The sequence below is a fragment of the Lolium perenne genome, chromosome 6, assembly GCF_019359855.2.
Source record: "Lolium perenne isolate Kyuss_39 chromosome 6, Kyuss_2.0, whole genome shotgun sequence".
In the NCBI taxonomy this organism is placed as follows: domain Eukaryota; kingdom Viridiplantae; phylum Streptophyta; class Magnoliopsida; order Poales; family Poaceae; genus Lolium; species Lolium perenne.
Genome location: NC_067249.2, coordinates 227,376,808 through 227,448,896, shown reverse-complemented (window position 1 = coordinate 227,448,896; position 72,089 = coordinate 227,376,808). Strand labels below are relative to the sequence as shown.

General features: G+C 43.4%; 1 protein-coding gene across 1 annotated transcript; it reads right to left on the bottom strand.

Moving 5' to 3' along the window:
• Positions 1-25,467: 25,467 nt before the first annotated feature.
• Positions 25,468-27,186, bottom strand: LOC127305888 (UPF0481 protein At3g47200). Its single transcript, XM_051336482.2, has 2 exons — positions 26,540-27,186; positions 25,468-26,433 (listed from the first exon to the last, which is right to left on the bottom strand). The coding sequence occupies exons 1-2, from the start codon at positions 27,137-27,139 to the stop codon at positions 25,687-25,689; spliced, it is 1,347 nt and encodes a 448-aa protein (XP_051192442.1). The 5' UTR covers positions 27,140-27,186; the 3' UTR covers positions 25,468-25,686.
• Positions 27,187-72,089: the final 44,903 nt, after the last annotated feature.

The window sequence follows — 72,089 nt, the reverse complement described above, 5'->3', positions numbered from 1 at the left end:
GAAGAGAGCAAAACCTTGCCCAAGCTTCAGGCAATTTCTCTCCATCTTCCTGGTCAAAACTATAGATTTTCTGCAAAGCAATATGTTGAGCACTAGCAGGAAAATATTATCGAAAGAAAACATCAAGCAAACCATTTAGACTATCAATAGAATCAGGAGGCAAACTATTATACCAAGTTTTAGCATCATCCTTTAATGAGAAAGGAAAAATTTTAGCAACAAAATAAGTACGCTTCTTGGTATCATCAGAAAACAAGCTACTCAAAGTAGAAAGCTCAATCATGTGCTCTACAACACTTTCTTTTTCAGTACCACAAAAAGGTGTTTTCTCAACAATAGATATATGAGATAAATCAAGAGAAAAATTATAATCCTTATCCTTAATGTTTATAGGAGACGTGGCAAATTTAGGATCAGGAGACAGTTTATATCTAACAACACGTTGTGCAAGAAGCTTTTTAATGTTACTTGCATCAGTAGTAGCATTACATTTATCAATAAAATCATCATCAAGTTCCACATAATCTTCATCAGGATGATCACTAGAGTGTTCAACAGACTCATGTGAATTAACAGGTGTAACAGTATTTTCATGAGGAATTTCAGTATTTTCAATTTGTCTAGACCTAGCAATTGTAGCATCTAGAAAAGGACCTAATGAACCATTATCATCAAGCACGGTAGAAGCATCATCAAAATTATCAGAGAAATTTTCAGATTCAGCAGAAGTGCCAACACGTGAAGCTTGTGGTGGTGAAACAAGTTGACTTATCATAGATGGAGAATCAAGAGCAGCAGAGGTACTCAGAGTTGTACCTTTTCTTGTAGTGGATGGTAATATGGCGACTTTAGCATCACGAGGTTTACCCATGATGGACGATTTGCAGCGAACAATATCAATCCAGATAAACTTGCAAATAAAGCTATGCTCCACGGCAACGGCGCCAGAAAATAGTCTTGATGACCCACAAGTATAGGGGATCACAACAGTCTTCAAGGGAAGTAAAACCCAATTTATTGATTCGACACAAGGGGAGCCAAAGAATATTTGTAAGCCTTAACAGCGGAGTTGTCAATTCAGCTGCACCTGGAAACAGACTTTCTCGCAAGAGTTTATCAGTAGCAACAGTTTTGTAGCAGTAGCAGTAGTGAAATATAAGCAGCAGTGTAATAAAGACAGCAGTAGTGATTATAGTAACCAGCAGGATTAAAATACTGTAGGCAAAGGGATGGATGAACGGGCGCTGCATGGATAAGATAACTCATGTAATAATCAAGACAAGGCATTTGCAGATAATAATAAAACAGTATCCAAGTATAGGCATGTGTTCCGTATATAGTCGTACGTGCTCGCAATGAGAAACTTGCACAACATCTTTTGTCCTACCAGCCGGTGGCAGCCGGGCCTCTAGGGAAACTACTGGTAATTAAGGTACTCCTTTTAATAGAGTACCGGAGCAAAGAATTAACACTCCGTGAACACATGTGATCCTCATATCACAGCCTTCCCCTCCGGTTGTCCCAATTTCTGTCACTTTGGGGCCTCGGGTTCCAGATAGCAATATGTGTATACAACTTGCAGGTAAGATCATAAAACAATGAATATCATCATGAATCAATAACATGTTCAGATCTGAAATCATGGCACTCGGGCCCTAGTGACAAGCATTAAGCATAACAAGTTGCAACAATATCATAAAAGTACCAACAACGGATACTAGGCACTATGCCCTAACAATCTTATGGCTATTACATGAACAATCTCATCCAATCCCTACCATCCCCTTCAGCCTACAGCGGGGGATTTGCTCACACATGGATGGGGGAAGCATGGATGGTCGATGGAGATGCGTTGGTGGTGATGATGGCGATGATCTCCTCCAATTCCCCGTCCCGGCAGGGTGCCAGAACGGAGTTTCTAATCCCGAAATTGGGTTTCGCGATGGCGGCGGAGTTCTGGATGTCTTCTGGCAAATTGGTCGAACCCCTGGCGTTTTTAGGTTAAGGGCTTTAAGTAGTCCAGAGGGGAGCATCGGGGGCTGGCCGAGGCGGCATCACCATAGGGTGGCGTGGCCCAGGGGCCCACCGCGCCGCCATATGGTGTGCGCACCTCGTGGCCCCCCTCCATCTCGTCTTCTGGCTCCGTAAGTCTTCTGTGAAAATAGGCCTATTGCAATTATTTCCAGGGATTTTCCTGAAAGTTGATTTTCTGCACAAAAATAAGACACCAGGGCAATTCTGCTGAAAACAGCGTTAGTCAGTGTTAGTTGTATCCAAAATACACAAATTAGAGGCAAAACAATAGCAAAAGTGTTCGGGAAAGTAGATACGTTTTGGACGTATCAGATGGCTCTAGTTGACGACGAGTGGCTCCCTTTTTCATCTGTCTCCCTTCACGAAACTTATAGGTTTGACCTCGGGAATGCTTCGGCACCTAGTACAGGCAGACGGTACGGGCGGGGCTTGCCCATACTGGTGTCCACTAAGCCTCCTGAACCAATTTTGTCCCTCTGGTTGATTTTGTTGAACTTGGGCCAAGATTTTCTTCAGTAAATACAGGTCCATTTGCCATTAAGACTCTATTTCCTACTCACCATACAAAGAGAGGATTGCACACCTTTGCAATAACTAGTCATTAGTGGCACACCTAGGGAGAATTTTTTCAATTTATTGACTTAGCAAAGGGTTTAAACGTGAGGAAAAATGGCGTATTCACAGCCATCACTAGGGCTCGACGAGGAGGATCTGAATGAAGTGATTTTTGAAGTAGAAGCTCCGGCACAGGAGGAACTTCCGCGATGGCTGGTTGTGGCCAAGGTTCACACTGATACTTCCTATAGTCAAAGATAGTTTTTTGCTAACATGAGATCAACATGTGGTTTAGCGCAGGATGTCAAGTTCAGTGTGACCGAGAGAAATCTGTATGTTTTCCAATTATTTTGTTAGGGAGATTGGGAGAAGGTTATGGAGGGTTGTCAGTGGAACTTTAGAAAATTCTTCTTTTCCATTGAACCTTATGATGGATTTTCTAAACCAAGTTCGGTAAATCTTGACACGATAGAGATCAGATACACAATATTCCGGAGGCCTATAGACCTTTAGCTGAAAATCTGGGTAGAAGGATTGGAAAGTTTGAGACAGTGGAAGCTAATTCAATGGATTTCTTTGGTAATTTCTATTGGGTTTGTGTTAGAATCGGGTCATGGTCGTGGTCGTGGTGGATTTGATAGGGGCACAAGGACACTACTAACAATAGGCCTATTGTCAGCGCACCTATATCCTCTATTGCCGGTGCACCGGAGCCCGCCGGTAGGAACAAGCCGGTGGTAATCGCCACTCGCCGTGCACTGCCGATGCGCCAATGAGGTTTGGCTTATCGCGGCTGAGCATGATCCCGCTGCACCGGCGATAAGAAGTCTTTACCACCGGTTCACCAGGAAGTTCGCCTGCAGTAGTATGCGTAATAATGGCGCATGGCTGCTGCGCCGGTAGTAGGCATTCAGGTGTGCCAGCAGTATTCCTTCGAAATTCTCTTTTTACATCATTTTTCTGCATATTACAATGCATCTATATACGGTCCAATACAGTTGATACTTGTACAGAATCAGTACACATGCAATATGAAAAACACATATAGCCAAGTCTCATTTCGGTATCAATATACAAATAGTCAAGTGTCGTTTCGAAATCTTGATTCATACAATACACATGCAACACCAAAAAAAGTTTCACATAGTTAGAAGTCGGTACATAGTTACAAGTGTCACACACCTCACAATCTAGCTACTAACCTAAACTAGAATCACATAAAGCATGACCATGGTCACGATGAGCATCATCATGAAGCCCATGGTCTTCATCGGTTCCTCCTCATCTCTCTCACCTCTCCCTATAGATAGCGCGCATATCTTCCTTCCGCCTCCACCCTAGTGGGGTATCCTTTGTAGTTGTTGCCGCTGAAACGATGCACCTATCTTCGATAATCCTCCCAATTGTCGTAGACTCCAGGAACCCTCCCCTTGTACACGACATATGTCGGCATCTCCATGCACAAGACAAATAAAACATCAGTACCAAAATCATAGGTGATATATACATATATATATGCATCATATAAGTATCGTTCATATAATGTGCCTCTCATATATACTTGCTTGGTTGACAAACACTGTAACATTCCAGGAAGGAAGAAAGACCAAAGTAAACGAAGAATGCAACTCAAATATGAGCCAAGTAGTATCAACTAAATAGCATGCCTCATATATAATTTGTTGGTCGAAACAAATATTAACATTCAGGGACGGCGTTAGTGAGGCCAAGTAGGATGCACAAGAGATTGATATTTGTGTCATCACACTGGCGCTGTCCCCGAGTGTAGTGACCAAACATTTTAATCATCGTCACTAAAATGGAAGAAAGACCAAAGTAAACGAAGAATGCCTCATACTTTGTTGGTCGAAACGAATATTAACATTCCGAGGCAGAGTAAGTGAAACCAAGTAGGATGCACAAGAGCTTGATATTTGTGCCATCACACTAGGTTCACTCGCTCCACCCTAGAGTGTACGGGTGACCAAACATTCTAATCATCGGCGAACTCCAATACGAGCGAAGTGGTATCAATTAGATAGCATGCCTCATACTTTGTTGGTTGAAACAAATATTAACATTCCGTGATGGTGTAAGAGAGATCAGGTAGGATGCACAAGACATTGATATTTGTGTCATTACACTAGACTCGCTTGCACCACCCCGGAGTGTAGTGACCGAACATTCTAATCATCGGCACTCTCTCGGAGAAATACCAAAATAAATGAAGAAGGCCAACTCCAATATGAGCCAAGTAGTATGAACTAAATGAATGCCTCGTACTTTGATGGTCGAACCATATATTAACATTCAGGGACGGCGTCAGTGAGGCCAAGTAGGATGCACAAGAGATTGATTTGTGCCATCACACAAGGCTCACTGGCACCGCCCCCAAGTGTAGTGACCAAATATTTTAATCATCGGCACTAAAATGGAAGAAAGACCAAAGTAAAAGAAGAATGCTTCATACTTTGTTGGTCAAAACAAATATTAACATTCCGTGATGGTGTAAATGAGATCAGGTAGGATGCACAAAACATTGATATTTGTGTCATCACACCAGGCACACTTGCACCACTCCGGAGTGTTGTGACCGAACATTCTAATCATCGGCACTCTCTCGAAGAAAGACCAAAATAAATGAAGAAGGCCAACTCCAATATGAGCCAAGTAGTATGAACTAAATAAATGCCTCATACTTTGATGGTCGAAAGGGACGGCGTCAGTGAGGCCAAGTAGGATGCATAAGAGATTGATATTTGTGCCATCACACAAGGCTCACTAGCACCGCCCCCAAGTGTAGTGACCAAACATTTTAATCATCGACACTAAAATGGAAGAAAGACCAAAGTAAAAGAAGAATGCCTCATACTTTGTTGGTCAAAACAAATATTCACATTCCGTGATGGTGTAAATGAGATCAGGTAGGATGCACAAGACATTGATATTTGTGTCATTGATACGTCCAATTTGCATCACTATTTTATATCATAATTTGCTGTTATTCATTGATATATTTCATATTTGGACACAATACTTATGTTATTTCATCTATTTTGCATGTTTCATCATTATTGGAGGATCAAGCACCAGAGCCAGGATTCTGCTGGAAAAAGCACCGTCAGAACGCAATATTTCGGAAGATCAACTGTGGAAGGAAATTATACCAAAAATCCTATTTTTCAAGATGACGAAGGAAGCCAGAAGGAGGAGCTGAGAGGGCCCAAGGTGGGGCCAGACCACAGGCCGGCGCGGCCCATGGCCTGGCCGCGCCACCATGTGGTGTGGGGGCCCCACAGCCCCTTTCGCCTCCTTTTCTTCGCGAAACCCTTCGTCCCGAAAACCTAAGCCACAGAGGGTACCTCGCGAAGAGTTACAGCCGCCTCTGCGGGGCGGAGAACACCAGAGAGAAAAGAGCTCTCCGGCGGGCAGGAATCCGCCGGGGAAATTCCCTCCCGGAGGGGGAAATCGACGCCATCGTCACCGTCATCGAGCTGGACATCATCTCCATCACCATCATCATCATCTCCACCATCATCACCGCCGTCTCCACCGCAGTACCTCGTCACCGCTGTAGCAATTTGGGTTTGATCTTGATTGTTTGATAGGGGAAACTCTCTCGGTATCGATTTCTACTTGTTGTTGATGCTATTGAGTGAAACCATTGAACCAAGTTTATGTTCAGATTGTTATTCATCATCATATCACCTCTGATCATGTTCCATATGATGTCTTGTGAGTAGTTCGTTTAGTTCTTGAGGACATGGGTGAAGTCTAAATGTTAGTAGTGAACTATGGTTGAGTAATATTCAATGGTATGATATTTAAGTTGTGGTGTTATTCTTCTAGTGGTGTCATGTGAACGTCGACTACATGACACTTCACCATTTATGGGCCTAGGGGAATGCATCTTGTATTCGTTTGCCAATTGCGGGGTTGCCGGAGTGACAGAAACCTAAACCCCCGTTGGTATATCGATGCAGGAGGGATCGCAGGATCTCAGAGTTTAAGGCTGTGGTTAGATTTATTCTTAATTACTTTCTTGTAGTTGCGGATGCTTGCAAGGGGTATAATCACAAGTATGTATTAGTCCTAGGAAGGGCGGTACATTAGCATAGGTTCACCCACACAACACTTATCATAACAATGAAGATTATTTAGCCGTATGTAGCGAAAGCACTAGACTAAAATCCCGTGTGTCCTCGAGAACGCTTGGTCATTATAAGAAATCAAACCGGCTTGTCCTTTGTGCTAAAAAGGATTGGGCCACTCGCTGCAATTGTTACTCTCGCACTTTACTTACTCGTACTTTATTCAACTGTTACATCAAAACCCCCTGAATACTTGTCTGTGAGCATTTACAGTGAATCCTTCATCGAAACTGCTTGTCAACACCTTCTGCTCCTCGTTGGGATCGACATTCTTACTTATCGAAGATACTACGATACACCCCCTATACTTGTGGGTCATCAAGACTATTTTCTGGCGCCGTTGCCGGGGAGTGAAGCGCTATTGGTAAGTGGAATTGGTAAGGAAAACCTTTACTGTTTGTGCTGATTTTATTTCTACCTGCTGCTATAAGTCATTATGGAGAGATCTTCTCTTCAATTTCTATTTGGGAAATCTACTACTACTGCAACGGTAGTGGATGAGGCGCCAGGTGAGGAAGTGATACCATATAAAATACCTATGAAAATTATTGAACGTGTTATGGATAACCGCTATGAAGGGGATGGAACTGTCCACCCTGGAGATCATTTATTGTTTTTACATGAATTATGCGGTTTATTCAAGTGTGCAGGTATTGCTATGGATGAAGTGAGGAAGAAACTATTCTCTTTATCGCTGTCTGGTAAGGCGGCGCATTGGTATAAATTACTGGATAATGGGGATTCTCTTGAATGGAATGATATTGTGCCCAGGTTTTATTCTAAGTTCTATCCTCCAAGTGAAATTCACAAGGATCGGAATCGCATATATAATTTTTGGCCTCATGATGGAGAGAGTATTGCCCAGGCTTGGGGGAGATTGAAGTCTTTAATGCTCAAATGCCCCATTCATGAGCTTCCTGGTAATGTTATTATTGATAATTTCTATGCAAGACTTTCTTTTCAAGACAAGACCTTGCTGGATACTTCTTGTTCTGGATCATTTACACGCAACAAAGAAGAGTTTAAAAGGGACCTTCTTGATCGGATCCAAGAAAATACTGAAGGTTGGGAGAACGACAAGGACAGAGAATCAGGTATAATTTATGATTATAAATGCATTGAAGCTTTTATGGATACTGATAAATTTCGTAATATGAGTGCTACATATGGTCTTGATTCTCAAGTTGCTGCAAATCTTTATAAAGCTTTTGCCTCTCATTATGAATTGCCAAAGAAGAATTTTGATAAGTATCATGAACCGTATAAAGATAAAATTGATTCATCTATTAATAAATGCGTTGTAGTTGAAATTGCTGATCATGTTATTCCTGAAGCTTATATTGAAAAAACTCCTTTCCCTGCTAAAATGAAGGAGTACTCTGTTATAAATAGTGCGGTTCATAAAAGTGAAAAGAAACCTGTAGAACACGAAGAACAAATAAAAGTTGAACCTGTTGCAATAGTTAAAGATCTTGTGACTGAAAATGTGGAGGATGGTCATATTATTTTCTGTGAAGATGCTTCTAATATTGTTTCACATCCTAATAAACCCAAACAAGTTAGTGTTCCTATGCTATCTGTTAGAATTGGTGATCATTGCTATTATGGTTTATGTGATATTGGTGCAAGTGTTAGTGCTATTCCTTATGAGCTTTACACGGAGATTATGCACGAAATTGATTCTTGTGAACTTGAAGATATTGATGTGGTTATTCAGCTGGCTAATAGAGAAACTATTTCTCCAATTGGTATTGTTCGAGATGTAGAAGTTTTATGCGGTAAGATTAAATATCCTGCTGACTTTTTGGTACTTGGTTCTGCTGCTAGTGATTATTGTCCTATCATTTTTGGTAGACCTTTTCTAAATACTTGTGGAGCTATTATAGATTGCAAGAAAGAGAAAATTTTGACTAAATTTGCTGGTGAATCTTATGAGTTTAACTTCTCTAAATTTACCAAAACTCCTTATAAAGCTGATTTGCCTAGTGATGATTTTAAAATGGAGCAGTGTGCATCTATTGTTCTTGATCCTAATAATCCTTTGCAGCAACATTTGGAGAATAGCGAGAGTGAAGTTTTTAGGAAAGAAAGAGATGAGCTTGAGGAAATTTTTCTCCGCAAACCTATTCTCAAGCATGATTTACCGGTGGAAGATCTGGGTACAACACCGCCACCAAAGGAAGATCCTGTTTTTGAATTAAAGCCTTTGCCTGATAATCTTAAATATGCTCATATTGATGATAAGAAAATATATCCTGTTATTATTAGTTCTAAGCTTTCAGAGATTGAGGAAGAAAGGTTATTGGAAATATTGAAGAAACACCGAGGAGCTATTGGCTATACTCTTGATGATTTGAAGGGGATTTCTCCTTCTATTTGCCAACATGCTATTAATATGGAAGATGATGCAAAGCCTGTTGTTGAACATCAGCGTCGTCTAATTCCGAAGATGAAGGAGGTGGTAAGGAATGAGGTATTAAAACTTCTTGAAGCTGGTATTATATATCCTATTGCTGATAGTAGATGGGTTAGTCCTGTGCATTGCGTTCCCAAGAAAGGAGGAATGACTGTTGTGCCTAATGATAATGATGAGCTCATCCCTCAAAGAGTAGTTGTAGGGTATAGAATGTGCATTGATTTTCGAAAAGTTAATAAAGTTACTAAGAAAGATCATTACCCTTTACCATTTATTGATCAAATGCTAGAAAGATTGTCTAAAAATACTCATTTTTGCTTTCTTGATGGTTATTCTGGGTTTTCACAAATTGCTGTTAAAACTAAAGATCAAGAGAAAACCACTTTTACTTGTCCCTATGGAACTTATGCTTATAGACGTATGCCTTTTGGTTTATGTAATGCTCCTGCTACTTTTCAAAGATGCATGTCTGCTATTTTTCATGGTTTTTGCGAGAGTATTGTAGAGGTATTCATGGATGATTTTTCCGTCTACGGGAATTCTTTTGATAGTTGCTTGCGAAACCTTGATAAAGTTTTGCAGAGATGTGAAGAAACTAACCTTGTTCTTAATTGGGAGAAATGCCACTTTATGGTTAATGAAGGAATTGTATTGGGACATAAAATTTCTGAGAGAGGTATTGAAGTTGATAGAGCTAAAGTTGAAGCAATTGAGAAGATGCCCTATCCGAGGGATGTTAAAGGTATTCGTAGTGTTCTTGGTCATGCTGGGTTTTATAGGAGATTTATTAAAGATTTCTCCAAAATTTCAAAGCCTCTTACTAATCTTCTTCAAAAAGATGTACCTTTTGTTTTTGATGATGATTGTAAGGAAGCTTTTGAAACTCTAAAGAAAGCCTTAACAACTGCTCCTATAGTTGAACCTCCTGATTGGAATTTACCATTTGAAATTATGTGTGATGCTAGTGATTTTGCTGTAGGCGCTGTTCTTGGACAGCGGGTAGATAAAAAACTGAATGTTATTCATTATGCTAGTAAAACTCTTGATGCTGCTCAAAGAAATTATGCTACAACTGAAAAAGAATTATTAGCTGTAGTCTTTGCTTGTGATAAGTTTAGATCTTATATCGTTGATTCGAAAGTTACGATTCATACTGATCATGCTGCAATTAGATACCTTATGACAAAGAAAGATGCTAAGCCGAGGCTTATTAGATGGGTACTTCTTTTGCAAGAATTTGATTTACATATTGTAGATAGGAAAGGTGCTGATAATCCTATTGCTGATAATTTGTCTAGATTGGAAAATATTGCTTATGATCCTGTTCCTATTAATGATAGTTTTCCAAATGAACAATTAGCTGTAATAAAGGTGAGCTCGCGAGACAGTCCTTGGTATGCTGATTATGCTAACTTTATTGTTTCCAAGTACTTGCCTCCAACCTTTTCAGCTCAGCAAAGGAGGAAATTCTTTTATGACTTGAGGCATTATTTCTGGGATGACCCACACTTATATAAAGAAGGAGTGGATGGTATTCTGCGAAGGTGTGTTCCCGAATATGAACAACAAGAGATATTAAGTAAATGTCATGGTAGTGTTTATGGAGGACATCACGCCGGAGAAAGAACCGCGCAAAAGGTTCTACAATCAGGTTTTTATTGGCCAACTCTCTTCAAGGATGCGAGAAAGTTTATTTTATCTTGTGATGAATGCCAAAGGGTTGGTAATATCTCCAGACGTAATGAAATGCCTATGAATTATACTCTTGTTATTGAACCATTTGATTGTTGGGGATTTGACTTCATGGGACCTTTTCCATCTTCAGAAGGTAATACTCATATACTTGTTGCTGTTGATTATGTTACTAAATGGGTGGAAGCCATACCTACAAAAAGTGCTGATGGTGAGACCTCTTTAAGAATGCTTTTAGACATTATTTTTCCTAGATTTGGAGTGCCTAGATATATTATGACTGATGGAGGTTCTCATTTTATTCATGGGGGTTTTAGAAAAACTCTTGCTAGGTATGGTATTAATCATAGAATTGCTTCCGCTTATCATCCTCAAACTAGTGGTCAAGTAGAATTATCAAATAGAGAGATTAAATCTATTTTGGGAAAGACCGTTAATAAAACTAGAAAGAATTGGGCTAGTAAATTGAAGGATGCACTATGGGCTTATAGAACTGCTTATAAAAATCCCATGGGAATGTCACCTTATAAAATGGTTTACGGAAAAGCTTGTCATTTACCTTTAGAACTAGAGCACAAAGCTTATTGGGCTGTTAGAGAATTAAATAAAGATCCTAAACTAGCTGGTGATAAGAGGTTGTTGCAATTAAGTTCTCTAGATGAATGGAGAAGTGAAGCTTATGAAAATGCTAAACTCTTTAAAGAGAAAGTTAAGAAATGGCATGATAGGAGGATCATCAAAAGAGAATTTAATATTGGGGATAAAGTCCTATTGTACCGGTCTCGTCTCAGACTCTTTGCAGGGAAATTACTCTCGAAATGGGAAGGACCATATGTTGTCGAGGAGGTGTATCGTTCAGGAGCAATCAAAATTAGCTCTCTCCAAGGCAATGCCACGCAAGTGGTGAATGGACAAAGGCTCAAGCATTATATCTCAGGTGATTCTTATAATGTTGATGTTGATATTATTCAAGTGGAAACACTGGAGGCTTTCATTAAAGGACAAATTGACGGTCACTTAACTCGACTTTGAATAGGTAACAGTACTGGTAATGAAAAGTTCGCAATTTACTTTTCGAACAATATTTTTGCTGTTTTTGGAAAATATGAAAAATTACGAGTTCGAAACGGAGTGGAAAGGACGCACGAGGGCGTGCCACCATAGGCCGGCGCGGCCTGGCCTGGGCCCGCGCCGACCTATGGTCTGGCCGCCTCGTTGCCCCTTTCCGACTCTGGTTCGATCTGGTACTTTCCTTATGTCGCAAATTTTTTTGCTATATAATCCCCCGGACCCCTGGAGGTCCGTATATCGTTTTCTCGACGTGTTTTGTTTCGAGCTGTTTCTGCCAGGATCTGTTTTCAGTTTAGAAGCACCATGGTCTCCAAGAACAAGGGTAAGGAGCTTTCGGATGAAGATAATCAAGATCTTGAGTGGAAAGAGGATGACAAGGACGTCAAGGAAGAGGATGAAGAAGAGATGGAGGAAGATTCGCACGCACACCCGCGTGCTACCATCGCAAGCATCAAGGTGGTGGACAACCCTTTTAGTGCAAACAAGAGCGCAAGAATCCGCACTGGAGGAGCGGTTCCACGTCATTACCTAACTCCGAAGACATCCTTATCAGGCACTCATCACCCCTTCCACAATCTAATTTTCAATAATCAAATTGAAGGGACTCCCAAGGCAGCATTGCCTAGCAATTGGGATATAGATCGCTCTAACACTGCAGGAAGGAGGGAGCCTGAGGCTGAAGAGTGGGGAAATAACTCCAAGAGTTGGGACTCGCCGTCGGACCGACTTCTTAACCGCGTCGAGCACAATTCGGAGATGATTCGCAATCTCACATACAAGATTGATGAGCTTCAGGAGCTTATTGAGAAGCTTGTCAGGAGTTCATCACCATCATCGCCAAAGGAGTAATTCATCATCGGTATTGGCATCCCCTTGGTTTGTTCCAAGCTTGGGGGAGTGCCGCGGTATCACATCATCACTACCTTTTACTTTTTATTGTCAAGTAGTGTCATATCATGAGTAGGGAAGTTATCATATAAGATGGGTTGCAGTTTGGAAGTATCTCTCCTTTAGTTGGTTGTCTATGTATCCCTTGGTGTGAGTTATCGTTATGGAATATTAATGAGAAGTCTTATCATTTACATATTGCACATCTTATTTTAGTTTGCAATCTCTATTATATGATTTATCTTGTCATTAGTATTGGTATCACTTTGGGAGCATTGAATAAATCTATTTGGTTTTGGCAAACTTAGCATTGGTCAATAGCAACAACACTTTGAGGTTTAAGTAGAAAAGAGAAATACATGTAGTTGTTTCATTGTCTTTCTTTCTTGTTAGCTCATAGCTTATTATTCTGAAGTTAAAATTGTTTGTGCTTACAAGGAAGATGCATGATTGTTTCTATCACATGTATATTTGTTTGTTTCCTTCAACTCTTATGCTTGCTAATTAACCTTGCTAGCCAAAGACCTGTACTGAGAGGGAATACTTCTCGTGCATCCAAACCTTAGCCCAAACCTATGTCATTTGTGTCCACCATACCTACCTACTACATGGTATTTTCTGCCATTCCAAGTAAATACTTCGTGTGCTACCTTTAAACAATTCAAAACTTATTATCTCTGATTTGTGTCAATGTTTTATAGCTCATGAGGAAGTATGTGGTGTTTTATCTTTCAATCTTGTTGGGCAATTTTCACCAATGGACTAGTGGCTTCATCCGCTTATCCAATAATTCTGCAAAAAGAGCTGGCAATGGGATTCCCAGTCCCAACTTAATTAAACTAAATAGACACTCCTCCATGGTATGTGATTGATGGACGGCACCCGAAGGATTCGGTTAGCCATGGCTTGTGTAAGCAAAGGTTGGGGGGAGTGTCATCATAATAAAACTAAAATAAAAAGGCACTCCTTCATGGTATGAGATTGTTGGCAGGCACCCGAGGATTCGGTTAGCCATGGTTTGTGAAATAAAGGTTGGAAGGAGTGCCACACAAAATAAAAATAAAATGGGAGCCGCTCTTTGAAGGTTGTCTGGCAAGGGGGTTAGAGTACCCGCTACCAGTCGTTGACAACAACAAACACCTCTCAAAATGTTACTTTTATTATCTCTATATGATTTCAAAACTGAAAAAGCTCTAGCACATGATTTAATCCCTGCTTCCCTCTGCGAAGGGCCTGTCTTTTATTTTATGTTGAGTCAGTAAACCTATTTCCCTCCATCTCAAGCAAGCATTTTAGTTGTTGTGATCAAACCATTATATTGTGATTTACTTCATCATGTTTTTATTCTTCCTTGTTTAGTACAAGTTTTATCTTAATGAATATAGCTTTGCAAGTTATTAATGATTATGAGGAGACTATTATGATTGAGTATGCAAGTTGTGCCATATAAACTTTAACATGAGAGCGCTGCTCAATGAGATAAATATAATCTGTTAATTGTTCTCTGACCAGGAACGAAGTTTGCCATCACCAACTATGATTTCTTATGCACCTTTATTTGTGATTACCTTATACTTGTTTCAAGTTGAATTATATGAGGAAGTTGTTTACTAGAATGTCTTGTGTGAATGAATATGATGCTTCTTGTCCGTATTTTATTTATCGACTCTTCACTCCATAAACATGTGGTCCTGTTTACTGAGTTCAGTTTCGCTTGGGGACAAGCGAAGTCTAAGCTTGGGGGGAGTTGATACGTCCAATTTGCATCACTATTTTATATCATAATTTGCTGTTATTCATTGATATATTTCATATTTGAACACAATACTTATGTTATTTCATCTATTTTGCATGTTTCATCATTATTGGAGGATCAAGCACCGGAGCCAGGATTCTACTGGAAAAAGCACCGTCAGAACGCAATATTTCGGAAGATCAACTGTGGAAGGAAATTATACCAAAAATCCTATTTTTCAAGATGACGAAGGAAGCCAGAAGGAGGAGCTGAGAGGGCCCAAGGTGGGGCCAGACCACAGGCCGGCGCGGCCCATGGCCTGGCCGCGCCACCATGTGGTGTGGGGGCCCCATAGCCCCTTTCGCCTCCTTTTCTTCGTGAAACCCTTCGTCCCGAAAACCTAAGCCACAGAGGGTACCTCGCGAAGAGTTACAGTCGCCTCTGCGGGGCGGAGAACACCAGAGAGAAAAGAGCTCTCCGGCGGGCAGGAATCCGCCGGGGAAATTCCCTCCCGGAGGGGGAAATCGACGCCATCGTCACCGTCATCGAGCTGGACATCATCTCCATCACCATCATCATCATCTCCACCATCATCACCGCCGTCTCCACCGCAGTACCTCGTCACCGCTGTAGCAATTTGGGTTTGATCTTGATTGTTTGATAGGGGAAACTCTCCCGGTATCGATTTCTACTTGTTGTTGATGCTATTGAGTGAAACCATTGAACCAAGTTTATGTTCAGATTGTTATTCATCATCATATCACCTCTGATCATGTTCCATATGATGTCTTGTGAGTAGTTCGTTTAGTTCTTGAGGACATGGGTGAAGTCTAAATGTTAGTAGTGAACTATGGTTGAGTAATATTCAATGGTATGATATTTAAGTTGTGGTGTTATTCTTCTAGTGGTGTCATGTGAACGTCGACTACATGACACTTCACCATTTATGGGCCTAGGGGAATGCATTTTGTATTCGTTTGCCAATTGCGGGGTTGCCGGAGTGACAGAAACCTAAACCCCCGTTGGTATATCGATGCAGGAGGGATCGCAGGATCTCAGAGTTTAAGGCTGTGGTTAGATTTATTCTTAATTACTTTCTTGTAGTTGCGGATGCTTGCAAGGGGTATAATCACAAGTATGTATTAGTCCTAGGAAGGGCGGTACATTAGCATAGGTTCACCCACACAACACTTATCATAACAATGAAGATTATTTAGCCGTATGTAGCGAAAGCACTAGACTAAAATCCCGTGTGTCCTCGAGAACGCTTGGTCATTATAAGAAATCAAACCGACTTGTCCTTTGTGCTAAAAAGGATTGGGCCACTCGCTGCAATTGTTACTCTCGCACTTTACTTACTCGTACTTTATTCAACTGTTACATCAAAACCCCCTGAATACTTGTCTGTGAGCATTTACAGTGAATCCTTCATCGAAACTGCTTGTCAACACCTTCTGCTCCTCGTTGGGATCGACATTCTTACTTATCGAAGATACTACGATACACCCCCTATACTTGTGGGTCATCAGTCATCACACCAGGTGCACTTGCACCACCCCGGAGTGTAGTGACCGAACATTCTAATCATCGGCACTCTCTCGAAGAAAGACCAAAATGAACGAAGAAGGCCAACTCCAATATGATCCAAGTAGTATGAACTAAATAAATGCCTCATACTTTGTTGGTCGAAACATATATTAACATTCAGGGACAGCATCAGTGAGGCCAAGTAGGATGCACATGAGATTGATATGTGTGCCATCACACAAGGCTCACTAGCGCCGCCCCCAAGTGTACGGGTGATCAACCGTTCTAATCATCTTCGAACTCCAATACGAGCCAAGTAAGGGATCAAGTAAACGGAAATGATTAAGATAAGCACGCCATAATCTAGAAATACCAAAGTAAACAGAAATGATTAAGACAACATGCTGTCTGTGATTCCAACGAGTAAACAATTACTAGACGCAAGCTAACGAGTTCACATGCACATCCGTACAAACTAAATAAAAGCGACAAGTCGATCATGCCAGAATAGCAATTACAGTATGCAAGTTTATCGACGTATCATTCAACCTAAGCAAAAGAGTTCACATCGTAGGATCAGGTTGTAGGCTTCTTGGGGGGAATGGACGGCAGCCCTCCGGCCAGCGAGTTGAATGGCCTGTCCTCACGCGACATCCCCAAACGGAGTTCTATCTTGTCATTAGGTGTTGGAGCGTGGTTGTAGTAGAACGCGCCAGACCAAAGGCAGGCATCCTGGTGGATTATCATGCAAATCATCTGCTCGATGCGACCCCACTGTTCTCTCAGTCTCTATCTCTTACATCCGCCATGTTTTTAAACTTGTTTTTAAGACTATCTGGCAACAACATGTGTTCTGCGTACTTGACGACCACACGTCCATCCCATTATCATCCGACGACTGCTTGAGGCAGGGGAAGTTGGTTGTGTTGGTATTTTCCTCTCTACTTTGAGGGGGCATGTCTTGGTGGCGAAGCCGGTGAGAGCATCATTGAGAATTCTCCTGATGTCGGTGTAGTCTTTCTTCCTTGCCCTACCCGAGTCGAGATAGATTGCATGCGAGTGTTGCGGGTGCACGACGATGAGGGTGCAGTACTTGTCTCTGTGCAAAACAATACGAGCCTCGGATTAACCTTCTCAAATGCAATAGAATGATGGATATATATAGGATAGAATGTAATGACAACTAGAGAATGATTACTTACTTGGGGAAGTAAGGTATGAGAATGGCGTTCTTCTTAATTTTCAGCACGAAGAATTCCTCGATCTGCTTGGTGGCAATCAACCGGTCCCCACGGTTGTAGATGACGCTCTCCCGCATATAGAAGGGGTCCATTATCGTGATTCCTGGGGTCCCCTCCTTAATGATCTAGGAATACAGGCGAAGAGCAACTAGCCGGACCACGGTAAGGTGGAGAGGTTGCATGCGAAAGACGTTGAAGATGTCATCGAACCGGATGAAGCACAAGTCCGCGAGGTACTTGTCGGCAAAGCCCATGCCAGTTGGCACCTTGGCCACGTGGAGAGGGTAACCAGGAGATTTTGATTTGAGAAGTTGCTGCTCCACATATAGAACCGTGTTATGCACTCTCCTCATATCTGCGGTTAGTTTCTTGAGGACATTATCCGGCAACATCGGTTCACCCAAGTGATGCTCCGGTCGCCACTTGTTTGGCAACTTGTCAATGTGTTGGACCGGCTCCTTGGCTTTTGCCTCCTTCTTCTATGCCTTTTTCCGCTTCTTGGGTTGTAGGCACTTCGGAATGCCGCCAACAGCTATTGCCTTATTGGTCGTATCAAGGAGTGTGTTCGGGCTCAGCATCTTGTTGGTGGCGGCGGCCACCTCTGTCGTTTCCTCTTCCTCCTAAGGCATTTCTTGAGAACCAAACAGCTTCTTGGAGCACTGATATTTTGGAGCCATCGGTGCATCATGGAGAACTTGTGAAGACACATGATTATCCCATACAAAATCATCATGTTCATAGGCCTCGACCTCTGGTACTGGACCACCGGCGCCGCTGGCTGTTGTGGAGGGGCGCTGACCACCGGTGCTGCTAGCTGTTGTGGAGGGGCACTGACCTCTGGCGCCACTGGCTGTTGTGGAGGGGCACGGACCACCGGCGCCACTAGCTGTTGTGGAGGGGCGCTGACCACTGACACCGCTGGCTGTTGTGCAGGGGCGCTAACCTATGGCGCAACCTGCTTTCCTTTGCTTGTCGTCGACCCCGAGGTGGTGTTGATCCTAATTAGGGTCTTCGGCCATAGCAGTACCCAACTCTTTAATTCGCTCAGCTTCATCTGGCTATCAGCACCATCCAGTTGATTAGGAGGATACAAATCCTCATATCCCGGTAATACCCGACGCACTTCAACCTTGTAACAGTCATCGAGAATATACCGTGTGTGGTACTTCTTATCCAGAGGCCGAATGATGGATCCCTTCGCGACGTCTTTGAGTTCATTGTTCACTTTCATCAGAAAAGTGCATGGCACAAAGAGCGCATGCGGCGTATTTGAGCTTGATTCTAAAGCCTCACAGTTTGTAGAAGGTATGGTTAAAGCAGAAGTTGTGGGCAAACTTGTTTTACCTTGCACTTTTGGTGGATCCTCTTATTATGGACTTTGTGATATTGGGAACAATCATTAATGTTATTCCCTATAGACTTTATTTTGGTATCCAAGATGAACTTGAGCATTCACAATTAGAAGACACATATATGACAATAATGCTAGCTGGTAAGACTCTTAGAGTTCCTATGGGAGTAATAAAGAATGTACCTATTACAATAGGACCTTACACTTATCCCATTGATTTTGTTGTCATTCATATGCCGATTGATTCTCATTGTCCAATCCCTTGGAAGAACTTTTTTAAACACTGCAGGAGCTAATATTGACTGTAGGAAAGAAACTATCTCTCTTAAGTTTGGGGAGAAAGTGATGAGTTTCCATTTCTCGAAGTTCACTCATAAACCAAGTATTGAAGAGGAGGACTTCGAGGAGGAAGTTAATCTTGCTAATCTTTCCGCAATACTTTATAATACTCTTGGAGATGATTTAGAGGTAAGTTTACTTGGAAATGAAAATACTATGATAGGAATAGATAAAAATGATATATAAAAATGTTTGGAATCTCTCCCTATAGCTGATAATTCAACTAATGAGAAGTATGAAGTACCTGGAAGAAAAGGGGATGAAGATTTACCACCACTGATGACCCACAAGTATAGGGGGTGTATCGTAGTTCTTTCGATAAATAAGAGTGTCGAACCCAACAAGGAGCACAAGGTGTTGATGAGCAGTTTCGATCAAAGATTCACTGTAAATACTAACAAACAGGTTTGCAGGAGTATTTGGTGTTGCAGGTAAATAAAGTACATGTAAATAAAATACAATAATAATAATTGCAGCGAGTGCCCCGATCCTTTTTAGAGCAAAGGACAAGCCAATTGTGTTACTTATGATGACCAAACGTTCCTGAGGACACACGGGAATTTTATCAAGTGCTTTCGCTTCACATAGCTAAATAATCTTCAATGATTTGATAAGTGTTGCATGGGTGAATCTATGCTAATGCACTACCCCATACTTGGACTAATACATACTTTTGATTATACCTCTTGCAAGCATCCGCAACTACAAGAAAGTAATTAAGATAAATCTAACCACATCCTTAAACTTGGAGATCCTGCACTCCCTCGTGCACCGGTTTCCTAACGGGGGTTTGGGTTTCTGTCGCTCCCGCAACCCCACAATTAGTAGCCAAATACACGATGCATTCTCCTAGGCCCATAAAGGTGAAGTATTATGTAGTCGACGTTCACATGACACCACTAGAAGAATAGTATCAACTACAAGAGGTAATCAACACCGGGAAAGTTTCCCCTATGAACTAGACAGGTATCAAACCCAAATTGTTGCCGCGGGACAGAGTGGAGATGGCGGTGATGATGGTGCTGGTGGTGGAGATGATGATGATGATCCCTATGAATTCCAGCTCGATGATGGTGACGATGGCGACGATCTCCCCTCTCCGAGAAGGAATTTCCCCACCAGATTTCTGCCTACCGGAGAGCTTTTCTCTCTGTGTGGTTTTCTGCCTCGTAGCGGCGGCGAAATATTTCTATGGTCGCTCTCCCAATGTTAGGGTTCTCGCGGGATGAAATACGCGAGGGGGCGATGTCAGAAGTGGGTCAGGGTGCCTAGACCATGCCTAGGCGTGGCCAGGGGTGGCCCGCGCCTAGGGGTGGTCTGGTGCCCCCTATCTCATCTTGGTCTCCCCTTCTGGCTTTCTCCGTCATCTGGGAAAATAGTATTTTTCATACATTTTCTGGGAATTGTTGCTCTTCAGAAATATGGTGTCTTGACGGTCCTTTTTCCAGCAGAATCCTGGCTGCGGCAGTTAATTCCTCAAAAATCATCAAACATGCAAAAATAGATGGAATAACATAAGTATCATCTCTAAATATGTAATATATCAATGAATAATAGTAAATTATGATATAAAATAGTGATGCAAATTGGATGTATCAACCACCAGAACTGAAACATCTTCCTCCAGATTTAAATATGTTTTTAGATGAGACAAATAAATATCCGGTTATTGTGAGTACTAACCTTTCAGAAAAGGAGGAAGAACAGTTAATGATGGTACTTAAAATGCATCGTAAGGCTTTGGGATATTCTTTGGATGACTTGAAGGGGATCAGTCCCTCAATAACCACACATCGAATATTCATGGAAGATGGAGCCCAACCAGTTGCAGATTTTCAGAGGAAACTTAAGCCTGAAATGTAGAAAGTAGTAAGAAAAGAAAGCATCTGGCTCCTCGATGCAGGTATCATCTATCATGTCAAAGAGAGTGATTGGGTGAGAATCTGCCTCCTCGATGCAGGTATCATCTATAATGTCAAAGAGAGTGATTGGGTGAGTCCTGTTGACTGTGTCCCTAAGAAAGGAGGATTTATCGCTGTACCAAATAAAGACAATGAAATGGTCCCAACCAGAACTGTTGTAGGACATAGGATGTGCATTGATTTTAGAAAATTCAATAAGAAAACTAGGAAGCACTACAAGAAAAGTTCTTATCAACAATGTCAAATTTTCGTCAGCTTATGGGTGTGTTTTCGTCACCTATGAGCCTAACCCGACGATATGGGTTCTGTGGTGCAAACTGCGTCACGTAAGGATGCACCACATATTTTTTGGGTCGTCGGTGTTTGGGTGCCCTTTGGCCATGAAAAAGCGGACCGTTGCAAAAGAGTTTTCAAGAGGCCATTGACTGCCGACGTCATGCAAGCTGACACTTGGTAGACGTCGTTAACTATCCGGTAACGTCGTTAACCGGCTGAAAACCCGTGGTAGATGGTAGGTCCACACAAGGTGTGCCACGCCTTAAGCAGGCCAGCCCATTTAGTTTGCGGGTCGGGCCAGCTGACTTGGTTTGACCATTCAACTATATCTGAGCTGGTCAATTTGGTAAGTGGGTCGGGCCCAATTTCTCAATTTGACTGGTCATAACCTAAATGGGACAGCCCAGGCAGCTAGTTACTGAGATGGCAACAAAAGACATGGTAAATTGATGTTTTTTCGATCAAGGAGCATAGCCCTAGCCTCTGCATCCAAAGGATGCACACAGCTTTCTTCTTTATTAAATTATTCGCAATGCCTTACAAGGGGAATACAAAGATCAATCTCGAAGCCTCCTTACTAGCGACAACTCGCTATACCTACGATGAAGGGGGGACCATGAACAAGGCCATACTCCCTGACGGTACACCAACACACATCATCCAAAAAGCAAAACCCTGAGGGTGTGCCATTGCACACATCGCAGAGTTCGCAACCGCCATCTATCTCGAACCCATCTCCAAGCGAGATCAACGTATTGACCGTGCCAGGCCTGCCGTCGATGTAACCAAAACACCAAACAGCTCCACCATCCTGCCCGCATCCAGCAATCCTCGCCCGTCTTCGATACTCCGCAGCTCCACGCTGCTGAGAATCATCGACGACAACGTGGTAGATGAACACCACTCCACCAAAAACCACCTTCATCTAGCCGCTGCTCCAAAAACGATGCCCCAAGAGGTAGCACGACGCTGGAAGCGCCGCCATCGTCCGATTCTGGCTGGATCTAGGGTTTCCCCCGGAGCAGCACGAGTGAGTTCCCGCGGACTGCGACGACGATGCCTTCAAGAAGGAAGCGACGCTTAACGCCGCCATCGCCCGCCAATCTTGACACGGTTTTCACCGACAGCCGCGAGTCCCCAACTCGTCGAGAACAAACGGAGAGGCCAACAAAGATGATGCCTTCGCAGGGGAACGACGCCAATAGCTGCCGCCATCATCCGCCAAGAACGAAGTCAAGGCTTGGTGTTCACCGGTAGCCCCTTCGCCGCTAGCTCGTCATCGACTAGATCTTCATCGCCGAGGTAGAGGGATCTCGTGATCTGCCACCCCAGCAACCAGCCGGCCTCCTCCGGCGAAGAAGAAGGCCGCCTCCACTGTCGAACCCAAGGCTGCTGCCCCGGGCGACCTCGTACCGCGGGAGAAGCCCAAGATCATCGCCCCTCGCCGGCGAGAGGCGGAGGAAAAGGCGTTGTCCGCCACCACCAGCCACCACCGGCGTGCCGGCGATCGGAGGTGGGGAGGCCGCAGCACAGGCTATGGCCGCCGCCCCCATCCACCCATGCGGGAGGTGGGAGGGCCGCCGTCGCCCCTCCATCTTCAACAGACCACCGCCGCCCCGGGAGGCGGGAGGGCCACCGCCGCCGCGAGAGACTCCATGGCCGCCGTCCTCAACGCGTCACGAGGGGAGGCCTCCGCCGCCACCACGCCCCGAGGTCTTTGCCCCGGCGGCGCTGCCGGCGGCGGCGGCGGGAGGCAGCTAGGGTTGGGGTCGGGAGGGTTGGGGTCGGGAGAGTTAGGGTTGGGGTTGGGGTTACAATAGGTTGCAACTTGCAAGAAAATTGATGTACATGGTAAATTGATGTAATTTGATTATTTTAAAATTACTGTTTTTTAGATGATTTTATAATTACTGTTAGGTTATCACATATAAGAAATCAGTTAGCTTCATCTCTGTTTCAGTCGGAGGAGCATTCCCCATGTCTATTGTTATTGTGTGGAATCTACTGGGTATATCTTAGGTACCGAATTATTCTCTCTTATGTATACCATATTATTCTCTTAAGTGTAATTGGTTATGCCTATATGACAATAGGAAGTTGCAGAAAGGCGAAGCATTGACAAAAAAAATTAAAATAATTAAGGTTGTTTGTTTGGCATTCAATTGGCAAGAAATAATTTTTGTGTAAATGAAAGACAATATCACCGTGCTTGCCAGATTATAATGCCTGGTACTAGAATGCCACAATGCAAGCTTTCATTCATGAAAAGTATAATGTTGTATTTGGCATGTGGGTATAAGCAACTCTTTTCTCTCCTTGTTTGCCATGGAAGAATGCACCACACAATTTGATCAATCCGCTCAGTACGTCGAGCTACCTTAAATAATCTATGAAGTCTCTGGTTGCGAATGCATTGTTTTGTAGTTTCATACTGAGTAGCACCTTAAATATTGTCGGATCATGTCAAACAATGCGAGTGTCAAGGTAATTATCTTTTTCTTACCTTTCCTGGGAAACTTAGGCAAGGACAACCAAAACGTGCTCTGATTTTTCAGGTGACAGTGATGAAAACTGAATTACAAATTTACAATTGAGAAAATTAAAGCCAACATTATTCTCTGTCAACTTGTACTTTCCTATATTACATACTCTACCATTGTGATTATGGAAAAATATGATGTTTACTGTGATCTAGGGTCAGCGAGTAGGAGTCTACTGGTTAGACCCCTTAATTTTTCACTTTTTTTTGAGAATAAAGCGCTGCGTTTTATATTAACTCACTGAAGCATCCAGTACAAGAGTGTTTACAATACTCGCCGGTGGAACACCAAGCCAAAATCTATTAACCTTATTAACGCAGCCTTCTTTTGCTAACGCATGAGCAGCTCCATTAGCAGTTCTTCGTACCGCACGAACTGAGGCACCGACGAAGTCCTGAAGAAGTTCCTTTATTTCCTCGATGATTGGTCCATAGATAGAGTGATAAGGCAAGCCCGAGAGAGTGCTTTTTGGAACAACCATTTTATGTGCTTCTAGACGGACGATTTAAGTGTTTTATAGGAATGTCACAATTGTTTCCATGACTTCTATATAACAAGCTATCAGTAAGCAGTTGAAAAGAACACCCTGCAAAGTTGAATCTGCTGACAAAGAAGTTGAAGCCCGCTGATAGGTCCGACCAGGTGTTAGATTATTAAGCAATTTTCGAGTGAGATTAATTACGAAAACGACATGACAGATGCACAAGCATACTTAACCACACACATCAGACTAAGCACATGCATCAACGTGGAACACGTAGCAGTGCAAGGTAAGAGAGGAAAAGCACGTACATCGCGACCAGGAAGGTCGCACCAACAGCAGCACCATGGTCATTGTTGATGTCGCCTATGGTGCAGTCGGATCTGTCGGGGAAGCAGTCGAACCGGCGAAGATGAACACAAACAGCAGCGAGCAGTCACGCCGAGACGCTCCCCAAAAACCTTATCGACCCTCTCCCGGTGCAGGATCTCAACGGATGGAGTTTCGGAGACCTGCTCTCCTGGACGGCTATTCACGCAGACGCCGAGATGGGGAAGACTAGAGAGTAGCGCAGCAAAAGCGACTTGACTAGAGAGTTCTGGTTGTGTATTCTCTAGATCTGATCTGTCTCCAGTTATAGCCTGGGAGGAGAGCCGACCCGACCGCGTTGCCACGCGAAGGAAGCCAGGGACACGCGGTGAGCATGCACATGCAGGTCGACACGTACCCAACTCAGTTGGTGCACCAAGGAAAAAACTTAGGCTCCCTTGAGTGTGTCTCGAACTCGAACTCAAACTCAAGTCACGAAACGCGACGTGCGTGCGTGACGAGGCAAGGCGAGGCGGGGAGGGCGGACGGAGGAGGAGGAGTGTGCGAGGGCTCCTTCTATTCTCACTCACTTGGAAGGACTAGAACAACAACCCTTATATACCACTCCAATTCCCTCCCAACTAGCAATGTGGGACTAAACTTTGTCCTCCAAGGTTGTCCTAAGCTGCCAACGTGATCGGCCTTGAGATTTCAGGAATTGTAGACTACATGGGCCGTCTTACTGGACTGCAACCCATCTATATTCAACACCAGGCACATCCTTTCACCGGTAAACCAAGTTTTCAACTCTGCAAGAGATGACTAAAGTTAAACACTCTCTTCGATTCATACCAATTCTTGTGGTTTTAGTTTAAATTTAAGTGTTTTATAGGAACGTCAAAATTTGAATGCTTTATAGGAACGTCAGGATTTATATTAAAATCATGGCAGCAATTATAGCTCGAAGAGGGCACTGTCTTATTACTTACGTGTTACACAAGTTTTCAATTTTGAACGGTGTCGTGTACACAATCCAAATGCTCCTGAACGATAGCAACAAAAACTCGGAGAACAAAACCAATTAAATCAGGCAGCAGGAACTCTCGGTGTAGATGTCCGAAAATGAGTAGCAGGCAAGTTGTTGTTGCAGCGCGCGGATCACATCGGAGACGGAGCCGAAGGCGGGTTGCTATCTGCCGGACGATAGTACGGCATGACGGTGTAGACGGTCTGCATGATTGTCATGACGAGGAGAAAGACGGCAGCGGCAAGGGAGAGGAACGCCCAGGGGCTCCTGAAGTAGGTGTGGATGAGGTTGGCGCGCCACATGTTCCACGGCTGCCTGAAGTAGCCGTTGACCTGCCGCTGCACGGCGTCGAGCGCGCTGTCCTGCTCCAGCACCACATCCCTGGAGATGCTGTTGAACAGCTTGGCCACGGCTTTGTCGCTGCCGACGGCGTTCTGGATGATCCCCTTGGAGCTCAGCAGCGCCACGTCCTTGGCGGAGTCGATGATGTTGTCCATGAAGAAGACGTAGGCGGTCACGTCGTTCCCGGCGCCGACATGCAGCCGCTCGAACGCCATCATGTTGAGGAACATGTACTCGGTGGAGTCGTCCACGGGCACCGTCGGCATGCTTAGCACGCCGTGCCGGAAGCGGATGTCGTGGAGGCTGCTCGACTTGCTGGTTTTGAAACCGATACCAGCTTCGTAGAGCTCCACCGCCGACCGGATGATGTCGTTGTCCTGCGTGTCCCGGGAGTTGGGGATTTTCTGGTATTCGCCATAGAGCATGCTCCGCCGGAACACATCCAGTGGGTGGAGCCCTAGGCCAATGCCTGATTGTAGTGGCCGGGAAGATGGAGCCAGAAACCTTAGCACCATTCTGTTGACGAAGTCGTCGTTCTAGCCATCACCCGCCATATGCATGCAAGCATTCAAATGGTTAATTGGCAGGCAAAGATTTGTAATTCACAAAAATAAAGAAGTCTCAACGGAGGCAGTAGGTTACCGGAGGCTTTCCAGTCTCAACGGCGTTGAGCTTCTGGAGGACGAGCAGCGGCAGCTGGTTCTCGAGCATGAGCATGTCTCGGCGGATGTAGGGCACCATGTAGAGTATCCCGTGGCTGCTGAAGATGGGATCGTTGCTGGCGTAGTCGTGGACGTTCTTCCCCGCGGCCGTCCTCATCACCTCGAGCAGGAAGCAGCCGTCAACGATCATCATCTCCAGGAACCGCTCCCTGCCCCCGCTGCCGATGCCGGCGCGCCACTCGACGCCGAGGTCCATGTACGCGCTCTCCAGCTGCTCCGCGTCGTCCTCGACGGCGGCCACGAAGTCGTCGAGCGGCCGCCTGGCGCGGCGGAGCAGGTGGCGCAGCGCCCGGCGCTTGTGCTCCTCCATGGGTAGCAGGTTGGGGTCTCCATGGTGGAAGGGGCCGAGGGACACCACCTGCGGCTGGTAGGCCTTGCTCTTGATGTCCTTGATGCACGCCGGCACGCGATAGATGCAGTGCCGTTCCCACCGCGACACCTCCACCGACTTATCGGCTTCCTTGAGCGTCTTCTCCACGTCCACCACCCACGTCCTCTTGCTGCCGCCGCCCGCCGCCATTCTGTTGTTGGGTGATCTATAAGAGAATGCTAGATTGCAGATACTGATCTTCGCATTTGGACGTAGCAGCAAAGCTACCTAGCTATATGTAGAGGAAGACATAATGCTAGCGAAAACGACTTTGCCTTTGCATATACTTTTTTTTTTAAGCGCCTTTGCATATATGGTTACTTGCCTTGCATGCCATATTGAACGTGTAGAACAGGTCAGGTCACGTGCATGTCTACTGCAAGACAACATTTGATCTAAAGATAGGGTAGAGGGTAGGCGACGCATCGCATATTCGCGTCATCGCGTGCATGTGCTTTTCCATAGTTTCTACTCATGATGTACTACTAGAATAGATGGGAGAGGGCCACAGGGGACCAAGCCTCCAAGGAAGGAACCATTGCAGGCTGCCACATCCATAAATCACGTCACACATGATCAATAGGTCACCTAGCTAGCTAAGCTAGCTACCCTTATTTCTCTGGTTATTATGGATACAATTTGATTTTCACAATTGGAATACTAGTGTTTTCAATTTAATACACTAGTAGAAAATGGACCTTCCGTCCAAACCTTTTGTCCCGGCCCAGTCCAGAGCTGGGACAAATGGGTAGGCCACGTCGCCCCGAAATCACCAAGAAGATACGTGGTATTTTGTTGCGGTTCTTTAAGGTCTTTTGTCCCGGTTGGAGCCTCTTGCGACCTGCTGGAAGCCCTTTTGTCCCAACTGGCGACACGAGCCGGGACATAAAGTCCAACGGTTCGTATCCCGTGCGGAACCGTTCGTCGTCGCCATTACTGGCGCACAGAATTCGGGCCAACGCGCAGAATTCGAGTCACTGGCGCCGGCGGCCGGCCACGGGAATTGATCACCCAGTGGCCGGCCTCTTCATCTTCACCATCCTCACCTTCATATATGATTCACATCTCCTCACCATTGCCACACATCTCTTCTCACATCTCTCATCTCTCCCACAAAAGCTCTCTCACCCGTCGACATTCCAGCCTCAATGGAGCATCTCGCGCGCGCCACTCCTCGATCTCGGATATACCATCTCATGGCCGAAGGGATGGCTTTCAAGGTCACGGTCGCTCTCCGTGCATCAAGAGTGAAGAAGTGGATCCGCGACGTCAAGAGGGACTTTCTCACATTATTTGTCCAGTTGCGGTTTACAGATTTAAAGATATTAATTATTTTGCCATATTATATGAACAATGCATTTATTATTTGATAATAATAATAAATGAATATTTTTTTTATTTCATATTCAAATTCCTCACATTTTTCTAATAGTTATGCATATATTATTTGTCCAGTTGCGGTTTAAAGATTTAAAGATATTAATTTTTTTGGCCATATTATATGAACAATGCATTTATTATTTGATAATAATAATAATAAATGAATGAAAACAACATTATTTCATATTCAAATTTCTCACATTTTTCTAATAGTTATGCATATATTATTTGTCCAGTTGCGGTTTAAAGATTTAAAGATATTAATGTTTTGGCCATATTATATGAACAATGCATTTATTATTTGATAATAACAATAACAAATGAATAAAAACAAAATTATTTTATATTCAAATTCCTCACATTTTTCTAATAGTTATGCATATGTTATTTATCCAGTTGTTGTTTAAAGATTTAAAGATATTTACAATAGTTATGCATATCTTATACATTTTTCTATATCTTATGGTAGTATTTACAACAAGGTACAATCATATTCGTGGGAGCACAACAGGAAAAACCGAGGAGTTAAGCATGCCGATGATGGAGTAGTGTGAGGACAAAAAAAATGAAAAAAGATAAATAAAAATAAAATAAAAAATAAAAAAGATAAATGAAAAAAGAAAAATGCACATTTTTTCTCGGTTGGTATTATGAGCTGGAACAAAAGGTCCTCCAACCCAAATCCCTCATCGCAACCACGTGGTTGGTCCCGGCTGGTTCGCGGGCTGGGACAAAAGGTTGGGCCTTTTGTCCCGCCTCCGTTGTCCCGTTTGGCCAGCCGGGACAAAAGCCTCTTACGGGCCGGGACAACCCTGCATCGTAGCCACGTGGTGGACTATATGTACCGGCTGGTAAGCGGGCTGGGACAAAAAGTTGGGCCTTTTGTCCCGCCTCTGTTGTTCCGGTTGGCCAGCCGGGACAAAAGCCTCTTACGGGCCGGGACAATAGGCATGTTCTGTACTAGTGATACAATGAAATCGAGGGATACAGTTGTACTAATCTCTCAAGACCTCGCAAGCATACTCGTGAGTAGGGGTGGAAATGGATCGGATGCGGTTCAGATAGTGGCCTTACCATATCCGTTTTCATATTTTCAAAACGAATATGGATGCAGATACAAATGTTGCCGAATACAAGTTTGGAGCAGTTGTTACTCGAATACGAATTGGATGTTTTCTAAATTAGGAGCGGATACGAAAATAAGAAAATAATAGACTAGTAGTATCAAGTTCAATCATATAAAAGAACATTTGATAGATTTTCTAATTTCTCTAGGTTAGGTAATTGGCATATTGGGCCCAAATTAATAGAATTGGCTAACATAATCTTATTCGGATAGGATATATACATTTCCATATCCACATTTGCTTCAAAATTCAATACCATATTTATACTTGTTTCTTAAAACCGATCCAGATATTTACCATATCTGTTTCCGTGTGGACGTCTGGATTCGGATATTACCACTTTCATTTTAAAATTTTCGAATCCAAATGTGGGATTATCCACTACCAGTTTCCACCCCGACTTGTGAGGGCACTTTACATTGTTTGGTCGAGCAGACGACTTCTACTCATGTTTGGTACGCTTGTGAGGTAACAGGCTAACAACCCTACATTACTGACAACAATTTTTTTAGATGGGAGTCGATGCTCAAGGTATTACAACTACGAGCCTCACGAACTCAGATAGTGCCCATGATGGATATATGCTAGTACTTTCCCTGTCCATAGAAGCAAGTTGGGTTGGTTGTTTGTAAGAAAACTGATGTAGGCATTACCATTCAGGTACTCAACATTAGACTACCTCCTCCGGTCCAACTAGGGGCCCATGAAGATTGCCCAATAGCCAAGGTGGATCAATATGTCGGTTCCAACAAAGGAGACATACTCGAAGAGGGATTCTTGGCGAACAAGGCAAGAAGACGACGTACAAGGAAAGACTAGAATAGATCTCATTGTAACTTAGTCGAATCCGAGCAGAACTCTCGAGACCTGGCCTACTATATAAAGGCCAGGAGAGGGTTTGTCGAGAAACACAACTTGAGGACGTAGAACCACCGCAAGTCAGAGCTAGAAACCTAGAATCTTTGCCTCTTGACGAGATAACCAACATAGCCCATCGGCTACCCCATTGTAACCCAGTATATTCGATAATCAAGATCAGACAAGCAGGAAGTAAGGGTTTTACCTCATCGACGGCCCCGAACCTTTGTAAATCTTTCTCCCAGTTTGTTTGGTATCCGATGTATCGTGCTAGCCTGTAGGGTTCTGTCAACCCTAAGCCCCTCATGGTGGGCATTGCCGGGGAGCACCCCTGACAATTGGCGCCGTTTGTGGGAAACCTGCTGGTACAAGGCACTTCATCGGCTTCTCCGATCACGTCAGCTACATCTTCGCCGGCATCACCGACATCATTGTCGGCTCCTTCATCGCTAAGCTCGGGGAACTCGATTCGTTTCAGGTCCTTCGAGTTTACTCCGCACAACGACTCGTCGTGTTCGACTTTCTCGAGCTTACGCGGTGGGTTAGATATGACGTCCGGGAGCGTTCACTACTGCGTCGATGCCGAGGGTATCCTTCGGCTGCCCGATCCGTTCGCCCCTAGTACATCAAGGACCACGGCTTCATTAACTGCTGCATCGACTGCTTCATCCCTGATCACAGTCGATCTATCAGCTGCGTTATCGGCGCTAACTCCAACATCTTCGTCATCGACATCGCCGTGTCGTTCCATGTCATCTATGTCCGTTGGATTTGATGATTCTGGATCATCAGATCTTACATCGTACTACTGCCTCAACTGCGACACTAGGTACGGACTAGGCTCGGACGATACACCTTTCGTCTGCAGTGCCAGGTAAACCTCTGATGAAGAAAGTATCGACAACATCACCAGGGCAACCACTTGGAAGGTGGCCCACCACCAAATCTATGCTATCATCAATCCTGTTACAGGAGGCGAACTATCTGAAGGCAAGCGCACTCCACGTGTCAACCGTGGTGGACTTCGCAACGTTGAAGCCAGCGCCAGTAATGACGATAGTGCCTACACTATCACCGGGGAAGAGTGGGAGGTTGCTCGCAATGCCATATCCAATAGCACTCTGATTCCCGCTGGAGCTTCGACAAGAAATCTCAACGTGTATCACGTTATTCTAGACAAGAATCGAGTTCGGTTAGCAACTGAGCAAGCCGACCTCGACCGGCACCGGCAGGCAGCCGATCAATTAAGAGAACGTCGAAGGGGGCTACCTTTGCATGAAAGCGCGTCTCGAAGCAACCAAGGTCAAGGGAGATTTTGACCACCAATCCCTCGCCTTTCAGAAGCCGATGCAAGGGAAATTACCTCAAATCTCTTCAACTCTTTCATGACTATGGACACCGTGGGCATGATCAGGCCAAAGACTGTCAAAGGGGTAACAACTAATCGTGTAGCTTATTTGATCAACCACCAGCCAACACCCAATGATCCAATGGCGCGAACTCACCGGGGCGATCTGGAAAGCCTCGCGATACTTGGAGATAAACTCGCCCCTAGGAAGGAGTACGCACCAAGGCAGTGGATCTAAGCATCGTTCGAAAGATGCCCACGACGATATTACACAGAGTAAGATCGACAAAGCTCACCATCGGTGTGCTGCAAGGGAAGGATATGATAGCGATGATTCCAAAGAAACCTAGGAGTACGATGGTGAGCTTCGAGGTGCCGATTGTCTAAGCCACGAGATTCGGGTGGCGATGCCACCGAAAAGATTCAAGACTACTCCAACTGATGCAGCCAAGTACGATGGTCAGCAGGAGCCAAGGTCTTGGATAGACGATTATTTGCAAACCGTGATCTTACACAAAGGGAACCAAGTAGTGGCAATGCAATGTCTGCAACTTTACCTAAAAGATTCGACACGAGCATGGTTGAGAGGCCTGCCGAAGGGATCCTGTCGGGGGTGCTCCTCGGCAATGCCCACCATGATGGGCTTAGGGTTGATGGACTCCTGCAGGCTAGCACGAGACATCGGTGATCGAACAAATGGGGAGAGAGATTTACCCAGGTTCGGGGCCCTTGATGAGGTAAAACCCTTACTTCCTGCTTGTCTGATCTTGATTATCGAAAGTATATCGGGTTACAATGGGGTAGCCAAAGGACTACGGTGGATTCGCCGAGAGACTAAGTGTCAACACCCGGATTTTTAAGTCCAGATGCCTATTATGCCATTCATCGCAATCCCAGGAATATTCTTTTTTGCGAGACATAATAGTTAAGTAGCATAGAGTCATCATTTATTACAACACATAATCGTCTTACAACAATAGATCACATGATCCAATATTACACAAATAGTTGATCTACATGATCAACAAACAAGTAGCGGAAGCATAGTAATAGTGGACTATCTATTCCACAGGCAACGCTTGACGTTAGAAGATGCTCCTAGTTATCGTAGACGTCCTGTTGCCCGTCATCCTGATACTGCTGCTCCTCTTCATAGTCTGGCATTTGAATAGCCAGGGACACAGCCATGAGTACTTTAAAGTACTCGCAAACTAAGACTAATGTAATTACTTATCAATTTTAGTAAGGGGGTGCTAAGCTCTAAGTTTATTTGCATAAAGCCAATTTTTAGTTCATAAACATTTAGTAAAGACTCCTCATTTTGCTAGACTAACTCAAGTGGGAACATTAGTGTCATTCCCACAACTCCGTTGTAGTTCAAGTCAATTCACCATTCATTTTCAAGAAGAAAGTTCTGACAACGGAACAGTATGGCCTTTCCAATCGTCCGTAACCGTGGACACGGCTATTCGAATAGGTTTAACACTCTGCAGAGGTTGTACTCTTGTGCCACAACTTTTGATTACATCCGTCGAGGGTAACCCCGAATCATCGTAACTCAGTACGCGGATCATCAACCATAACCTTTCACTTATATAACCTAGTATAGGCACCTCTCCCCATGAGCTTGGCCTCCCGGTGAAGACAAACCGTCAACCCGGGAACTGCACAGGGCTTGGGTCGTACATTCACCTCATATTCACATCATTTCACTTTTAACGGAGGCAGCCTCGGCATAACCCCTATGATGCTTGTTAGAGGGAACCCATACTAAACTACACAAGTTTCTAGTTAAGCCCTACCCATAATCAGGTATTGTGGGGGTACTTGCATAATTGGAAGGGTATCGCATCCGAACCCAATCATCAATTTTTATCAAAATTCACCAAGTCATTCATGTCATATTCACCTTCAAAATCATTCAAAGTCATTTCATTTCACATGTTCCCATCTAGAGTAGCCAATTTTATTTATTTAGCAATAGCAACTAGTCATGAGGGGTGCTATCTAGCTTTGTTGACTTTAGGCTAAATTTGATGCTCTTGTTCTATTCTAGCCCAAGTGAATCATAAATCAAAAGTAAACTTTGAACTACAAAGCAAAAATAATTGCAAGGTAAAAACATAGGATAGGATCATTAAACATAATGTAATATGTAATGGTGCCTTGCTCTTGTGGAGCTTTGCATTAGGGTGGCTTGCAAGAGTGTTAGCTTGCCTTGAGCAGGGTAGTGGTCAAAGTTCTCTTCCTCCTCCTGAGAGTAGCCCTCCTCCTCTTGATACTCCTCGTTACTGGCGTCTATACACGAATACGAGGTATACAATCACCACACAAGCTTATATGCTAGACTAAACACACCAAAGTTTCACACAAGCTTATTCTAGCATCACATCATTCTTAGCATGGTGATTTGACTTTGTTTTCTTTTAAAGAAAATTAATTTCCTCTCATTACAATTATTTCATTGGTTTGCTATTTAATTCTTTGGAGAAAATAATTTCCTCTCATTGAATCTTATTAAGCTTTAATCACTTCAAATAATAATAAGGTATGAATATATGTTGACCAAGGTCAGCACTTCATATCTATTATTTGAGAGTATGATTTAAATGAGGTGCTACACCTCATGCCTTTTAATACTAGCATGGTAATGATTTAATATCACTAAGTAATAAAGTATGAGGTTCATTAGACTAAGGTCATTACCTCTTATTGAATTACTTAGGATCAAGATTTAAATGAGAGAGTAGCTCTCATACTATTTAAATAAATTCATTTGCATGAGTTAAATGGACTAGAAATGGCTCCATAGCCATTATTTTGCTCTATTCCATGATCATTCAAAACAACTATGCTATTTTTTGCATAAACAATTAGAGTATGTCAAAAGTGATTTATGAGAGTTGGAATCAACTAAAAATCAACTATAGATAATTTTTAATAATTGTTTGAAGTTGGAAAAGGCCCTGCCTTGTTATTTTTATCGTTTGAAATCTACTATGAATTTGGAGGTGATACCAGTGGCATTGTTTAGATAATTTCATGGGCTTTTCAAAGATATAAAGTTTGCTAAATTTGGTGCAGTAGATTTGAAACTATGAAATTTTGAAGTTGACACCGGTATTGCATTTGAGTGAAACGAATTAAACTAGATTTGAATCTCTGGGCCGCGCGGGAAAAGCTTAACGGGCCGAAACGAATTTAACAGAGAAACGCAGCCCAGCAACGCGGCCAGCACGAGTGGGCTGCCTGACGAGAGGGGGTCCACCCGTCAGTGTCTCTTAAACGCGCGAAGCGGTACGAGCGACGTGGGGCGTTGGACTAGAACGGAGATCAACGGCTCACAGGCATCGTCGTCTCCGACGAGAGGCCGTGGCTCCGGCGGCGAGCCTAGGGGGTCGGAGGGCCTACCGGCATTCCCGCGGTCGATGGCGAGGTTCGCGGCGATGTTGGCGTGGATGAGGAAGCTCCTGGTACCGGCGGTGTGGCGTGGGGAAGCTCCAGTCGACGGCGATGATCTCCGGGTTCCGGCGGCTCCGATCTTCAAATTGCGGTTACTCCGGCGATAATTGGACTAGCTGTTGGTTCGAGGAGAAGCAGGGACGGGAGGAGAAGTTGATGGTGTGAAGGGTTGGTGCTCGGGGCTGCTCTATTTATAGTGTCATGGGGGTGCCGCGGGTGCTGAGAAGGGGTCGGGCATGGCGCGGCGTCTCCGGCGTGCGAAAGGGCAAGACGTGGACGGCATTCGATGGGCGACGGTATGGCGATGCTGCGCATGCCTCTGGCGCAGAGAAAGGTGGACGGGATCGATCATGCGCATGTATTGAGTGCCGCAATACTTGACGGCAAGATTCCGACGAGGACGACGGCGACGTTGCTTCCGCTCACTCTGGAGTGTGTCTAGTAGCTAGAGGAGAGGGAGAGGTCGCTCGATGCAGTGGTAGGGATGCAGGAGAGGACTGAGGCGATGGGGCGTTGCCACGCTCTGGCGCGTCCAGGACGTGGTGATCACGCGTACGGGCGTGCACTGGCATGGTTCTGGGCGTGCTGGGCGTGTCTGGCTCGGCCTATGCCAGCCTCGCGCGAGCTTGGGCCGTGCGGCGTGATGATCAGGGATGCTCAGAGATGCTCCAGGACAAAGTGAGAGAGAGAGGGGAGGCTCAGAGAAAGAGAGGGCAAAGTGGCTGGCATGAGCACGACATGGATAGTTTAGGGCTTCTCCACGCTTTAATCAGCCAAGGCAAGTACATGTAGAGATGCAGGAGGTGTAGAGGAGTGATGATCACGTCTGATCATGCAAGGTTTTGGCCAAAATCCGTTGTGTAATAGCATGTGTTGCATTTGCAAAATACTGCCTGCAAGGTGTTCGGTAGAATGGCCGCATGAAAGTTTTATTCGAATTTTGAAATTCTTTTTGGTGGAGTTCATTTAACTAATTAATGTGATAGAATGGTGGTGGTGGTGTTCATTTTGGTGCTGGTTTGCAAGTTTTCAAAATGGAGGTGATCTTCACTTTAGTCTCATGTTGCAACTTGTCCTACCATGGTCAAACTAGGCAGAGTCAACCTTCATGGTCAACACCAAAAATGTTTAACTTGACTTCGTCTTGGATGAGGTGGAAAGAAGTAGAGGGTTTAAGTTTATAAATATTCCAAACCAGGGGTGCAAGGAGAGCAACATTTTATAAAGTTCACTTTTTACCATTATCATATGTAGATGGGATTTGCATTTTTCTTTGATTTGATTCTGGTTTCTTTGATGCATTTGAGTTTGTTATTGGTATACAAGTGTTTCACAACCAAAGGAGCAAGCAATGGTGGCCTTGATTAGAGTTTTGCATAAATGGCCAAAGTTGTATGTGAGTGAAATGGGCAATATCTCATTTCTTTTATTTTTCTCTAGATGGGGTTCTAGGTTCATGCATTAGGGTTTAAGATCACTTGATCAACAATAAACACTCATCATGGCAAATGCACACACAAGAAGAATGCACACTATGCATAAAACTATATGTAACACTATATGCATAGAAAAGTTTTTGTTAGTTGTGAATTTTGAGTATTTGAAAATTCCCTTCTCTTTATTTATTATTGTTGAAACTTAGGATGTTACAAACCCTTCCCCCTTACAAAAGATCTCGTCCCGAGATCTTAAAGAAAACTAGGTACTAAAGAGATCTGGGTACTCAGTCTTCATGAAGTCTTCTCTCTCCCAAGTGGCTTCTTCTTCGGTGTGGTTACTCCATTGGATCTTCAGAAACTTGATACTCCTGGTGCGGGTGGTTCTGAAAGCTTCTTCTAAGATGCGAATAGGCACTTCGCAATAGGTCAAGTCTGAGTTGATATCCACAGCTCGGTGATCGATGTTCTTGAAAACCTCGGTCTTCTCAGGCACTTCCAAACATTTCCTGAGCAATGAGATATGAAACACATTGTGTACCGCTGACATTTCTTCCGGTAATTCCAGTTGATAAGACACTTCTCCTCGGCGACTCAGGACTTTGAAGGGTCCAACATATCGGGGTGCAAGCTTTCCTCTAAGCTGGAATCTCTGCATTCCTTTAAGGGGTGATACCTTGAGATACACAAAATCTCCGATCTCGAAGGTCATCTCTCTGCGTCTCTTGTCAGCGTAGCTCTTCTGTCTTGATTGGGCAGTCTTGAGGTACTCGCGAATCTTGTGCACCTTCTCTTCGGCTTCTCGGAGAATATCTGGTCCAAACACTTGACTCTCTCCGACTTCCGACCAATTCAGAGGGTTACGGCACTTCCTTCCGTACAAGGCTTCAAAGGGGGCCATTTGCAAACTGGCCTGATAACTGTTGTTGTACGAGAATTCTGCGTATGGTAAACAGTCTTCCCATTTGGATCCATACTCAAGCACACATGCTCTCAACATGTCTTCCAATATCTGATTGACTCGTTCAGTCTGTCCATCAGTCTAAGGGTGATACGCGGTGCTGAAATTCAGCCGGGTTCCTAGTCCTTCATGTACTTTCTGCCAGAATCTTGAGGTGAATTGGGATCCTCTATCTGACACGATTGACTTCGGGGTTCCGTGCAGGGTGACTATCCGTGAGATATACAACTCAGCTAGCTTTGGTCCTTGGTAGGTGGTCTTGACGGGGATGAAATGAGCGACCTTGGTCAATCTATCAACCACTACCCAAATAGAATCATTTCCTTTACTAGATTTGGGCAATCCGGTGATGAAGTCCATTCCTACCGAATCCCACTTCCATTCGGGAATCTGCAGTGGCTGCAGCAATCCTGCGGGTTGTTGATGTTCTGCTTTGACTCGCTGACAGATATCACACTTGGCGATGTAGCTTCCGATTTCTCTCTTCATTCCATGCCACCAAAATTGTTCCTTCAAGTCTTGGTACATGTTGGTTCCTCCGGGATGAATGGAGTAAAGGGTGTCATGGGCTTCCTTCAGAATAACTTGCTTCAACTCCGAATCTGACGGCACACATAGGCGTCTGTTGTACCAAAGTACTCCTTCTTCATCTTCGGTGAATCCCAGTGCCTTTCGTGCAGCTATTTGGCTCTTGATTCCGGCAATACTAGCATTTCCCTTCTGAGCTTCCTTGATCTGACTAATCAAGGTAGGTTGGAGTTCAATGCTTGCTAGAAATCCTTCGCTAACTAGCTCCATTCTAAACTGCTCAAATTCTTGATGCAAACTAGGTTGCTCTTCTGCGATCATGGAGTTCAACTGACACGGCAGTCTACTCAAAGCATCCGCTACCACATTGGCCTTGTCGGGGTGATAGTGAATTTCCATATCGTAATCCTTGATTAACTCTAACCATCTTCTTTGCCTCATATTCAGCTCTTTCTGGGTGAAAATATACTTCAAGCTCTTGTGATCCGTATAGATCTCGCATCGATTACCCATGAGGTAATGACGCCATACTTTCAGGGCTAATACCACTGCTGCAAGCTCTAAGTCATGGGTTGGATAATTCTGCTCATGTTGCTTCAGTTGCCTAGACAGATATGAGATCACTGTGCCTTCTTGCATCAGCACACATCCTCATTTGCTTCCTCTCCTATCGGCGTAGGCTGCGCAGAAACTTCTTCCGACACTGCGCTACTCTGATCTATGAGAGAAGGTTCATCAACCTCGTCGAGTTCTACTTTCCTTCCAGTCACTTCTTTAGTGAGAAACTCCTTCTCAAGAAAGGATCCGTTCTTGGCAACAAAGATTTTGCCTTCGGATCTGTGATAGAAAGTGTACCCAATTGTTTCTTTAGGGTATCCTATGAAGACGCATTTCTCCGCTTTGGGTTCTAGCTTGTCAGGTTGTAACTTCTTTACATAAGCTTCGCAACCCCAAACTTTAAGGAACGACAACTTAGGTTTCTTCCCAAACCATAATTCATACGGTGTCGTTTCAACGGATTTAGATGGTGCCCTATTTAAAGTGAACGCGGCTGTCTCTAATGCATAACCCCAAAACGATAACGGCAAATCGGTAAGAGACATCATAGATCGAACCATATCTAAGAGAGTTCGATTACGGCGTTCGGACATACCATTGCGCTGTGGTGTTCCCAGCGGTGTCAACTGTGAAAGTATTCCGCATTTCTTTAAATGCATGCCAAACTCATAACTCAGATATTCGCCTCCGCGATCAGAACGCAGAAACTTAATCTTCTTGTTACGTTGATTTTCTACTTCACTTTGGAATTCCTTGAACTTCTCAAAAGTCTTGGACTTATGTTTCATAATGTAAATATATCCATATCTACTCAGATCATCCGTGAAGGTTAGAACATAACGATAACCACCGCACGATGCTACACTCATTGGTCCGCACACATCGGTATGTATGATTTCCAATAAGTCTGTAGCTCGCTCCATTGTATCAGAAAATGGAGTCTTAGTCATTTTTCCCATTAGACATGCCTCGCATCTGTCAAGTGACTCAAATTCAAGTGACTCAAGAAGTCCATCAGAATGGAGTTTCTTCATGCGCTTCACTCCAATATGACCAAGACGACAGTGCCACATATAAGTAGAATTATCATTCAATTTAATTCGCTTAGCATCAATGTTATGAACATGTGTATCACTACTATCGAGATTTAACAAGAATAAACCATTCATCTCAGGTGCATGGCCATAAAAGACATTACTCATATAAATCGAACAACCATTATTCTCAGACTTAACTGAATAACCGTCTTGCATTAAACAAGATCCAGATATAATGTTCATGCTCAACGCAGGTACCAAATAACAATTATTGAGGTTTAAAACTAATCCCGAAGGTAGATGTAGAGGGAGCGTGCCGACGGCGATCACATCGACTTTGGATCCATTTCCAACGCGCATCGTCACCTCGTCCCTCGCCAGGCTTCGTCTATTCCGCAGTTCCTGTTTCGAGTTACAAATGTGAGCAACCGAACCAGTATCAAATACCCAGGCAGTACTACGAGAACCAGTAAGATAGACATCAATAACATGTATATCAAATATACCTTTCTTTTTGACGCAGCCATTCTTCAGATCGGCCAAGTATTTGGAGCAATTGCGCTTCCAGTGCCCCTACCCCTGGCAGTAATAGCACACAGTCTCAGGTTTAGGACCAGCCTTAGGCTTCTCAGGATGCGCTGCAACTTTCTTGCCGCCCTTCTTAAAGTTACCCTTGTTAGGTGATACGTCCATTTTGCATCACTATTTTATATCATAATTTACTGTTATTCATTGACATATTTCATATTTAGAGATGATACTTATGTTATTTCACCTATTTTGCATGTTTCATGATTATTGGAGAATCATTCACCGGAGTCAGGATTCTGCTGGAAAACGCACCGTCGGAATGCAATATTTTGGGAGATCAACAATTGACGAAAATTACACCGAAGGTCTTATTTTTCCAGAAGAATGAGACAACCAAAAGGAGGAGCTGAGGAGGGCCGCCATGGGCCCCCCCATAGGCCGGCGTGGGCCCTACCCTGGCCGCGCCGCCTTGTGGGGAGGGGGCCCATAGCCCCCTTCGGCCGCCTCTCTTTCGCGTACTTCATCTACCCGAAAACCTAAGGTGCTGGGATAATCGCGAGGAGACACAGCCGCCTCTGCGGGGCGGAAAACACCAGAGAGAAAAGAGCTCTCCGGCAGGCTGAAATCCGCCGGGGAAATTCCCTCCCGGAGGGGGAAATCGACGCCATCGTCACCGTTATAGAGCTGGACTTCATTGGGATCATCATCTCCATCATCTCCACCGCCGACACCATCATCTCCACCGCTGCACCTCGTCACCGCTGTAACATCTAGGGTTGAATCTTGATTGTTTGATAGGGGAAACTCTCCCGGTATTGATTACTCCTTGTTATTGATGCTATTGAGTGAAACCATTGAACCAAGGTTTATGTTCAGATTGTTATTCATCATCATATCACCTCTGATCATGTTCCATATGATGTCTCGTGAGTAGTTCGTTTAGTTGTTGAGGACATGGGTGAAGTCTAAATGTTAGTAGTGAACTATGTTGAGTAATATTCAATGTTATGATATTTAAGTTGTGGTGTCATTCTTCTAGTGGTGTCATGTGAACGTCGACTACATGATACTTCACCTTTATGGGCCTAGGGGAATGCATCTTGTATTCGTTTGCTAATTGTGGGGTTGCCGGAGTGACAGCAACCTGAACCCCCGTTGGTATATCGATGCAGGAGGGATAGCAGGATCTCAGAGTTTAAGGCTGTGGTTAGATTTATCTTAATTACTTTCTTGTATTTGCGGATGCTTGCAAGGGGTATAATCGCAAGTATGTATTAGTCCTAGGAAGGGCGATGCATTAGCATAGGTTCACCCACACAACACTTATCAAAACAATGAAGATTAATCAACTATATGAAGCGAAAGCACTAGACTAAATTCCCGCGTGTCCTCAAGAACGTTTGGTCATTATAAGTAAACAAACCGGCTTGTCCTTTGTGCTAAAAAGGATTGGGCCACTCGCTGCAATTATTACTCTCGCATTTTATTTACTTGTACTTTAATTATCTGCTATATCAAAACCCCCTGAATACTTGTCTGTGAGCATTTACAGTGAATCCTTCATCGAAACTGCTTGTCAACACCTTCTGCTCCTCGTTGGGTTCGACACTCTTATTTATCGAAAGTACTACGATACACCCCCTATACTTGTGGGTCATCATTAGGCTTGCCCTGCTTTTTGAAACCGGTGGTCTTGTTTTTTTTCACCATCAACACTTGATTCTCCTTTTTTATCTCTACTTCAGCAGATTTCAGCATGGAAAAGAGTTCAGGTAAATCTTTGTTCATGTTCTGCATGTTGTAGTTCATCACGAAGTTCTTGTAACTTAGTGGCAGTGATTGAAGGACACGATGAATACCCAGCTGGTTAGGGATCATCATCCCCATGTCACTGAGCTTCTTCGCATGTCCGGACATGGCGAACATGTGCTCACTAACAGAGCTGCCCTCTTCCATCATGCAACTAAAGAACTGTTTCAAGGCCTCATAGCTCTCCACGGCCGCATGAGTTTCAAAGATAATCTTGAGCTCACGCATCATCTCACACGGGTCGTGGTGCTCAAAACGCTTTTGGAGCTCTGCCTCTAGGCTGCACAAGATGGCACACTGAACTTCGGAGTATCGAATTGCCCGAGTCTCATAAACATTCTTTATGTCCTCGGATACTGCAGGAGGTGGTGGGGGACCTAGCGGTGCATCGAGCACATATTGCAAGCTTCCACCAGTGAGGAAAATCCTCACATGACGGAACCAGTCAGTGAAGTTGCTACCATTGCCCTTAAGCTTTTCTTTCTCTAGGAACTGGTTAAAATTGATGGAGGGGGGCGCCATGATCTACAACATATTTGCAAAGAGTTTAGACTAAGTTTATGATAAAATGACTTCAATTTTAATTCTTAAATTAACTAGGTGAACTCCCACTCAAAACAACATCCCTCGCATTGTCTTAGTGATTACACGAACCAAATCCACTACACCAAGTTCGATCTTCACGAGAAAAGATGTAGCTTCAAAGGCGAACACTCAAAGTGTTCATCATATCATTCATATGACTCATGCTCTACCTTTCGGTATCCCGTGCTCCGAGACCATGTCTGTACATGCTAGGCTCGCCAAGGCAACCTTAGTATCCGCGTGTGCAAATCTGGCTTGCACCCGTTGTATGCACATGTAGAGTCTATCACACCCGATCATCACGAGATGCTTCGAAACGACAAGTCTTAGCAACGGTGCATACTAAGAGTGAACACTTTATTATCTTGATATTTAGTGAGAGGGATCATCTTATAATGCTACCGTCGCGATCTAAGCAAAATAAGATGCATAAAAAGGATTAACATCACATGCAATTCATAATGTGTGATATGATATGGCCTTTCTTCTTGTGCTTTTGATCTCCATCTCTAAAGCACGGACATGATCTCCATCATCACCAGCATGGCGTCAAGGTCAGTGGCGCCGCTTCATGGTTGTCCATCACTTATAGCTACTATAACAACTACTTGAAATAAAGCTATTACATGATGAATATACACGCATGTCTTTAACAAAAATTAAAGACAACCATTAGGCTCCTGCCGGTTGCCATAATACAATAATGAACATCTCATACATCAAATATAATCATCATCACATCATGGCCATATCACATCACCAAACCCTGCAAAAACAAGTTAGACGCCTCTAATTTGGTTTGCATATTTTACGTGGTTTAGGGTTTTCGAGTAAGATCCAATCTACCTACGAACATGAACCACAACAGTGATACTAGTGTTGACAATAGAAGTGCAAATTGCAATCTTCGCTATGGTGGGAGAGACAGACACCCGCAAAGCCACTTATGCAATACAAGTTAAATGTCAAGCGTGGAGCAAGTCTCATGAGACGCGGTCATGTAAAGTTAGCCCAGACCACTTCATCCCACCATCCCGCAAGAAGCAAAGTACACAAACTAAAGCAACAAAAGCATCACCGCCCACAAAACCATTGTGTTCTACTCGTGCAACAGATCTATGCATAGACATGGCTCTGATACCACTGATGGGGTTCGTTGCATAGAAAACAAAAAATTTCCTACCGCAAAGACGAATAAATCCAAGATCTAATCTATGGAAAAGCCAAGATCTAATCTATGAGATCTGAACAACGAGATGGAGATGAGACTAACCCTCGAAGATTCCAAAGCCTACGAGATTAATCTCGTTGTTGGTGTAGACGATCGTTCCGGTGCTGCAATCCGGCAGCACTTCCGTACTCGGTCGCGCGTACGGTGTCGATGAAGCCCCTTCCTCTCCCCGTTCCAGCGGGCAGCGGAGGTGTGGTAGATCTCCACGGAATCCCAGCAGCACGACGACGTGGTGGTGGTGGAGAAGATTTGCTGCAGGGCTTCGCCTAAGCCTGCACAGCGTATGGAGGAGGAAGAGAGAGGGGCGGCTAGGGTTGGAGGAGAGGTAGTGTGGCCGGCCACCCCCTCCCCTCTTTATATAAGGGGAGGGGTCGGCCTAGGGTTTCCCCCTGGCCCCACCTCCTTCCTTGGCCGGCGCATCAAGGGGGGAAGTCTCCCCCCCCCCCCCCCCAAGTCTTCCCTTTATCTCTTTATTTAAACCATTTAATCTTGAGATAGATTCTATCTCTAAATTTAAACCATTTAAATTAGAGATAGATTCTATCTCTAGGGGTGGGCCGGTCTGGGCCCACATGTCATAGTGGGCAGGACCCACCATGCCATGTGGCGCCTATGTGGCCTCTCCCGGGGTGGTGGGCCCACTGGTGGCCCTCTAGAACCTTCTAGAAGCTCCGGTCAAAACACCAGACTTTTTCCCGAACCCCGGAAAATGACTTCCCTTATATGAATCTTATTCTCCGGACTATTCCGGACCTCCTCGTGATGTCCTGGATCCCATCCGAGACTCCGAACAAAAACTTCGGACTCCATCTCATATTCCGAATCTACTTATGCGACATGGAACCTTAAGCGCGTCACCCTACGGTTCGCGAACTATGCAGACATGGTCGAGACTCCTCTCCGAGCAATAACCAATAGCGGGATCTGGAGATCCATAATGGCTCCCACATATTCAACGATGACTTTAGTGATCGATTGAACCATTTACATACAATGTCGATTCCCTTTGTCACACGATATTCTACTTGTCCGAGGTTTGATCATCGGTATCTCCATACCTTGTTCAACCTCGTTACCGACAAGTACTCTTTACTCGTACCGCGGTATGTCATCTCTTATGATCCAATCATATGCTTGCAAGCTAGTCAGATGACATTCCACCGAGAGGGCCCAGAGTATATCTATCCGTCATCAGGATGGACAAATCCCACTATTGATCCATATGCCTCAACTCACACTTTCCGAATACTTAATCCCATCTTTATAACCACTCATTTACGCAATGGCGTTTGATGTAATCAAAGTACCCTTACGGTGTAAGTGATTTACATGATCTCATGATCGAAGGACTAAGGCAACTATGTATCGAAAGCTTATAGCAATTTGAACTTAATGACTTGATCTTATGCTACGCTCATTTGGGTGTGTGTCCATTATATCATTCAACCAATGGCATAACCTTGTTATTAATAACATCCAATGTTCATGATCACGAAACCATGATCATCCATTAATCAATAAGCAAGTTGTACAAGAGGCTTACTAGGGACTCCTTGTTGTTTACATAACACACATGTATCAATGTTTCGGTTAATACAATTATAGCATGGTATGCAAACATTTATCATAAACACAAAGATATTATAATAACCACTTTATTATTGCCTCTTGGGCATATCTCCAACAACCTAATGTCGATTACCCGAAGGGTAATGCCCACATCAGTAGCCCCGAGTGACTGGCCGAAGTGAAGCTTCGGGCAAAGACTTTTATTATCTTCATCCGCCGAAAAAAAAATGAATCTTCATGTCCTTTGTTGCTTTCAGAAGAATTTTTATCGGGTGCGCGTCCAGCGCTCCCGATGGGAGTAGCCCCTGAGTTTAGGGACGGATGTTTTCAACCGTGCGTAGAATCAAGTTGTAACACTCGCAAAACTTTCATTGTCGATGCTTTTCTTTGCTCATTATGTAGTTAAATACTTCTGATATCGGGTGAGCGTCCAGCACTCCCAATGGGAGTAGCCCCTGAGTCTAGGGACGGATGCTTGCAACCATGCGTAGACTCATGTTGTTCTACTCGAAGAATAAGATGCCGATGTTTTCTGTAGCGTTTTCATCATCCAATATCTTTTTTACATCAGGTCTTCTAAGTCTTCTGATGCGGTTTCGATAGTACGTAAGGGATAAGAGCAACGAGCTCAGCTTTACTCGAAAGATCGATGCTGGTTAACAGCCGATGGCAAAACAACGTTTCCCTACTCAAGATCGAGTCCCCGGCTCGACCCTGGATTTTATCAAATCTCCACGTCTGTTCTTCTACTTCTTCACGACTTTTATCGGGTGCGCGTCCAGCGCTCCCGATGGGAGTAGCCCCCGAGTCTAGGGACGGATTCTTGCAACCGTGCGTAGACTCAAGTCAAGCAACTTAACCTTGCAATTTATTTCGAATGCTTTAAAGAAAATGTAGAGTTGAAACTTTTGTCAACGTCATCAGTGAAGCTGCCTCTGCGGCGATCCGACTGACAGGACATGACCTGACGGGCCCACCCTACGCCTGTGCGGTCAGCTAGGAAATGACCGATCCTTGCACTTTGACTGAGGCACCTTCTCGATTTCTGCACGTAGTGGAGGAACTTTACTTTGTTATAGAAATCTTGATAACACGTGGTAACTTAATTCGCGGATCACTTAGGCCAAATCTTTGGTAATTACTCCTTATAAACAAGAAAGTACAGATTTCCATCTCCTCCATTCTCCCTTTCATTGCTTTCTCCTTCCTTTGCTCTCATACCTCTGAAACTCCAACGTCGCCGCCACCGACGCGTCCCAATATCTTCATCTCCAAGCATCTCAAGATGGTGAAAAAGAGGAGCACCGCATCCACCATCGGTGTTGGTTCAAGCAACACTGTCTCCAAGGCGGCCACCGACGCAGCGACTAGGGCCGCGCCGGAGGCTTCCACCGCGGCAACGAGTGTCCCTGGTGACTGGCCTGCTTCAACCACGACGAAGCGCGACGTGAATAAGGCACGAAGCCTCAGCTTGATTCCTGATGTTGAGGGCAATGTCATCCTTCCAGGTTCAGCTTCGCGTCCTAATCCTCCTGATGGCTTTTCCGTGATGTTTGTTGCATTCTTGTACCGCGGTTTGTCTCTGCCTGCTCACGAGTTTCTTCGACGCCTTTTAGTCGTGTACGGTGTCCAACTCTGGCAATTAACTCCCAATTCCATTCTCCACCTTGCGATTTTATTACCCTTTGCGAGGCTTTTCTTGGCATTGACCCCCATTGGGGTTTATGGAAGAAAATCTTTTTTGTCAAGCGCTACAATAGCAGTAATGGTTCCTTTGTTACTGGTGGAGTTGGATTTGTCGTCCGAAGAGATGTAAATTACTTCAACTTTCTGATGAGAGAATCTGTCCAAGGATGGAGGTTGAAGTTGTTCTATATTAAGGATTCATTTGTAGCTGGTCGCGATACATGTCTATCGAGATTTGTCGATGTTCTTGAGGAAGTGCCGAAGAAGTCTTAGAAAAATATTTTGATAGCCCAAGAAAAAATAGTAGTTGATAAGTTATTTGAGAAAGAGCTCCAGATAAAGGAATCTGATGGCCAAACAATGATCGGCACCGAAACTGTTGTTGTGTTCTTGAGGTGTCGCGTGCAACCAGTTATGTCCAGAGCACACCAGATGTGGTTATACTCGGGTCCTATGGAAGAAACTCGAGTTAATGTTGCAGAGCTATCCGAGAAGGAACTACTAGATGAAGTCAGACGGCTGACCCATTTTAGTCAAGCGGATTCGATTCCTCTACTGGCCCTCCATGATCCATTTGACCTAGATCATCAGCCAATTGAGGTGACCTTTTAACTTTACCCTTGTATTTCCATCTAGTATATTTTGCATTGACCTTACTGGATTGTTTTTGCTTTGACAGACCTTTTCAACTATCAAGCATCTTCCAAACTTGTCAGAAGATGAAGAAAACCTTGAAGAAAATGAATCTTCCGCTGATGTGGAATCTGGTTGAGGAGTGATAAAAATCAATGAAATCTTCCCAAAAGAGGACATTGATCCTGCCAATCTTGAGGCTTCTGTTCATAGAACCTATGATGATGTGTTTCTTGATACAGCTGAGTCGATTCATGGCAATGAAGCTGATCACGCTCCTTTTGTTCGTGCAGCTCCAGAGAAGGCCAGTGCCCAACCACCACAGAGATCTTCTGGCGGTTTCACCGATGAAGATGACTTGCTCCTCGATTTATAAGTTCTCTTAACTTCCTAGGAAATCAATATGTCTCTCTTTTTAAACTTACCATCCTATATGTTGCAGCAATGAGGGTTTTATAGAGCCTCCTCTGAAGAAGGCTAAGGCTACTCCCGCAGCATCCAAAGCTTCCGCCCCACCAACGGTCCCTTCGGCTCCTCTGAAGGAGTAAGAAATTTCTTCGGCAGCAGTTGCCTCCTCTACTCCTTCTGAGAAACCCGGAAGGATTCGATTTTTCTTGATGATGGTCTCCTCTTCTCCAGCCCCCGAGTCTATATTTGATTACTTGTAATCAAATGTGGGCTTTGACAAATGTTATTTTCTTTTGTGTTAATCTTGATATTGTTTCATTTGACTCTCCCTTTTTTCAGGGCATCCAGACTGCCATAACTATTTTGAAAGATTTTGCCTCCCAATTCTCCTCTCTCCAAGTTATAAATAGTCAGCTCAAAGAAGAAGCGGCATTAAGCTCCTCCAAGCGTGATCAAGCAATAACAATAGGTGCCAACGCCCGCTGAGAAATGGACATTTTAAAGAAGGAACTTGATAATCTGAAGAAGAAGATGACGGAGGAGGAGAAGGCTGAAGCTCAAACTCAGCAAAAGGAGAAGGAAGATCTGCTGCTGAAGTCTATCACAGCTTGCTTGGTAATGTGACTGTTTTTTCTTCTAATTCTCCCTGTTTTAATTCGAATATATTTTGACTCATGCTTCTTTCCTTTTGTAGAAGCTGCCAATATTTCTTCAGATTCGTCGAGTAAGCTCCCAACTGAGTCATCAGCTGACGCTGTTTCATTGGCGATTGAGTCCAGCGACCGCGTCCAAGCGCTTCTTCGAAAAAACAAGACGGTCATGGCGAGACTTCACGCCATGATTCTCCCCAAAGAGGACCAATAGAAGACACTGGAACAGTTGGTGGATGCTTTCTCCAACAACACTGAAGGCACCATCGAGGTATTCAAATGTACCTCGCGTACCTATGGTGCCCTTCTTGCTTTCTAGCTTTTGATGTGGCATGGCTTCAAAGCTGAAATGGAGCTGCTGACAAGTGAACTACCGAAGGGTCAGGATGGAGTGATCATTGATCTTAGTCCTTTCAAGGCACCAGTGCGAAGATGCGCGATACAACTTATGGAGTTAGTATCGGGAAATAAACCAACTGCCAGGGGATCTATCCCAAGCTCATCGGCACAGACCCAAGCTCCCTAAACATTTTTCTTTATTTTAATCCGTTTCTTGCCTCAGACAATGCCTTTTTCTAAGGCTTTTCTTTGTAATGAATTCAAAACTGGTGATGCCACCAGTTCTTCTTGCTTTCAATTGCTCATATTTTGATTTCCAGCTGTATGCTCCCGATGGGGGTTGTTGTACCTATCGTTAATAGATGTATTCTTTGACAATCCCGATAATGTGATTTCTGCAGGTACTCCCTGTTCCTTCTTTTGTTGGAAGTTCGTCAGCTGACGACTCTAAAACTGATCGGCTTCAGCAAATGAAGACCCGGATCACTCAAATGGAAAGAGATATGCGCAGCATTCATGTCATGGCAGCTATCATAAAGATGAAGGGCAAAACAGCTATGGATGCAGAAAGATACGCTCTAAACGAGCTACAGAAAGCTATCGACAGCTTGAATTGTAAGTATTTCAATACTTCTCGACTTATTTCCAAAATCCTTGGAGGAGTTTTCCTCTTGCTTCTGATCTTTGCGTCCTTGACATTCATCAGTCATTGCTTTGAATCCATCCGAAGAGAACAAGCGAGTGCATGATCGTGTAACTGCATTAACCAACCTTTCGCAATATGAAGAAGTCTTCTGGTTAGATAGGCGAAAGGCTGTCGTTGTCGTGAAGTTCCAGGATCGGGTGCAACAAATACACCGATTCTTTGACAAGTGCTATACTGGTTTAAAGGTGATATGGAAAACAATGTTTCCTCTGAACCCCCTTCCTCCAACGCTACTAACTTTGATGTCAAATTTTAGCAATGCCACTAAGGTCTGCAAGCTTGTTCGTAGTCAGCTTTTTGCAGGAGTTGAATCTGCACTTGCTTTTGTTATGTCGCGGCATCCTTCGCTAGATTTGGAATACATTGCAAGAGCTGATGGTGATATTAGCCACTTTATCCCTCTTGTGAAGGACCCCGCTTCTATGATTGCTGCCAGGCTTGAAATAAGCTCAGAGGCATATGATTCTACCTGACTGGTGTCTTTTCTCTCTTTCGAGAGTAAATTACCCTTGCATCCGACTATTCGGATGTTTGTCAATTTAATTTGTGTCAAAATATTGCTGCAAAGATGATTTTTTTTGTTTGAAGATAATATTTTTGCCACTTTTGACAAAAAATATTAGTATCTCTTAAATTGTCTTCATAGGTAGTAGTTTTGGTAGACTGAGCTGCAAATCTCTATGCACTAGCCCTTTGAATGATGAAATTGTAATGTTTTTATGAGAGCTATCGGGAGCAAAATAATGAGTGATCATCTTATGCTGCGGGTCTGATAAGCCCGTAGTAATCGCAACTTTGTTTCAACCGAAGATGTATGTTTTTAGCGATAGCCCCCAAGTTAAATCGAGGAAACTATACTATGTATTCGACTCCGTTGCTCTTGAGTACCTCCTTTGTTTGATGTACCGGCATGGGCCTTTCATAAGTTATTTATCCCTGCCACTAGCAGCACTCTTATGTTCTTTAAGCCTTTGGCAAAGTGTTTCATAAATTTGTTTGTTTCTAGAACCCTTTGACTATCATCCTTTGCAGCACTTGCACGTTTTCATGAGGCTTAGGTGATAGCTTTGGGCATACTCTGGGCATGTGCTTCCTAATATTTTTTATTAGGTACACCTTAAGTCTTTAATAAGTTGTTCGCGGTATTGTTTGAGAAAAAAATTCCAGAAATTGTCCGGGTGTCCCAAAGCAATTTAAACAATCATACAAAGAAAACCTTTATTAATATGATGGTGATATCCGCTAATACGACTATGGCTTAATAAGCCTTATTGAAAGTAAAAAATCGTACGAAGGTAAAGATGTATGCCGCCAAAGAAATCTTCTTAAGTAAGAGGAGCCTCCTTCTCTTGATCCTTGCTTGCCAAGGTGCCGATAGTTTCTGAAACTCCAGGAATTGTTAGATCCGTCTGGATGGCTCCCGCATGGACGCTAGTGGTTGCTACCGAGGGATCAACGCCTTTTTCAGAGTTTTTATTTTTTGCTGCAGTAATTTGGGCAACTGCTACCGCTGAATCATCTGATTGCTTCTTCATTTTCTTGCCGCCATCGAATTCCTTGAGGTTGGAGTCTTGTATAGTTAACTGCTTAGAAGGGCAGTCGATAGATTTAACCTCCTGCTTAACCTCAAATTTCGCAGTGATCTTCTGAAACTCCCGATCACAATTATTCGATCGAGAAAAGCTTCCATGAACTGTAATGTTGGTTCCATTGTTGCCTAGCATCTTGAGTTTGAGGTACGCGTAATGTGGTATGGCCATAAATTTGGCATAAGCCGGTCTCCCTAAGATAGCGTGGTACTGTGAGTCCCAGTTTACTACCTCAAACTCGATCCTTTCTTTTCTAAAATTGTCAGGTTTCCCAAAGACAACATGCTGGTGAAGTTGGGATGATGCCATGAAAACATGTATTAGACTCCTGTAACATGTCTACTGTGATGCCCATATTTTTAACTGTACTCGCGAATATCAGATTCAATCCGCTTCCACCATCCATGAACACTTTGCTCATATTGACCCCCCCAATTTGTGCTTCGACTACCAAGGCTGCATGACATGGCCTTGGAAAAGACATCGGGTGATCGGCTCTGCTAAACAATATGCTCTGTGTAGACCAATCAATGTAGTCCATAACGTTTTCCATGGTGCTCTCCGCAAGGTATCTCCTGCGTGAGCTTCTTCATCTCCCTCCTGGACACTCCAATTTTATGGATCATGCTCATCTGTCCACGAGGTGGAGGAAAAGTTTCATTAGAAGCGCGATTCTGAGATTGCTGATTCCGATGATGAGGCGGAGGCGGAGGCGGCGGGTTCGGGTGTTGTGGCTGCCCTTTCCATGACTCGTAAAACTTCTGAATATCGAGGAAATGCCAACAATCCTTAAGGAGGTGACTCGATTTCTTGGTGCAATCCTTCGAGTCATAATATGAATGTATGTAACAGGGAGCGTTCAGTTGTTCGGCAAAAGGTAAATCCGGCACCCGAGGTGGACGATCCTTGTAATTGTCGCGGTGTCCTCCGGAACCACTGCGGTTTTCGTCGCGACGATCATCATGCTTATCCCCACGTTGATCATCATGTCGATCATCACGTCGATCAGAGTATCCCGCATCTACCATGTTGGTGTCTTCATACCCACGGTCTCTCCTCTTTTTCCGTCGGTCAGATCGATTTCCTGAGTCATGTTTGTGATCATCGTCGCTTCGCGGTCGTGGCTTCCTTACATGGTCTTCTCCATCAGCCCAGCTGTTGGCGATTTCCATGAATTTTGTAAGGGCTTCCTTACATGGTCTTCTCCATCAGCCCAGCTATTGGCGATTTCCATGGCCAAGTATGATGCCGTCGCTAAAGGCATCGTTAGCCCTTTCGACAGAAAAATTTTCAGCAGCATTCAGGAGTTTGGTAAAATGCCCAATGTATGCGCGAACCGACTCCGTAGGTTTTTGTCGAAACTGTCGTAGTTCTTCGATTCCAACGGGTCGTTTGTCTGTAGCTTGGAAGTTTTTTACGAACGCATCAACTAGATCGTCCCAGGATCTTATGGACTCTTTCGGCAGCCCTCTTAACCAAGCTCGTGCCGAATCTTTCAGGTAGAGTTGCAAGCATTGCATAGCCGCTACTTGATTTCCTTTGTGCAAGACTATTGTTTGTAGATAATTATATATCCACGACCTCGGCCCTTGTTGGCCATCGTACTTGGCAGCGTCAATGGGCGTAGGCTTGAATTTCTTCGGTGGCATTGACTCATGAATCCTCCTGCTTAAGCAATCGCACCTCGCGGCTCACCATCGTATTCCTGAGTTTCCTCGGAGTCCTCGCTGTCGTAACCATCCCTTGCGACACATCGACGATGAGCCTTGTCGATTCTGCTTTGTGTTATGTCATTGCAAGCGTCCTTCGAGTGATCCTTGGACCCGCTACCATGATGTGTATTCTTCTCCTTCCTTCGGGCGATCTTATCTCCGAGTATTGCAAGACTTTCCAAAGTGCCTCGATGAGCTTGCGTTGTTCGATCGCTGGGTGGTGGCGGGTGATTGATCAGATAGGTCGCGAGGTTGGCAGTTTCCCCTTCAGCGGTCTTTGGCCTGATCATCCCTGCAATATCCATGGTCATGAAAGATTTGGAAAGGTTTGAAGTTATCTCTCTTGCATCATATTCCGAAAGGCGAGGAATCCACGGCCGAAACCTGCCCTGATTGCTTAGAGACACACTTTCATGAGATAGTTGCCTTCGTCGTTCACTTGACTGATCAGCTGCCTGTCCACGTCGATCGAGGTCGTTCTGTTCTTCAGACAGCCGATCACGGTTTTTCTCCAGGATCGCGTGATACACATTGAGGGTTCCTGCTGAAGCTCCAATGGGAATTGGAGTACGGTTAACTATGCTATTGTGAGCAATCTCCCACTCTTCGATGGTGATGGTGTAAGCACTGTCGTCATTGCTAGCACTAGTATCGACGTTGCGGCGCCTATTACGATTGTTGTTCGGGGTATGCTCGGCTTCCGAGAGTTCCTCTCCTGTGATGGGGTTGATGATAGCGTAGATTTGGTGACGGGCTGCCTCCCAGGTGGCCACCCTGGGGACACTATCGATACTCTCGCCATCCAAAGAATTACCGACGCTGCAGACAAAAGGTGTAACATTTGATCCTAGCCCGTGCCTAGTGTCGCAGTTGGTGCAGTAGTAAGAGGTTAGATCCGACGACCGAGAATCGTCTGATCCAACTGACATAGATTACACGGAGCAGGTCGATGACACCGATGGTGAAGACGTTGAAGATGGATGATACGTCTCCGACGTATCGATAATTTCTTATGTTCCATGCCACATTATTGATGATATCTACATGTTTTATGCATACTTTATGTCATATTTATGCATTTTCCGGCACTAACCTATTAACGAGATGCCGAAGAGCCAGTTGTTGTTTTCTGCTGTTTTTGGTTTCAGAAATCCTACAAAGGAAATATTCTCGGAATTGGACGAAATCAACGCCCAGGGGCCTATTTTTACACGAATCTCCCAGAAGACCGGAGGGGAGACGAAGTGGGGCCACAGGGCGCCGCCACACTAGGGCGGCGCGGCCAGCATAGGGCCCGCGCGGCCCTGTTGTGTGGGGCCCCCGTGACGCCCTTTGACCTGCCCTTCCGCCTACTTAAAGCCTCCGTCGCGAAACCCCCAGTACCGAGAGCCACGATACGGAAAACCTTACTGAGACGCCGCCGCCGCCAATCCCATCTCGGGGGATTCAGGAGATCGCCTCCGGCACCCTACCGGAGAGGGGAATCATCTCCCGGAGGACTCTTCACCGCCATGGTCGCCTCCAGAGTGATGAGTGAGTAGTTCACCCCTGGACTATGGGTCCATAGCAGTAGCTAGATGGTCGTCTTCTCCTTATGTGCTTCATTGTTGGATCTTGTGAGCTGCCTAACATGATCAAGATCATCTATCTGTAATGCTATATGTTGTGTTTGTCGGGATCCGATGGATAGAGAATACTATGTTATGTTGATTATCAATCTATTACCTATGTGTTGTTTATGATCTTGCATGCTCTCCGTTATTAGTAGAGGCTCTGGCCAAGTTTTTGCTCTTAACTCCAAGAGGGAGTATTTATGCTCGATAGTGGGTTCATGCCTCCATTAAATCTGGGACAATGACAGAAAGTTCTAAGGTTGTGGATGTGCTGTTGCCACTAGGGATAAAACATTGATGCTATGTCCGAGGATGTAGTTATTGATTACATTACGCACCATACTTAATGCAATTGTCTGTTGTTTGCAACTTAATACTGGAAGGGGTTCGGATGATAACCTGAAGGTGGACTTTTTAGGCATAGATGCATGCTGGATAGCGGTCTATGTACTTTGTCGTAATGCCCAATTAAATTTCACTATACTTATCATATCATGTATGTGCATTGTCATGCCCTCTCTATTTGTCAATTGCCCGACTGTAATTTGTTCACCCAACATGCTATTTATCTTATGGGAGAGACACCTCTAGTGAACTGTGGATCCTGGTCCTATTCTTTACATCGAATACAATCTACTGCATTACTTGTTCTTTACTATTTTCTGCAAACAATCATCATCCACACTATACATCTAATCCTTTGTTTACAGCAAGCCGGTGAGATTGACAACCTCACTGTTACGTTGGGGCAAAGTACTTTGATTGTGTTGTGCAGGTTCCACGTTGGCGCCGGAATCCCTGGTGTTACGCCGCACTACACTCCGCCGCCATCAACCTTCAACGTGCTTCTTGGCTCCTACTGGTTCGATAAACCTTGGTTTCTTTCTGAGGGAAAACTTGCTACTGTACGCATCACACCTTCCTCTTGGGGTTCCCAACGGACGTGTGTTAACTGCACGCATCAAGCATATTTTCTGGCGCCGTTGCCGGGGAGATCAAGACACGCTGCAAGGGGAGTCTCCACAATCCAATCTCTTTACTTTGTTTTTGTCTTGCTTTATTTTATTTACTACTTTGTTTGCTGCATTATATCAAAACACAAAAAAATTAGTTGCTAGTTTTACTTTATTTACTGTCTTGTTCTCCATATCAAAAACACACAAAAATTAGTTACTTGCATTTACTTTATCTAGTTTGCTTTATTTACCACTGCTAAAATGGGTACTCCTGAAAATACTAAGTTGTGTGACTTCACAACCACAAATAATAATGATTTCTTATGCACACCTATTGCTCCACCTGCTACTACAGCAGAATTCTATGAAATTAAACCTGCTTTACTGAATCTTGTTATGAGAGAGCAATTTTCTGGTGTTAGTTCTGATGATGCTGCTGCCCATCTTAATAATTTTGTTGAATTATGTGAAATGCAAAAGTATAAGGATGTAGATGGGGACATTATAAAATTAAAATTGTTTCCTTTCTCATTAAGAGGAAGAGCTAAAGATTGGTTGCTATCTCTGCCTAGAAATAGTATTGATTCATGGACTAAATGTAAGGATGCTTTTATTGGTAGATATTATCCTCCCGCTAAAATTATATCTTTGAGGAGTAGCATAATGAATTTTAAACAATTAGATAATGAACATGTTGCTCAAGCATGGGAGAGAATGAAATCTTTGGTAAAAAATTGCCCTACCCATGGACTGACTACTTGGATGATCATCCAAACCTTTTATGCAGGACTGAACTTTTCTTCGCGGAACCTATTGGATTCAGCTGCTGGAGGTACCTTTATGTCCATCACTCTTGGTGAAGCAACAAAGCTTCTTGATAACATGATGATTAATTACTCTGAATGGCACACGGAAAGAGCTCCACAAGGTAAGAAGGTAAACTCTGTCGAAGAAACCTCTTCCTTGAGTGATAAGATTGATGCTATTATGTCTATGCTTGTGAATGATAGGACTAATGTTGATCCTAATAATGTTCCGTTAGCTTCATTGGTTGATCAAGAAGAACATGTTGATGTAAACTTCATTAAAAATAATAATTTCAACAACAATGCTTATCGGAACAATTCTAGTAATAACTATAGGCCATATCCTTATAATAATGGTAACGGTTATGGTAATTCTCATGGGAATTCTTACAACAATAATAGGAACACACCCCCTGGACTTGAAGCTATGCTTAAAGAATTTATTAGTACACAAACTGCTTTTAACAAATCTGTTGAGGAAAAGCTCAATAAAATTGATATTCTTGCTTCTAAGGTTGATAGTCTTGCCTCTGATGTTGATCTTTTGAAATTGAAAGTTATGCCTAATAAGGATATTGAAAATAAAATTGTTACTACAGCAAATGCCATCCAAGTTAGAATTAATGAGAATATAAGATTAATGGCTGAATTGCATGCTAGGTGGGAAAGAGAAGAAAATGAAAAACTTGCTAAAGAGAATAATGTAGCTAAAGTTTGGACTATTACCACCACTAGTAATGTTAATGCTCCACATGTTTCTGCACCTCCTACTAATAATGGTGAAAGAATTGGTGTTGGCAATGTTTCTACTTCTAATGCAAAGCCTGCAAAAGCTGAAACTGCTAAAACTGCTGAAACTGCCTGTGATAAAACTGCTGAAATTTTTTCCAACATTGGGGATAATGATCCCATTGCTGTAGATCATAATGGTTTAGACTTTGATGATTGCCACATCTCTGAAGTTATAAAGTTCTTACAAAAGCTTGCTAAAAGTCCCAATGCTAGTACTATAAATTTGGCTTTCACAAAACATATTACGAATGCTCTCATAAAAGCTAGAGAAGAGAAACTAAAACTTGAAACTTCTATTCCTAGAAAGCTAGAGGATGGTTGGGAGCCCATCATTAAGATGAAGGTCAATGACTTTGATTGTAATGCTTTATGTGATCTTGGTGCAAGTATTTCTGTTATGCCTAAGAAAATTTATGATATGCTTGACTTGCCACCATTGAAAAACTGTTATTTAGATGTTAATCTTGTTGATAATGCTACAAAGAAACCTTTGAGGAGAGTTGATAATGTTCGCATTACCGTTAACAATAACCTTGTCCCCGTTGATTTTGTTGTCTTGGATATTGAATGCAATGCATCTTGTCCCATTATATTGGGAAGACCTTTTCTTCGAACTGTTGGAGCTATCATTGATATGAAGGAAGGCAATATTAAATATCAATTTCCTCTCAAGAAAGGTATGGAACATTTCCCTAGAAAAAGAATGAAGTTACCTTTTGATTCTATTATTAGAACAAATTATGATGTCGATGCTTCATCTCTTGATAACACTTGATACACACTTTCTGCGCCTAGCTGAAAGGCGTTAAAGAAAAGCGCTTATGGGAGACAACCCATGTTTTTACTACAGTACTTTTATTTTATATTTGAGTCTTGGAAGTTGTTTACTACTGTAGCAACCTCTTCTTATCTTAGTTTTGTGCATTGCTGTGCCAAGTAAAGTCGTTGATAGTAAGGTTCATACTAGATTTGGATTACTGCGCAGAAACAGATTTCTTTGCTGTCACGAATCTGGGCCTAATTCTCTGTAGGTAACTCAGAAAATTATGCCAATTTACGTGAGTGATCCTCAGATATGTACGCAACTTTCATTCAATTTGAGCATTTTCATTTGAGCAAGTCTGGTGCCACTTTAAAATTCGTCTTTACGAACTGTTCTGTTTTGACAGATTCTGCCTTTTATTTCGCATTGCCTCTTTTGCTATGTTGGATGAATTTCTTTGATCCATTAATGTCCAGTAGCTTTGTGAAATGTCCAGAAGTGTTAAGAATGATTATGTCACCTCTGAAAATGTAAATTTTTATTGTGCACTAACCCTCTAATGAGTTGTTTTGAGTTTGGTGGGGAGGAAGTTTTCAAGGATCAAGAGAGGGAAATGATGCAATATGATCAAGGAGAGTGAAAGCTCTAAGCTTGGGGATGCCCCGGTGGTTCACCCCTGCATATTTTAAGAAGACTCAAGTGTCTAAGCTTGGGGATGCCCAAGGCATCCCCTTCTTCATCGACAACATTATCAGGTTCCTCCCCTGAAACTATATTTTTATTCCATCACATCTTATGTGATTTGCTTGGAGCGTCTGTTTGTTTTTGTTTTTGTTTTTGTTTGAATAAAATGGATCCTAGCATTCATTGTGTGGGAGAGAGACACGCTCCGCTGTTGCATATGGACAAATATGTCCTTAGGCTTTACTCATAGTATTCATGGCGAAGGTTGAATCTTCTTCGTTAAATTGTTATATGGTTGGAATCGGGAAATGCTACATGTAGTAATTTTAAAATGTCTTGAATAATTTGATACTTGGCAATTGTTGTGCTCATGTTTAATCTCTTGCATCATATACTTTGCACCCATTAATGAAGAAATACATAGAGCTTGCTAAAATTTGGTTTGCATATTTGGTCTCTCTAAAAGTCTAGATAATTTCTAGTATTGAGTTTTGAACAACAAGGAAGACGGTGTAGAGTCTTATAATGTTTACAATATGTCTTTTATGTGAGTTTTGCTGCACCGGTTCATCCTTGTGTTTGTTTCAAATAACCTTGCTAGCCTAAACCTTGTATCGAGAGGGAATACTTCTCATGCATTCAAAATCCTTGAGCCAACCACTATGCCATTTGTGTCCACCATACCTACCTACTACATGGTATTTCTCCGCCATTCCAAAGTAAATTTCTTGAGTGCTACCTTTAAATTTCCATCATTCGCCTTTGCAATATATAGCTCATGGGACAAAATAGCCTTAAAAACTATTGTGGTATTGAATATGTACTTATGCACTTTATCTCTTATCAAGTTGCCTGTTGTGCGGTAACCATGTTTTCTGGGGACGCCATCAACTCTTTGTTGAATATCATGTGAGTTGCTATGCATGTTCGTCTTGTCTGAAGTAAGGGCGGTTTTCACAATCAAATGGTTTTAGTATGCATACTGTTAGAGAAGAACATTGGGCCGCTAACTAAAGCCATGAATCATGGTGGAAGTTTCAGTTTGGACATAAAACCTCAATCTCTTATGAGAATATACTGTTGTTGAATGCTTAAGCATTAAAAGAGGAGTCCATTATCTGTTGTCTATGTTGTCCCGGTATGGGTGTCTAAGTTGAAGAATGATCAAAAGCGAGAAATCCAATGCGAACTTTCTCCTTAGACCCTTGTACAGGCGGCATAGAGGTACCCCTTTGTGACACTTGGTTGAAACATATGTTATGCAATGATAATCCGTGTTAATCCAAGCTAATTAGGACAAGGTGCGGGCACTATTAGTATACTATGCATGAGGCTTGCAACTTGTAAGATATAATTTACATGATACATATGCTTTATTACTACCGTTGACAAAATTGTTTCATGTTTTCAAAATAAAAGCTCTAGCACAAATATAGCAATCGATGCTTTCCTCTTTGAAGGACCTTTCTTTTACTTTTATGTTGAGTCAGTTCACCTATTTCTTTCCACCTCAAGAAGCAAACACTTGTGTGAACTGTGCATTGATTCCTACATACTTGCATATTGCACTTGTTATATTACTTTACATTGACACTATCCATGAGATATACATGTTATAAGTTGAAAGCAACCGCTGAAACTTAATCTTCCTTTGTGTTGCTTCAATACCTTTACTTTGATTTATTGCTTTATGAGTTAACTCTTATGCAAGACTTATTGATGCTTGTCTTGAAGTACTATTCATGAAAAGTCTTTGCTTTATGATTCATTTGTTTACTCATGTCATTACCATTGTTTTGATCGCTGCATTCATTACATATGCTTACAATAGTATGATCAAGGTTATGATGGCATGTCACTCCATAAATTATCTTTGTTATCGTTTACCTGCTCGGGACGAGCAGGAACTAAGCTTGGGGATGCTGATACGTCTCCGACGTATCGATAATTTCTTATGTTCCATGCCACATTATTGATGATATCTACATGTTTTATGCATACTTTATGTCATATTTATGCATTTTCCGGCACTAACCTATTAACGAGATGCCGAAGAGCCAGTTGCTGTTTTTTGCTGTTTTTGGTTTCAGAAATCCTACAAAGGAAATATTCTCGGAATTGGACGAAATCAACGCCCAGGGGCCTATTTTTACACGAAGCTCCCAGAAGACCGGAGGGGAGACGAAGTGGGGCCACGGGGCGCCGCCACACTAGGGTGGCGCGGCCAGCATAGGGCCCGCGTGGCCCTGTTGTGTGGGGCCCCCGTGACGCCCTTTGACCTGCCCTTCCGCCTACTTAAAGCCTCCGTCGCGAAACCCCCAGTACCGAGAGCCACGATACGGAAAACCTTACTGAGACGCCGCCGCCGCCAATCCCATCTCGGGGGATTGGGGGAGATCACCTCCGGCACCCTGCCGGAGAGGGGAATCATCTCCCGGAGGACTCTTCACCGCCATGGTAGCCTCCGGAGTGATGAGTGAGTAGTTCACCCCTGGACTATGGGTCCATAGCAGTAGCTAGATGGTCGTCTTCTCCTTATGTGCTTCATTGTTGGATCTTGTGAGCTGCCTAACATGATCAAGATCATCTATCTGTAATGCTATATGTTGTGTTTGTCGGGATCCGATGGATAGAGAATACTATGTTGTGTTGATTATCAATCTATTACCTATGTGTTGTTTATGATCTTGCATGCTCTCCATTATTAGTAGAGGCTCTGGCCAAGTTTTTGCTCTTAACTCCAAGAGGGAGTATTTATGCTCGATAGTGGGTTCATGCCTCCATTAAATCTGGGACAGTGACAGAAAGTTCTAAGGTTGTGGATGTGCTGTTGCCACTAGGGATAAAACATTGATGCTATGTCCGAGGATGTAGTTATTGATTACATTACGCACCATACTTAATGTAATTGTCTGTTGTTTGCAACTTAATACTGGAAGGGGTTCGGATGATAACCTGAAGGTGGACTTTTTAGGCATAGATGCATGCTGGATAGCGGTCTATGTACTTTGTCGTAATGCCCAATTAAATTTCACTATACTTATCATATCATGTATGTGCATTGTCATGCCCTCTCTATTTGTCAATTGCCCGACTGTAATTTGTTCACCCAACATGCTATTTATCTTATGGGAGAGACACCTCTAGTGAACTGTGGATCCCGGTCCTATTCTTTACATCGAATACAATCTACTGCAATACTTGTTCTTTACTATTTTCTGCAAACAATCATCATCCACACTATACATCTAATCCTTTGTTACAGCAAGCCGGTGAGATTGACAACCTCACTGTTTCGTTGGGGCAAAGTACTTTGGTTGTGTTGTGCAGGTTCCACGTTGGCGCCGGAATCCCTGGTGTTGCTCCGCACTATACTTCGCCGCCATCAACCTTCAACGTGCTTCTTGGCTCCTCCTGGTTCGATAAACCTTGGTTTCTTTCTGAGGGAAAACTTGCTACTGTCTGCATCACACCTTCCTCTTGGGGTTCCCAACGGACGTGTCGATTGCACGCATCAATGGTTCTGAAATCACAACCGATAAAGCGGCTGCAACTGGCGATGGAGCAATTGGTGCAGCGATTGGTGAAGCCATAATCCTTGAAGTCCTTGGAGCGATCGGGTCAGGCAGACGAAGGATTCCCTCGGTGTTGACGCAGTAGTGCACGCTCCCGAACGCCATCTCCAACCCATCGTGCAAGCCCGAAAAGGTTGAACGCGATGAATTAGTGTGCGGAGTAAACTCAAAGGACCCGAAACGAATCGAGTTCCCCAAGCTTGGTGATGAAGGAGCCTAAGATGACTTCGGCGATGCCGATCCGGAAGAAGTTTCCCACAGACAGCGCCAATTGTTGGGGGTGCTCCCCGGCAATGCCCACCATGAGGGGCTTAGGGTTGACGGAATCCTACAGGCTAACACGAGACATCAGTGATCGAAAAAACGGGGATAGAGATTTACCCAGGTTCGGGGCCCTCAATGAGGTAAAACCCTTACTTCCTGCTTGTATGATCTTGATTATCGAAAGTATATCGGGTTACAATGGGGTAGCCGAAGGACTACGGTGGATTCGCCGAGAGGCTATGGCTATTGATGGGTTCGTTGCATAGAAAACAAAAAAAATTCTACCGTGAACAAGAATAAAACCAAGATCCAATAGAGGAAAAGCCAAGATCCAATCTATGAAGATCGAAGCAACGAGATGTAAGTGAGACTAACCCTCAAAGATTTCCAAAGCCTACGAGATTAGATCTTGTTGTTGATGTAGTTGATCATCCTGTGCTGCAATCCGGCAGCACTTCCGTACTCGGTCGTGCGTACGGTGTCGATGAAGCCCGTCTCTCCCCGTTCCAGCGGGAAGCAGAGGTGTCGTAGATCCCCTCGGAATCCCAGCAGCACGACGGCGTGGTGGTGGTGGAGGAGAAAAGCTGCAGGGCTTCGCCAAGTCGGTACAACACTATGGAGGAGAGAGGGGGCGGCTAGAGCTAGGTCTGATGGGGTGAACGCCCCCTACCCCCTCCCCTCTTTATATAGGGGGGAGGTTGGTTTGGGTGGCCCCCCAAAGCCCCAAACCCATCTAGGGCCGGCGGCCAAGAGGGTGGAGGGGATTTCTTCCCCCCCCCCCCCCCCCAAGTTGATCCCCCCTAGGGTTTTGGGGAAAACCCTAAGGGTGGCCGGCCTGGGCCTTGAGGGGCATGTGCCCCTGTCCCATTAGGCTAGGGTGCATCCCCTCGGCCCATGTGATGCGTCCAAAACGTATCTACTTTCCTGAACACTTTTGCTATTGTTTTGCCTCTAATTTGTGTATTTTGGATACAACTAACACGGACTAACGTTGTTTTCAGCAGAATTGCCCTGGTGTCTTATTTTTGTGCAGAAACTCAACTTTCAGGAAAATCCCCGGAAATAATTGCGAAGGGCCTATTTTCCCAGAAGACTTGCGGAGCCAGAAGGGCAGGCCAGGGGGAGGCCCACGGGCCCCACACCATAGGCCGGCGCGGCCAAGGAGGGGGGCGCGCCGCCCTATGGTGGCGTCGCCTCAGCCAGCCCCCGACGCTCCCCTCTGGACTACTTAAGGCTTTCGACCTAAAAACGCACGGGGGTTCGACCATATTTCCAGAAGACATCCAGAACTCCGCCGCCATCGCGAAACTCCGTCTCGGGACCAGAAACTCCGTTCTGGCACCCTGCCGGGACGGGGAATTGGAGGAGATCATCGCCATCATCACCACCGACGCCTCTCCATCGACCATCCATGCTTCCCCCATCCATGTGTGAGTAATTCCCCCGCTGTAGGCTGAAGGGGATGGTAGGGATTGGATGAGATTGATCATGTAATAGTCATAAGATTGTTAGGGCATAGTGCCTAGTATCCATTGTTGGTACTTTTATGATATTGTTGCAACTTGTTATGCTTAATGCTTGTCACTAGGGCCCGAGTGCCATGATCTCAGATCTGAACATGTTATTGATTCATGATGATATTCATTGTTTTATGATCTTACCTGCAAGTTGTATACACATATTGCTGTCCGGAACCCGAGGCCCCAAAGTGACAGAAATTGGGACAGCCGGAGGGGAAGGTTGTGATATGAGGATCACATGTGTTCACGGAGTGTTAATGCTTTGCTCCGGTACTCTATTAAAAGGAGTACCTTAATTACCAGTAGTTTCCCTAGAGGCCCGGCTGCCACCGGCTGGTAGGACAAAAGATGTTGTGCAAGTTTCTCATTGCGAGCAAGTACGACTATATACGGAACACATGCCTGTGGTTGTTTAGTACTTGGATACCGTTTTATTATTATTTGCAAATGCCCTGCCTTGATTGTTACATGAGTTCTCTTATCCATGCAGCGCCCGTTCATCCATCCCTGTGCCTACAGTATTTTAATCTTGATGTTTACTATAATCACTACTGCTGTCCTCGTTACACTGTTGCTTATATTTCACCACTGCTACTGCTATAAAACTGTTGCTACTGATAAACTCTTGCGAGCAAGTCTGTTTCCAGGTGCAGCTGAATTGACAACTCCGCTGTTAATTAAGGCTTACAAATATTCTTTGGATCCCCTTGTGTCGAATCAATAAATTGGGTTCTACTTCCCTCGAAGACTGTTGCGATCCCCTATACTTGTGGGTCATCAAGACTATTTTCTGGCGCCGTTGTCGGGGAGCATAGCTTTATTTGCAAGTTCACTTGGATTGATATTGTTCGCTGCAAATCCTCCATCATGGGTAAACCTCGCGATACTAAAGTCGCCATATTACCATCCACTACAAGAAAAGGTACAACTCTGAGTACCTCTGCTGCTCTTGATTCACCATTTGTGATAAGTCAACTTGTTTCACCACCACAAGCTTCACGTGTGGGTACTTCTGCTAAAACTGAAAATTCCTCTGATAATTTTGATGATGCTTCTACTGTGCATGATGATAATGGTTCATTAGGTCCTTTTCTAGATGCTACAATTGCTAGGTCTAGACAAATTGAAAATACTGAAATTCCTAATGAAAATACTGTTACACCTGTTAATTCACCTGAGTCTGTTGAACACTCTAGTGATGATCTTGATGAAGATTATGTGGAACTTGATGATGATTTTATTGATAAATGTAATGCTACTACTGATGCAAGTAACATTAAAAAGCTTCTTGCACAACGTGCTGTTAGATATAAACTGTCTCCTGATCCTAAATTTGCCACATCTCCTATAAACATTAAGGATAAGGATTATGATTTTTCTCTTGATTTATCTCATATATCTATTGTTGAGAAAACACCTTTTTGTGGTACTGAAAAAGAAAGTGCTGTAGAGCACATGAATGAGCTTTCTACTTTGAGTAGCTTGTTTTCTGATGATATTAAGAAGCGTACTTATTTTGTTGCTAAATTTTTTCCTTTGTCATTAAAGGATGATGCTAAAATTTGGTATAATAGTTTGCCTCCTGATTCTATTGATAGTCCAAAAGGTTTGCTTGATGTTTTCTTTCGGAAATACTTTCCTGCTAGTGCTCAACATATTGCCTTGCAGAAAATTTATAGTTTTGACCAGGAAGATGGAGAGAAATTGCCTGAAGCTTGGGCAAGGTTTTGCTCTCTTCTCAGAGCTCGGCCTGGACATGATTTGGAAAAGCATGAGCTACTTGATATATTTTATAGTGGACTAACCATTGAGTCTAGGGCATACCTGGATAGTTGTGCTGGTTGTGTTTTCAGGAAAAGAACTCCAGATGAAGCGGAAGAATTATTGGCTAGAATAGGCCGAAATCATGATGATTGGACTACACCTGAACCAACTCCAACACCAATATTGAAGAAGAGGGGTATGATTAAATTAAATGATGAAGATATGAGGGAAGCCAAGAAATCTCTTAAAGAGAAAGGTATTAAATCTGAAGATGTGAAGAATTTACCTCCCATAGAAGATTTATGTAAGATAACTCCCCCTTCATCCACGATTGAGGTACATTCTCTTCAACGCTTTGATAGAGGAGACATTCCTTACTCAAAACCTCCTGATCAATGTTTAGATGAGTTTGATAATTATATTGTTAAGCAAGATAACTTTAATATGAGAGTAGAGAATCATTTAATGGAAAATTCTCAAGCTATTAGTAAATTGCATGATATTGTGGAGAGAACCTCCAACGATGTTAAGATGCTTGTTAAACATTTTCATATGGTTCAAACTCAAATTGATCAACTCACTAAAGTGCAAACTGACTTGTTAAAAAATACTCATAAAGAAAAACATGCATATGAAGTAACAACTAGAGGTGGTGTTTCTACTCAGGATCCTCTATATCCTGAGGGGCATCCCAAGAGAGTTGAACAAGATTCTCAACGAACTAAAGAAATTAGTGCTCCTTCTAAGAAAAAAGAAGAAACATAAAACTGTTGTAGAATCTTCTGAACCTGTTAATGATCCTAATAGTATTTCTATTTCTGATGCTGAAACTGAAAGTGGTAATGAACATGATAAAGATAATGATAAGAATGATGTTTCTGATAAAGAAGAGATTGAAAATGAACCTGAAAAGCAAGCTAAAAATAAAAAGTACACTAAAGAAGATTTTATTGCTAAGAAACATGGTAATGAAAGAGAACCTTGGGTTCAAAAGCAAATGCCTTTTCCTGTTAAGAAACTAAAATCAAAGGAGGAAGAACACTATAATAAATTTTGTGATTGGATGAAACCTTTGTTTTTGCAAATCCCTTTGACTGATGCTATTAAATTGCCTCCTTATTCAAAGTATATGAAAGATATTGTCTCTAACAAAAGGAAAATTCCTAATGAGAAGATTTCCACTATGCTTGCTAATTATTCTTTCAATGGCAAGGTTCCAAAGAAGCTGGGAGACCCAGGTATACAGACTATTCCTTGTTCCATCAAGAATAATTTTGTTAGAACTGCTCTATGTGATTTGGGAGCAGGAGTTAGTGTGATGCCTTTTTCTCTTTACAAGAGACTTTATTTAGATAAGTTGGTACCAACTGATATATCCTTGCAAATTGCTGATAAATCTACTGATGTTCCTGTTGGTATATGTGAGGATGTTCCTGTTCAAGTTACTCAAAATTGCTTAATATTAACTGATTTTGTTGTATTGGAAATGCCTGAAGATGATAACATGTCTATTATTCTTGGAAGACCTTTTCTTAATACTGTAGGGGCTGTTATTGATTGCAATAAAGGAAAAGTCACTTTCAATGTTGATGACAAGGAACATACTGTTTATTTTCCCAAGAGGATTGATAAAGTATATGGAGTTAATACAATTTCTAATTTGAGATCTATCAAAGTGGGAGATATTGATTGTCCAATATATGAGCCTAAAGAAGGATATCAAACTCTTGTGATTGGATCCATATCAATACAATATAAGGTAACATGATTGATTTGAGGTTTATTTCTTCTTATGACATATACAAATTATTTGGTGGCAAGACTTGATCAACCTTGTTAACAAGTATATTTTATATGCATAGAAGAGCTAAACAACATTTCTTTCTTTCTCCACTTGTTTTACTTGCTGTAGTACCACTTGTTTTGCAAGATGCTTTAGTTGTTTAGAAATTTGAAAATCTTTTTCTGCCCTGAAATAGTAATTTTAACACCCAGAAATGTGCGTTTTTCGAAGTTCTCAAAAATTTACAAAAATTATACCGTTGGTCTTATTTTTCGAAATGCAACCTGGGAGTGCCTGGGACTTATCGGTCGACGCAGCAATTTCTTCACATCAGTATTCCGGGCATGTGGAGCCTTCATCCTTTTCTTCGGCACAGGGATCTTAGTACGACCACGCCATGTATGATCCACCGGCGTGGAACCCTGACCCTCGCTGGGGTTGATCTCCACTTAGGCCAAAAGCCTAAGCTTGGGGAGAGGTATGCCGGCATCACTCATTCATTGCATATTACAATTGCCGGATATGTGTACATACTTCTTTCGCTTCTTATGGTTGCCTCTAATATGAGGAAGATGATATTTGGGGAAGTGCTGTCTAAAAACAGATTCTGGACTGATACTGAAAAAATTCCTGTGCGTAGCCAGAACGTTATTTTGAGCTGCAAATTTTTGTGCATGTTCCCCAGGTTATTATCTAACTTTCATTAGTTGAGCACTTTTCGAGTTGAACAGCAGAAAAATTTCGAAAAAATTGATTACTGTACTGCTGTCAAGTTTTGGCAGATTTCTGCCACTTTGCTTTTCTGAGATTCTTTTAGTTTTCATTCTCTGGTTTTTGCTTTGTTTCTTTTCTAAAACACAAAAAGACCAAAAATATTTCTGTTGTTTCTCTTCATTATTTGTTTGTTTGGTTTCTTGTTCCTATTTTGCTTTATTTACTATCATTGGTTTGCTATGAGAAAACCCAAAAAGATTTTGCTTTGATTGCTTGTTTCCTCTTGTTCTTGTTTCCAATTCGAAAACACTAAAAATATTTTTTTTGTTCTTCTTTGGTTTTGTAAAGTTCACTATGGAGTTCAGCGGTCTCCGGTGGTTGGAGCTTGGTTTTCATTTCATATTATTCAAGCTACACAAGTGAAAGGCAATAATGACGATCTGCGACAATGTGACTGTGGTGAGAGGCTGGTATGAACTCTATTTGTTTTCATTTTTGTACATATACTCATCCATGTGAGCATGCTTAGTTGGTTCATGTGAGGTATATGTCATTTAATGAAAGTCTAGTAGTTCATGATCTCTCATGTTTAGCTCCAATTTATTAATATGAGTAGCATGTCATAAATATTTGCTTGCATTGTTTTATTCATAGATAGGTATGACATTGTGGTATCCTCCTCTGAATAATTCATTTGAATCGACTTGGCACATGCTCACACATGCATATGACTAAACAAAAAGTCAATTAAGCCTCGATGATTTACTTTGCTTCAGAGTTCTTGTATCACTCTTATGCCCCCGTTAATTTTATTTTGTCGCAAGCATGATTATGACAGTTATTGCTCTCTTGATTGTCGCTTCCCAGTCTATTGCTAGCCTTCACTTGTACTGAGCGGGAATGCTGCTCGTGCTTCCAAATCCCTGAAAACCAAGTTATTCCAAAGTGTCCACCATAAATACCTATGCATGGCATTTCAAACATTCCAAGTAAATTCTCATGTGCTACCTTTAAACCTTCAAAGTACTTCTCAATTTGTGTCAATGTTTTATAGCTCATGAGGAAGTATGTGGTGTTTTATCTTTCAATCTTGTCATTTACTCTTGACGGACTTTCACCAATGGACTAGTGGCATATCCGCTTATCCAATAATTTTGCAAAAAGAGCTGGCAACAGGGTGCCCAGCCCCAATTAATTAACTTTCATTGATAATTCTCTTCACATGTTTTGCCCTGATTTATCAGTAAGCAACTTAATTTGCAAATAGACACTCCTCCATGGTATGAGAATGTTGGAAGGCACCCGAGGATTCGGTTAGCCATGGCTTGTGTAAGCAAAGGTTGGGGGAGTGTCATCCATAATGAAACTAAAATACATGTGTAAACAAAAGAGAAGAGGGATGATCTACCTTGCTGGTAGAGATAACGTCCTTCATGGGAGCCGCTCTTCAAAGTCTGGTTGACGAGGTAGTTAGAGTGCCCATTACCATTCGTTGACAACAACAAACACCTCTCAAAACAATTTTACTTCTGTCTTTAGAAAAATGAAAAGCTCTAGCACATGTTAATCCCTGCTTCCCTCTGCGAAGGGTCAATCTTTTACTTTTATGTTGAGTCACCATCCTTTCTTTGAGCACCTTCTTGAGAGCATAACCGTCATTCTTAGTATAATATGCTTGTCCCAAAATATGATCAGCTGTGGTATAACTTTGATGCTTTTACTTTGATAATCTTTACTTCTAGTCTTTCCATGAAATTCAGAGGTGTCTGGGCATTTATGTTTTGCTGTACAAATACAGGCAAGCGAGATACCACTTTATCATATCTCTTTATGAACATTGCAATCCTGCTGATAGATATGATTCATGATGCTTACTATTAGTTTGTTGGTATCTTTTTCATGATTGACATAACTATTAGATGACGTTATTTGCATGTATCTTATTATGAATTGCCTAAGTACTCGTCCATATCATGAGAATATTTACATCATATGAGCAAATGTGTTCGTGAAAGTTCTTTTATCGCACTCAGTTGTTAACTGAATTGCTTGAGGACAAGCAATAAGCTAAGCTTGGGGGAGTTGATACGTCCAAAACGTATCTACTTTCCCGAACACTTTTGCTATTGTTTTGCCTCTAATTTGTGTATTTTGGATACAACTAACACGGACTAACGCTGTTTTCAGCAGAATTGCCCTGGTGTCTTAATTTTTGTGCAGAAACTCAACTTTCAGAAAAATCCCCGGAAATAATTGCGAAGGGCCTATTTTCCCAGAAGACTCGCGGAGCCAGAAGGGCAGGCCAGGGGGAGGCCCACGGGCCCCACACCATAGGTCGGCGCGGCCAAGGAGGGGGGCGCGCCGCCCTATGGTGGCGTCGCCTCAGCCAGCCCCCGACGCTCCCCTCTGGACTACTTAAGGCTTTCGACCTAAAAACGCACGGGGGTTCGACCATATTTCCAGAAGACATCCAGAACTCCGCCGCCATCGCGAAACTCCGTCTCGGGACCAGAAACTCCGTTCTGGCACCCTGCCGGGACAGGGAATTGGAAGAGATCATCGCCATCATCACCACCGACGCCTCTCCATCGACCATCCATGCTTCCCCCATCCATGTGTGAGTAATTCCCCCGATGTAGGCTGAAGGGGATGGTAGGGATTGGATGAGATTGATGATGTAATAGTCATAAGATTGTTAGGGCATAGTGCCTAGTATCCGTTGTTGGTACTTTTATGATATTGTTGCAACTTGTTATGCTTAATGCTTGTCACTAGGGCCCGAGTGCCATGATCTCAGATCTGAACATGTTATTGATTCATGATGATATTCATTGTTCTATGATCTTACCTGCAAGTTGTATACACATATTGCTGTCCGGAACCCGAGGCCCCAAAGTGACAGAAATTGGGACAACCGGAGGGGAAGGCTGTGATATGAGGATCACATGTGTTCACGGAGTGTTAATGCTTTGCTCCGGTACTCTATTAAAAGGAGTACCTTAATTACCAGTAGTTTCCCTAGAGGCCCGGCTGCCACCGGCTGGTAGGACAAAAGATGTTGTGCAAGTTTCTCATTGCGAGCACGTACGACTATATACGGAACACATGCCTGTGGTTGTTTAGTACTTGGATGCCGTTTTATTATTATCTGCAAATGCCCTACCTTGATTGTTACATGAGTTCTCTTATCCATGTAGCGCCCGTTCATCCATCCCTATGCCTACAGTATTTTAATCCTGCTGTTTACTATAATCACTACTGCTGTCCTCGTTACACGGTTGCTTATATTTCACCACTGCTACTGCTATAAAACTGTTGCTACTGATAAACTCTTGCGAGCAAGTCTGTTTCCAGGTGCAGCTGAATTGACAACTCCGCTGTTAAGGCTTACAAATATTCTTTGGCTCCCCTTGCGTTGAATCAATAAATTGGGTTTTACTTCCCTCGAAGACTGTTGTGATCCCCTATAATTGTGGGTCATCACCATGCTAGGCCTCCTAGGGTCGTGGGCCCACTGATGGGACCCCCGGAACCTTCTAGAACCTTCCCGATCTTTCACCGGAAAAATCCTGAACTTTTCCGAAACCTAGAAATCAACTTCCCTTATATGAATCTTATTCTCCGGACCATTCCGGACCTCCTCGTGATGTCCTGGATCCCATCCGAGACTCCGAACAAACTTCGGTCTCCATCTCATATTCCGAATCTACTTATGCGACATCG

Excerpts from the sequence above, each read along its gene's own strand:
- LOC127305888 (XM_051336482.2), bottom strand. The coding sequence starts at position 27,139 with ATGGCGGCGGGCGGCGGCAGCAAGAGGACGTGGGTGGTGGACGTGGAG. Across the intron at positions 26,434-26,539 it reads TTGAGACTGGAAAGCCTCCG|AACGACGACTTCGTCAACAG; the intron begins GTAACCTACTGC and ends GGTGATGGCTAG.